Source organism: Trachypithecus francoisi, unplaced genomic scaffold, assembly GCF_009764315.1.
Source record: "Trachypithecus francoisi isolate TF-2019V2 unplaced genomic scaffold, Tfra_2.0 Lachesis_group14, whole genome shotgun sequence".
NCBI classification, from domain to species: Eukaryota; Metazoa; Chordata; class Mammalia; order Primates; family Cercopithecidae; genus Trachypithecus; species Trachypithecus francoisi.
Genome location: NW_022681459.1, coordinates 38,512,680 through 38,584,437, shown reverse-complemented (window position 1 = coordinate 38,584,437; position 71,758 = coordinate 38,512,680). Strand labels below are relative to the sequence as shown.

At 47.9% G+C, this 71,758-nt stretch overlaps 2 protein-coding genes, 2 long non-coding RNA genes and 1 pseudogene across 6 annotated transcripts in view; 2 read left to right on the top strand and 3 right to left on the bottom strand.

Moving 5' to 3' along the window:
* Nucleotides 1-6,279, top strand: part of TST (thiosulfate sulfurtransferase) — an 8,674-nt gene extending 2,395 nt beyond the window's left edge. Inside the window, exon 3 of the mRNA XM_033232849.1 lies at nucleotides 5,813-6,279. Within this exon, the coding sequence (XP_033088740.1) occupies nucleotides 5,813-6,111 (299 nt within the window). The 3' untranslated portion in view covers nucleotides 6,112-6,279. The remainder of the gene's footprint in view (nucleotides 1-5,812) is intronic.
* Nucleotides 6,280-40,109: 33,830 nt separating this feature from the next.
* LOC117095973 lies at nucleotides 40,110-45,749 on the bottom strand. Its single transcript, XR_004442269.1, has 5 exons — nucleotides 42,925-45,749; nucleotides 41,948-42,065; nucleotides 40,863-41,286; nucleotides 40,814-40,820; nucleotides 40,110-40,477 (listed from the first exon to the last, which is right to left on the bottom strand). It is a non-coding gene; the product is annotated as an uncharacterized LOC117095973 (long non-coding RNA).
* An 8,002-nt stretch (nucleotides 45,750-53,751) lies between these two features.
* LOC117095972 lies at nucleotides 53,752-56,820 on the top strand. The gene is made up of 2 exons (XR_004442268.1): nucleotides 53,752-54,823; nucleotides 55,450-56,820. It is a non-coding gene; the product is annotated as an uncharacterized LOC117095972 (long non-coding RNA).
* Nucleotides 56,821-60,344: 3,524 nt separating this feature from the next.
* LOC117096793 lies at nucleotides 60,345-60,426 on the bottom strand (annotated as a pseudogene).
* A 9,146-nt stretch (nucleotides 60,427-69,572) lies between these two features.
* CSF2RB (colony stimulating factor 2 receptor subunit beta) overlaps nucleotides 69,573-71,758 on the bottom strand; it is a 26,179-nt gene continuing 23,993 nt past the window's right edge. For all 3 annotated transcript variants that reach the window (XM_033232844.1, XM_033232845.1, XM_033232846.1), the window contains one exon: nucleotides 69,573-71,750. In XM_033232844.1, coding sequence (XP_033088735.1) covers nucleotides 70,625-71,750 — 1,126 coding nt within the window. In that variant the 3' untranslated portion in view covers nucleotides 69,573-70,624. The remainder of the gene's footprint in view (nucleotides 71,751-71,758) is intronic.

Genomic DNA, 71,758 nt, shown 5'->3' with positions numbered 1-71,758 from the left:
CCTGCTGAGTGCCCTCCAGCCCCTGCCTGGCCATCTCCAGGAGCAGGGCCCTCTCTGGTCTCTGGGCACCTCCTTGGTGGGTCTTTCCTCAATCAGGGCTCCTCTACAGAATCTAACTCATGTGCAACATTTTGTCTGACTTGTTGAAAAACATCTCTTCCTGTCTGTACCTCCCACAGAGAGAATGCTGGGAAAACTGTTTTGCACACTCTTAGAGCTGGAGGCCTGAAAGGTGACCTCATCTGACAGAGGGGAGACTGAGGTGCACAGAGGCAGGGGCCAAGGCCATGTAGCTAGTGACAGAGCCAGGACAGCAAGGTCTCTGCCCTTTCCAGCGCAGCTTTTCTGGGCCCTGTATTTTTCTTGCCTGCTTGCTCTCTGAAGGTCTGGAGTTGAAGATTCAAGTTCATTTGGCACCTCCCAGAGAATCCCAGCTGGGAACGCCTGCAGCCCTCTCCTGGCCTTGGTTCAAGACACCACTTCTCCTTGGGATTTAAGCTGTCACTGGGGGAGGATCAGTGGAATTGGTTCTCTTGCTGCTTCCCAGCCTGCCCTAAAGCAACCTAGGAAATAAGTGGAAGGGACAGGTTGGAGGTATCAGGCCCAATGTCCTCATCCATTTTACAGATGAGGAAACTGAGGCTCAGAAGAGGGGAATGGCCTGCAGTGGGTAATGCCTCCTGAAGGCCCAGGATGCTGAAGTTCCTCCTCTGTGATCCTGTTCCCACCTCCTCCAGTTTCCCTCAGGAGCACCAGGGAACATGGATTCTCATTTCAGCTCAGCCACTCCTCCTTGGGGTGACCTCAGTCCAGTTGCTTGGCCTCTCTGGCTTTCCTTATCATAAAATGAGAAGAGTCACGGCAGCCCTACCCACATGAGTATGCATTTGTTTAAACGTAGCAGTGGCAGCCGGCCATGGTGGCTCACCCCTGTAATCCCAGCACTTTGGGGGACCGAGATGGGCGGATCATGAGGTCAGGAGTTCAAGACCAGCCTGACCATGGTGAAACCCCATCTTTACTAAACATAAAAAAAAAAAAAAATTAGCCAGGCGTGGTGGTGCACGCCTGTAATCCCAGCTACTTGGGAGGCTGAGGCAGGAGAATGCTTGAACCCAGGAGGTGGAGGTTGCAGTGAGCCGAGATCGCGCCCTGCACTCCAGCCTGGGCAACAGAGCAAGACTCCATCTCAAAAAAAAAAGAAAGAAAAAAGTAACGGTGGCTGGAAAGGGATTTCGAGAAGGGTAAGGAACAATACAAAACCTGGAGGATGTGGCACGTCCCCCCCAACCCCCTCCTCCAAGAGGCTTTGCTGGCCTGCCATACAAGATATTTTGGGGACACAAAGGCATGTGAGGCTCTGCCAAGTTTATGGTTCCCAGCTTGATGTGGGATCAGGGATTACCCTATGGCTTCAGTGGTCCAGATGTAACACACAGGGGCATGGGGGTGGCAGGCCTGTGGGATCAGGCCTTGGGCCTGATCATCTCTGGAAGAAATGGCCCCAAATGGAGTGGGAAGCAGAGCTTAGACACCTGGCAGCCACTTCCTGCCCACCTTAGGCAAGCACCTTCCTCTTTGACTGTAGTTTTGTGCCTCCACAAGCCCTTAGTCCTGGAGTCAGCCAGATGTGAGGTTCCATCCAGGTGTGATACTGATGCATAGCCTCAGGCTAGTGCCTTCACCACTGACTGTTCTTCATGAAAGGAGCGCTGCTCACCTGAGAGGAGGGCTGGAGGAAGTGAGAGAGGCAGAGTAGGAGCTTATCCAGCCCAGTTTCTTTATCAAGTTAATTTTCTTTGCCTGCCTTCTTGGAGGGAGTGAGGGTGAAGAAGGGAGAAGGTTATTGACCCCCTAATAAGCACTTTTATTTACAGAACCCTTTTTATATAGTCTCTTCTGGACACCAGCAGCAGCCCTGCAAGGGGAGGCAGGCAGGGGTAGGGTAGGCTTGGTCTCACTTTGTGGGTGGGACAGGGAAAGGGCTTCTCTGTTAAGGCAAAGTGGCTGAGACTTGACCCTAAGTTGCCAGGCTTCAAGGTGGGGCTGTTTCCCAAGGCTACTGCTGTGGGTGGGGTGAGCTGTGAGCAAACCCAGGGGCTGAGGGAAAGGTCACAGCTCCATGGTGTGACTTCCAGGCTGCTGTATGGGACTGAAAATCCACTCTGTCTCTCCCTCCCAGGGCTGGAAGCTGGGCTGAGGGAGGGGGAGGGTGCGGGGCTGTCTCCTCCTGGCCAGGGTTAAGGGGTTGCCTTCTGGGGCTGCCTGCTCTGGATTCCTTAGTGAAAGCAGAAAGGGCCAGACAGCTTTTCCTGGCCTTAAAAATCCATACCTACCAGTGGCCTGGGGGATGTGAACTCCAGTAGTTGAGCATAAGAGGTCATCTCATCCATTCCCCGCCTCAGTCTCCTTTTCAAGGGAGGCTCAGGGTGGTCAAAGAACACAGGCGTTGGGGGCCAATCAGACTTCACTACCTTTGCTGTGTGTCCTGGGGCAAGTGACCTTACCTCTCTGAGCCTGGGCTCCCCAGCAATGCTGAGAGAATAATCTCCCCTGCTTTGTGAGGATTGCGGAGGATAACGTTCTTGAGAGCACCTGCCGTCAAGTGCCTGGTGCCACAGGTTATGGGAATGGGGGGATGCTGGCTGGGGGGAGGGAGAGCCAGAAGCCTTCAGCTAGACTTGGGAGGAGAAGCATGGGAGCCTCTGCTTTCTGGCCCAACCTGCCTTTCCACCAACTGGCTGTTCTTTTTTTTTTTGATATGGAGTCACGCTCTGTCGCCCAGGCTGGAGTGCAGTGGCCGGATCTCAGCTCACTGCAACCTCCGCCTCCCAGGTTTATGCCATTCTCCTGCCTCAGCCTCCTGAGTAGCTGGGACTACAGGCGCCCGCCACCTCACCCAGCTAGTTTTTTTGTATTTTTTTTTTTAGTAGAGACGGGGTTTCACCGGGTTAGCCAGGATGGTCTCAATCTCCTGACCTCGTGATCCGCCCGTCTCGGCCTCCCAAAGTGCTGGGATTACAGGCTTGAGCCACCGCGCCCCGCCCTGGCTGTTCTTGAAAGTTCTCTGGCCCAGGTTCATCTCAGCCCTTCCCACAGTTCATTTAAATGCCCCAGACAGGCCCTGAGCTCCCCTTGCTTCACCCCATCCAGCTGGCCCAGTGTGGGAGGCCCGCTCTACAGAAACTCCCTGACTTCTTTACTCAGAAGAGCTGCCCTTTATGTAAGCAGAAGAACACAGTGGGGCTGTGTCATCAGGGATGGGGGCAACAAAACAAAACAGGATTCAACCCTTTGTGCTTTCAAATGCGCTTCCATCCAGCCCACTGCCTGGATGTGGAAACATTTTAAAGCTGGGTTTCTTGGGAAAGAATGCCCTCGATGCCAGCTGATCCGTTGTTCCTCAGTGGAAGGGTGGGCACACATCTTAGATTCAAGTTTCCAGGCAAAACAGATGAAACACAACAGGAAGAAATGCTCTAATTTTATACATTACATTCAATCAAACTTTCTTTTTTAATTAATTATTATTTTATTTTTGAGACAGAGTCTTGCTCTATCACCCAGGCTGGAGTGGCATGATCACAGCTCACTGCAGCCTCCTGGGCTCAAGTGATCCTCCTACCTCAGCTGCTCAAGTAGCTGGGACTACAGGTGCATGCCACCACGCCTGGCTCATTTTTTTTTTCTCTATAGAGATACAGTCTTGCTATGTTACCCAACTCCTGGGCTCAAGCAATCCTTCCATCTGGGCCTCCCAAAGTGTTGGGATTACAGATGTGAGCTACCATGCCTGGCCTTTCTTCTTTATTTTCAGGCTATTCAAATGAAGCAGTGGGAGTGGAGAAGGAAGAAAGAAATCTGTAACTGGTGATCAGTTGATTGTAAACACCACTGCCAATCAAACTCGACTTGTACTAATAGATTTTGGAATCCGCTTTGGCCCCAGGATGAAAGGAGCAGGACATAACTGACATGATGACATACCGAATCATGTGCCTGCCAGGGTCACTGGGTTCTTTTAGTTGCAGTAGTTACACTTCCCCACACACCTGCGAGGTAGGTGGGGTTTACATTTTTTTTTTTTTTTGAGACGGAGTCTCGCTCTTGCTGCCCAGGCTGGAGTGCAATGGGGCAATCTTGGCTCACTGCAACCACCACCTCCCAGGTTCAAGCGTTTCTCCTCCCTCAGCCTCCCGAGTAGCTGGGATTACAAGCGTCTGCCACCATCCCTGGCTATTTTTTTATATCTTTAGTAGAGATGGGGTTTCACCATGTTGACCAGGCTGGTCTTGAACTGACGTCGTGATCCGCCCACCTTGGCCTCCCAAAGTGCGGGGACTACAGGTGTAAGCCACCGCACCCTGCCTAGGTGGGGTTTTCTCCCCGTTGTGTAGGGGGGAGACTGAGGCTCGGAGGTTCAGGGCCTGCTTGGCTGTACACAGCCCCAGTATGTGCCTTGGCCACATTAGTCAGATCCTTCCCCTCCCACTCCTGCCACCCTGCTCCTGCCCTGTCCCATAATCCAGGTTCAATGGGGTGGGGATCTGGGGAGCAAGGAGGGCTCAAAGAGATGGAGATAGGCCTGTGTCAGGCCAAAGTGCAGATTGGGCACTGGGAGTGGGGCCAACCACGGAGCCCCCACCCCCGCCAGGGTGTGGGCTGCTTGAGGAAGATAGGAGTGGCCTGGGGCATGTGTGGGATTGGCCTGTGGCCTCACCTTGTTGGTGGCACCAGCTCTGGCCATGGCCTGTTCCTCTTTGTCCCAATTCCTGGCTGTTTTGAAGCCAGATTTGGCTGGGGGCCCTCACTGGGTACTGAGACATTTCCAGAAAGGACCCTAGAGCCAGCCTAGTCCCTCCACTCTGCTTCCATCCAAGTTCTTGGAGGGGACCAAAAAGGCCCACACTGTCCCTGTTCTCCCCCTACGCCCTCCGTAGGTGGTGAAGTGGCGGGAGGTGCAGCATGGCAGGGTGGGTGGGCCAACCTCCAAAGCCAGCACTTTCCTTGTGCCATCCGCTCCGTACAGCAGCCTGTACCCAGTGGGTACTCTCATTTCCATTTTTCCTGTGGAGAAACTGAGGCTCAGAGAGCTGACATAACTTGCTCAAGGTGGGATTTGACCTTACGTCTGACACCAGGTCACTTGCTCTTTCTGCAACTGTGTGCTTAGCAGAAAACCAGAGCCCCTATGTAATCCCGGGTCTGCCTTCGTCTTTCTGCGTGGCCTTAGGTGAGCTGTGTTGTTTTGCCAAGCCTCAGGGGATTCATCTGTAAAATGAGGTGACATATCTGATTGGTTATGTGGTTATCTATTTAGCATCTGTCTTTCTTGTTAGACTGGAATCTCCCAGAGGGTCTGGCTGTGTCTCTCCCTTTCACCGCTGTGTTCTCAGCACATAGCATTTGCAATAAGTTGTCCCATTTGCTCTTCTCAACATTGCTGTGAGATAGGTATGTACCACTGAGCCCATTTTACAGATGAGAAAACTGAGGTTCAGAGAAGTGAAATTATTTGCCCAAGGTAAAGGGTAGTGGAGCTGAGACTCATGCTGCTGTCCTCTCAAGCAGGTGTGCTTTTGGGCATCTCTACTTTTTAAGACAGGTGTCAGGGGAGGAGGTGCAGGCATCTTAAGTCATGAGAAATGATAGTAGGTGGGGCTGGGAATAAATTGAGCTCCAAGCAGAGCAAAGATGTGATTTTTATTTGCAAAGCTATCTATCCTTCCAGCTACAGCTGATTGAATCCTCCAGGCTCCATTAGTCCCCACCCCTCACACATCCCCTAACCTGTGTCCTCTGCCCTGCCCAGGACTGGACTCGGGCCATATCCGCGGCTCTGTCAACATGCCTTTCATGGACTTCCTGACTGAGGATGGCTTCGAGAAGAGCCCAGAAGAGCTCCGTGCCCTGTTCCAGACCAAGAAGGTGGATCTCTCGCAGCCTCTCATTGCCACGTGCCGCAAGGGAGTCACCGCCTGCCATGTGGCCCTGGCTGCCTACCTCTGTGGCAAGCCTGATGTGGCCGTGTATGATGGCTCCTGGTCCGAGTGGTTTCGCCGGGCCCCCCCAGAGAGCCGTGTGTCCCAGGGAAAGTCTGAGAAGGCCTGAGCCATAACGTCTCCTGCTTACTGTATAACTGCGGCTGGTTTAGTAACCCCATGACTTGCAGCCGGTTCATACCTCTTAGGTGAAGGAGATTGACATGTTTTTAGAATTGCTGTGCAAGGCTCACCCTCTCTCTGTCAACACTGGAATAAACTTTGCTTTTTCTGAGTAGTTTTCCTGCCTCTCCCTGGGTTCCATCCTTGCCCCCAAACTTCCATCTCTTTCAAACTCTGGAGACTCCACCAAGGACAGAGACCACCATAGCCCCTCTGGCTGTGGAAGCCACACCGAGGACACTGCTTTCACTCAGTATCGGCAGAAACAGCCTCCTGCTGTCCCATGTCAGGTGAACTCTGTCCCAGAGCATGCTGGGTCCTACCAGGAAGACAGGTGGAAAGGGAACCAGAAAGCCAGAGAGCTGAAGCCCCAGCTGCTGTAGCCCCAGCCTCCTGGGTAGGGGTGGGGGGACAGGTGGCTTCCCCAGTATGTCCATAGAGGTGTCACACGGCCCCAGGGCCTCTCAGGCCATGCTCAGGAGCAGGTGAAAGGAAGGTGGCTTCTGTCTGGAGCATGCTTCCTGGCTCAGAGTAAAGCCCCCTGGGGAGCGGTGGAGGGAGGAGCTGGAGAAAGCTTTGCCCTGGGACAAGGTCCAGGTTCTGGCACGTGAATCAGGAAGTCACAGTAGAAGAAAGCAACCTGGTAGCTTGGCCCCATGTGGCTGGATTTCGAGTTTCCCAGAAAGAGTCTCCCTTGACCCTCCTTTGGGGTTGCAAGAAGAATTCTGGGCCCCACCTACTGAGGACTCCCGGCTCCCCACTATCCAGCCTTCCCAGTGAAGACAGGATCCTGGAGGGCCGGAGACCAAGTCTGTCCTTGGCTTGGCACTGGGGCAAATAGGTGCTCAGGAGATGCTGAGGAGGTTGGCTTTGGGGCTGGAAGGTTGGGTGATGGGGCTGAATGCTGAGTCTGGTGGGATCTGTAGTGGAGGGGCTGGTAGTCTGGAGGGTTGACTCCTCTCACTTCCATGCCACTAACAAAACAGTCCTCTTCCCATCTCACATGTGGCTCAGACCCTACTGTGGAAAGAAGAAGCAAATATACATAGTATGCCAGATGGCGATAAAGTCCAATGGTAGAAAAGGTCGGAAAAGAGAAGTAGGGAGTGTGGGGTGGGCTGGGATGCTTTTTAAGAAAAGGTGATCTGGGAAGGCAAGCAGAGTCTTGAAGCAGGTGAAGAGGCAAGCCATGTAGACATGTGGGGGAAGGAAGTTGCCGGAGAGGAGAGGGAGCAGTCAGTGCAAAGGCTCGGAGGAGGGATTGTGCTTGGTGTGCCCCCCAAACAGCAGAGCCTGGCATGGCAGGGACCCAGGGAGCACTTGGGAAAGTGGGAGGAGCAGAGGTCAGAGAAGAATGTTGGACACATTGGGTAGGGCCTTGTAGATAAAAGGGAGAAGGTCAGCATTTACTGTGGTTGAGCTACTGGAAGGTTTTGATTAGGGAGTGACATATGATCTAACATAGGTCTTAACAGGATTGCGGGGCTGTTGAGTGAGAAAAGACTGTCAGAGAATATGGTGAACTCCAGGGTGGTCCCCATATTATCTGCCCCCTCATGTTCATGCCCTGTGTGGCCCTCTCCCTGTCACTGCAGGTGGGACCCATGACTTGCTTTTAACCAACAGCCTATGGCAAAGCTGACAGATGCCACTTCTGTGATTATGGTACACAATATTGTAATATCCCATCTTACAAGAGAACCCTCTCTTTGCTGGCTTTAATGAAGTCAGTGTCATGCTGGGGGGCCCAGATAGCAAAGAACTGAGGATGGCCTCTGGCTGACACTCAGCAAAAGCCTGAGACCCTCAGTCTAACAGACTGCAAGGAACTGTATCCCCCCATAGCCACATACGCTTGGAAGCATATTCTTCCCCAGTGGAACCTCAGATGAGACTGCAGCCCTGGCCAATACTTGGATCATAGCCTGCTAAGACCCCAACACAGAGAACTCAGCTAAGCCATGAGTAGACCCCCGATCCAAAGAAACTGTGAGATAACAATTGTATGTTAAGCTTCGAAGTTTATGGCAAGATTGTCATGCAGCAATAGATAATACATAGGCAAGCGATGGGGGTGGCTTGGACCAGGGAGTTGGGGGAGTTGTGGAGGTAGACGAAGGCATCCAAGTCTAGTGTACTTTGAAGGACTTGCTGATGGATTGCTTGTGGAAGTAGCTTAGAGTTTTGTGAAGTAGCTTAGAGTTTTGTGATGTCTCTGTGAAAGGCAATGTGCTACATTTTGCAAAAAATCATTTTATTCATCCGTCATCCTTATCCCTAGTGCTGGGTGATATCTGTTTCACATATGAAGAAAGTTCAGCTAAAGAACTTGGCCAGTCTCTTGTCTAATAGGTGACAGGCCCAGATTCTGGGGACTCCAAGTTTAAACACAGTACTCTCTGTTTCCTGGGGAAACCCTGAAAGTTTGTAGGAGGTATTCACCATACCCACTCTTTGTCCAGGCTGAGCAATAGCCAGGCAGGAATGGGCCAGTGCTGGCACCAGTGGCTTCTGCCTCCTTCTTCTCCAGATCAAACCAGACCAGAACAGACGAGATTAGACCAGATCAAACCAGACGAGACCAGATCAAACCAGACCAGACCAGATCAAACCAGATCAGACCACACCAGACCAGATCAAACCAGATCAGACGAGACCAGACCAGATCAAACCAGTCCAGACCAGACCAGAACAAACCAGACCAGACCAGATCAAACCAGACCAAACAAGACCAGACCAGACAAGATCAAACCACACCAGACCAGATCAAACCAGATCAGACCAGACCAGACCAGACCAAACCAGATCAGACCAGATCAAAACAGATCAGAGCAGACCAGACCAGATGAAACCAGACCAGACCAGATCAGACCAGATCAAACCAGATCAAATCAGACCAGACCAGATGAAACCAGACCAGACCAGACCAGATCAAACCAGACCAGACCAGATCAAAACAGATCAGACCAGACCAGACCAGATCAAACCAGACCCGACCAGATCAAACCAGACCAGACCGGATCAAAGCAGATCAAAGCAGACCAGACCAGATCAAAACAGATCAGACCAGACCAGACCAGATCAAACCAGACCCGACCAGATCAAACCAGACCAGACCGGATCAAAGCAGATCAAACCAGACCAGACCAGACCAGACCAGACCAAACCAGACCAGACCAGATCAAACCGGATCAGACCGGATCAAACCGGATCAAACCGTTTGAAACCTGATCAGACCGGATCAAACCGGATCAAACAGGTTGAAACGGGATCAAACCGGTTGAAACCGGATCAAACCGGTTCAAACCGGATCAGACCGGATCAAACCGGTTGAAACTCGATCAGACCGGATGAAACCGGATCAGACCGGATGAAACTCGATCAGACCGGATGAAACCGGCTGAAACCGATCGGACCGGATCAAACCGGCTGAAACCGATCGGACCGGATCAAACCGGCTGAAACCGGTTGAAACCAGATCAAACCGATTGAAACCGATCAGACCGGATCAAACTGGAGCAGACGGATCCGACCGGTTAAAACCGGATAAAACCGGATCAAACCGGTTGAGACCGGATCAGACCGGCTCAAACCGGATCAAACCGTTGAAACCGGATCAGACCGGATCAAACCGGATCAAACCGGATAAAACCGGTTGAAAGCGGTTGAAACCGGATCAGACCAGATCAGATGGGATCAGACCGTTGAAGCCGGATCAGACCGGATCAAACCGGATAAAACCGGTTGAAAGCGGTTGAAACCGGATCAGACCAGATCAGATGGAATCAGACCGCATCAAACCGTTGGTGGAAACCGGATCAAACCGGTTCAGACCGGATCAAACCGTTGAAACCGGATCAAACCGGTTCAAACCGGATCAGACCGGATCAAACCGTTGAAACCGAATCAGACCGGATGAAACCGATCAGACCGGATGAAACCGGATCAGACCGGATGAAACTCGATCAGACCGATGAAACCGGCTGAAACCGATCGGACCGGATCAAACCGGCTGAAACCGATCGGACCGGATCAAACCGGCTGAAACCGATCGGACCGGATCAAACCGGCTGAAACCGGTTGAAACCAGATCAAACCGATTGAAACCGGATCAGACCGGATCAAACTGGAGCAGACCGGATACGACCGGTTAAAACCGGATAAAACCGGATCAAACCGGTTGAGACCGGATCAGACCGGCTCAAACCGGATCAAACCGGTTGAAGCCGGATCAGACCGGATCAAACCGGATCAAACCGGATAAAACCGGTTGAAAGCGGTTGAAACCGGATCAGACCAGTTCAGATGGGATCAGACCGTTGAAGCCGGATCAGACCGGATCAAACCGGATAAAACCGGTTGAAAGCGGTTGAAACCGGATCAGACCAGATCAGATGGAATCAGACCGCATCAAACCGTTGGTGGAAACCGGATCAAACCGGTTCAGACCGGATCAAACCGGTTGAAACCGGATCAAATCGGATCAAACGGGATCAGAAAGGATCAGACCGCATCAAACCGGATCAAACAGGTTAAAACCAGTTGAAACCGGATCCGACTGGATGAAACCGGATCAGACCGGTTGAAACCGGATCCGACTGGATGAAACCGGTTGAAACCGGATGAAATCGGATGAAACCGGATGAAACCGGATCAGACCGGACGAAACCGGATCAAACCGGATCAGCCCGGTTGAAACCGGATCAGACCCGATGATACCGGATCAGACCAGATCAAACCGGTCAAACCGGATGAAACCGGATCAGACGAGTTGAAACCAGATCAGACCGGATCAAACCAGATGAAACCGGATCAGACTGGATCAGACCGGATGAAACCGGATCAGACCGGATGAAACGTGATCAAACCGGATCGAACCGGTTGAGACCAGATGAGACTGGATCAAACCGGTCAGACTGGTCAAACCGGATGAAACCGGTTGAAACCGAATCAGACCGGATGAAACCTGATCAAACCGGATCAGACCGGATCAGACTGGATGAAACCGGATGAAACCTCATCAAACCGGATCAGACCGGATGAAACCTGATCAAACCGGATCAAACCGGATGAAACTGGATCAAACCGGATCAGACCGGAACAGACCGGATCAAACCGGATCAGACCGGATCAAACCGGATGAAACATGATCAAACCGGATCAGACCGGATCAGACCGGATGAAACCGGTTGAAACCGAATCAGACCGGATGAAACCTCATCAAACCGGATCAGACCGGATCAGACCGGATGAAACCGGTTGAAACCCGTTGAAACCGGATCACACCGGATCAAACCGGATGACACCTGATCACACCGGGTCAGACCGGATCAGACCGGATGAAACCGGTTGAAACCGGATCAGACCGGATGAATCAAACCGGATCAGACCGGATCAGTCGGATCAGACCGGATGAAACCGGTTGAAACCGGATCAGACCGGATGAAACCTCATCAAACCGGATCAGACCGGATCAGACCGGATGAAACCGGATCAGACCGGATGAATCATGAAACCGGTTGAAACCAGATCAGACCGGATGCAACCTGATCAAACCGGATCAGACCGGATCAAACCGGATGAAACCTGTGAAACCAGATCAGACTGGATGCAACCTGATCAAACCGGATCAGACCGGATCAAACCGGATGAAACCTGATCAGACCGGATCAAACCGGATGACAGCTGATCAAACCGGATCAGACCGGATCAGACCGGATGAGACCTGATCAAACCGGATCAGACCGGATGAATCCGGTTGAAGCCGAATCAGACCGGATGAAACCTGATCAGACCGGATCAAACCGGATGACAGCTGATCAAACCGGATCAGACCGGATCAGACCGATCAGACTGGCTGAGACCTGATCAAACCGGATCAGACTGGCTGAGACCTGATCAAACCGGATCAGACCGGATGAATCCGGTTGAAACCGGATCAGACCGGATGAAACCTGATCAAACCGGATCAGACGGATCAGACCGGATGAAACCGGTTGAAACCGGATGAAACCGGATCAGACGGATCAAACCGGATGACACCTGATCAACCGGATCAAACCGGATCAGACCGGATCAGACCGGATGAAACCGGATCAGACCGGATGAAACCTCATCAAACCGGATCAGACCGGATCAGACCGGATGAAACCGGATCAGACCGGATGAAACCTCATCAAACCGGATCAGACCGGATCAGACCGGATGAAACCTCATCAAACCGGATCAGACCGGATCAGACCGGATGAAACCGGATCAGACCGGATGAATCATGAAACCGGTTGAAACCAGATCAGACCGGATGCAACCGGATCAAACCGGATCAGACCGGATCAAACCGGATGAAACCTGATCAGACCGGATCAAACCGGATGACACCTGATCAAACCGGATCAGACCGGATCAGACCGGATGAGACCTGATCAAACCGGATCAGACCGGATCAGACTGGATGAAACCGGTTGAAACCAGATCAGACCGGATGCAACCTGAACAAACCGGATCAGTCTGGATCAAACCGGATGAAACCTGTGAAACCAGATCAGACCGGATGCAACCTGATCAAACCAGATCAGACCAGATCAAACCGGATGAAACCAGATCAGACCGGATCAAACCGGATGAAACCTGATCAGACCGGATCAAACCGGATGACAGCTGATCAAACCGGATCAGACTGGCTGAGACCTGATCAAACCGGATCAGACCTGATCAAACCGGATCAGACCGGATGAAACCGGTTGAAACCGGATCAGACCGGATGAAACCTCATCAAACCGGATCAGACCGGATCAGACCGGATGAAACCGGATCAGACCAGATGAAACCGGATCAGACCGGATCAGACCGGATGAAACCGGTTGAAACCGGATCAGACCGGATGAAACCTGATCAAACCGGATCAGACCGGATCAGACCGGATGAAACCGGATCAGACCGGATCAAACCGGATGAAACCGGATCAGACCGGATGAAACCTGATCAAACCTGATCAGACCGGATGAAACCGGATCAGACCCGATGAAACCGGATCAGACCGGATGAAACCGGATGAGACCGGATCAGACCGGATCAGACCGGATCAGACCGGATGAAACCGGATCAGACCGGATGAGACCGGATGAAACCGGATCAGACCGGATCAGACCGGATCAGACCGGATCAGACCGGATCAGACCGGATGAAACCGGATCAGACCCGATGAAACCGGATCAGACCGGATGAAACCGGATGAAACCGGATCAGACCGGATCAGACCGGATGAAACCGGATCAGACCGGATCAGACCGGATGAAACCGGATCAGACCGGATCAGACCGGATGAAACCGGATCAGACCGGATGAAACCGGATGAGACCGGATCAGACCGGATGAAACCGGATCAGACCGGATGAAACCGGATCAGACCGGATCACACCGGATCAGACCGGATCAGACCGGATGAAACCTGATGAAACCGGATCAGACCAGATCCCGGATGGAACCTGATCAAACCGGATCAGACCGGATGAGACTGGATGAAACCGGTTGAAACCGAATCAGACCGGATCAGACCGGATCAAACCGGATGAAACCTCATCAAACCGGATCAGACCGGATGAGACTGGATGAACCGGTTGAAACCGAATCAGACCGGATCAGACCGGATCAAACCGGATGAACCTCATCAAACCGGATCAGACCGGATCAAACGGATGAAACCTCATCAAACGGATCAGACCAGATCAAACCTGATCAGACCGGATGAATCCGGTTGAAACCGATCAGACCGGATTAAACCTGATCAATCCGGATGAAACCTCATCAAACCGGCTCAGACCGGATGAAACCGATCAGACCGGATGAAACGGATCAGACCGGATCACAGCGGATCAGACTGGACCTCATCAAACCGGATCAGACCGGATCAAACCGGATGAAACCTCATCAAACCGGATCAGACCAGATCAAACCTGATCAGACCGGATGAATCCGGTTGAAACCGAATCAGACCGGATTAAACCTGATCAATCCGGATGAAACCTCATCAAACCGGCTCAGACCGGATGAAACCTGATCAGACCGGTTGAAACCGGATCAGACCGGATCACAGCGGATCAGACTGGATCAGACCGGATGAAACCTGATGAAACCGGATCAGACCAGATCCCGGATGAAACCTGATCACACCGGATCAGACCGGATCAGACCGGATGAAACCTGATGAAACCGGATCAGACCAGATCCCGGATGAAACCTGATCAAAGACCGGGTGAAACCGGATCAGACCGGATCAGACCGGTTGAAACCGGATCAGACCGGAGAAAACCGGTTGAAAGCGGTTGAAACCGGATCAGACCAGATCAGATGGGATCAGACCGCATCAAACCGGTGGAAACCGGATCAAACCGGTTGAAACCGATCAGACTGGATGAGACTGGATCAAACGGGATCAAACCTGTTGTAACCGGATCATACCGGATCAGATCGGATCAAACCGGTTTAAACCGGATCAAACCGGATCAAACGGGATCAGAAAGGATGAGACCGCATCAAACCGGATGAAACAGGTTGAAACCGGATGAAACCGGATGAGACCGGATCAGACCGGATCAAACCGGTTGAAGCCGGATCACACTGGATCAAACCGGTTGAAGCCGGATCAAACCGGTTGAAACCGGATCAGACTGCATCAAACCGGTTGAACCGGATGAAATCGAACCGGATGAAACCGGTAGAAACCGGATGAAACCGGTCAAACCGGATGAAACCAGTAGAAACCGGTTGAAACCGGATCAGACCAGATCAGACCGGTTGAAACTGGTTGAAACCAGATGAAAGATCAAACCGGTTTGAAACCACATCAATCCGGATCAAACCGGATCAGACCTGACGAAACCGAATCAGAGCAGATCAAACCGATTTGAAAGCAGATCAAACCGGATCAAACCGGATGAAACCGTATCAGACGAGTTGAAACCAGATCAGACCGGATCAAACCGGATGAAGCCTGATCAAACCGGTTGAAACCGGATCAAACCGGATGAAACCTGATCAAACCGGTATAAACCGAATCAGACCGGATCAGACCGGTTGAGACCGGATGAAACCTGATGAAACTGGATCAGACCGGATCAAACCGGTTGAGACCGGATGAAACCTGATGAAACTGGATCAGACCGGATCAAACCGGTTGAGACCGGATGAAACCTGATGAAACTGGATCAGACCGGATCCCGGATGAAATCTGATCATACCGGATCAAACCAGATCAGACCGGATGAAACCTGATCTAACCGGAGATCAGACCGGATCAAACTGGTTGAGATCGGATCAGACCGGATCAAACCGGTTGAAACCGGATCAGACCGGATTAGACCGGATCAAACCGTTGCAACCGGATCAAACTGGTTGAAACCAGACCAAACCGGATCAAACCGGTTGAAACCGGATCAGACCGGATTAGACTTGTTGAAACCGGTTCAAACCGGATCAGACCGGATCAAACCGGATAAAAGTGGTTCAAAGCGGTTGAAAGCGGTTCAGACCGGATCAGATCGGATCAAATCGGATCAAACCGGATCAGACCGGATCAAACCAGATCAAACCGGATCACACTGGATTGAAACCGGATCACACCGGTGGATGAAACCTGTTGAAACCAGATCAAACCGGATCAAACCAGACCAAACTGGATCAAACCGGATCAGACCAGATCCGGATCAGACCGGATCAAACCAGAGCAAACCGGATCAGACCAGATCAAACCGGATCAAACCAGAAGAAACCGGTTGAAACCGGATCAAACCAGATCAAACCAGACCAAACCGAATCAAACCGGAACAAACCAGTCGAAACCGGATCAAACCGGTTGAAACCAGATCAAACCGATTTGAAAGCAGATCAGGCCGGGCGCGGTGGCTCAAGCCTGTAATCCCAGCACTTTGGGAGGCCGAGACGGGCGGATCACGAGGTCAGGAGATCGAGACCATCCTGGCTAACATGGTGAAACCCGTCTCTACTAAAAAATACAAAAAACTAGCCGGGCGAGGTGGCGGGCGCCTGTAGTCCCAGCTACTCGGGAGGCTGAGGCAGGAGAATGGCGGGAACCCGGGAGGCGGAGCTTGCAGTGAGCTGAGATCCGGCCAGTGCACTCCAGCCTGGGCGACAGAGCGAGACTCCGTCTCAAAAAAAAAAAAAAAAAAAAAAAGAAAGCAGATCAAACCGGATCAAACCGGATGAAACCGGATCAGACGAGTTGAAACCAGATCAGACCGGATCAAACCGGATGAAGCCTGATCAAACCGGTTGAAACCGGATCAAACGGATGAAACCTGATCAAACCGGTATAAACCGAATCAGACCGGATCAGACCGTTGAAACCGGATCAAACCGGATGAAACCGGATCAGACCGATCAAACCGGTTGAGACCGGATGAAACCTGATGAAACTGGATCAGACCGGATCCCGGATGAAATCTGATCATACCGGATCAAACCAGATCAGACCGGATGAAACCTGATCTAACCGGAGATCAGACCGGATCAAACCGGTTGAGATCGGATCAGACCGGATCAAACCGGTTGAAACCGGATCAGACCGGATTAGACCGGATCAAACCGGTTGCAACCGGATCAAACTGGTTGAAACCAGACCAAACCGGATCAAACCGGTTGAAACCGGATCAGACCGGATTAGACTTGTTGAAACCGGTTCAAACCGGATCAGACCGGATCAAACCGGATAAAAGTGGTTCAAAGCGGTTGAAAGCGGTTCAGACTGGATCAGATCGGATCAAATCGGATCAAACCGGATCAGACCGGATCAAACCAGATCAAACCGGATCACACTGGATTGAAACCGGATCACACCGTGGATGAAACCGGTTGAAACCAGATCAAACCGGATCAAACCAGACCAAACTGGATCAAACCGGATCAGACCAGATCCGGATCAGACCGGATCAAACCAGAGCAAACCGGATCAGACCAGATCAAACCGGATCAAACCAGAAGAAACCGGTTGAAACCGGATCAAACCAGATCAAACCAGACCAAACCGAATCAAACCGGAACAAACCAGTCGAAACCGGATCAAACCGGTTGAAACCAGATCAAACCGGATCAAACCAGACCAAACCGGATCAAACCGGAACAAACAAGTTGAAACCGGAACAAAGGCAAGTGTACTACAGTGGTACAACAGTATGCAGTGTATGACAGTGCAGTGCCTAACAGGGCTGTTTCTGGTGCCTGTTGACTGAGCACCGCAAATAGCCCTGTTAGGCACTGTGAAAACATCAATATGAATGCAATACAATATGCAATATGCAATATGAATGCAATATAGTCCAGACCTCAGAGCTTTGCAGTCTGCAGGAGATTGATGTGGAAGAAGCTGGCTGACAGACTTATCTACCCATGATATGAGCCTGCCCAGCCCTGATCAATGAGCTGGATGTGCAAAAATAAATAAGATACGGTGCCTGTCCTCAAGTTCAGAGTCTAGTGGGGAGACAGATACATCAGTAAATAGATGCTCAGAAGTCTTACACATGCAGTGAGATGTTCACGTGGGGCCAGCAAAAGCACAAAGGAGAATGTGATTAGCTCTGCCTGGGATAGGGTGGAGTGCCAGTCATATGGTAGGCTTCATAGAGGAGGTGGATCTTGAGATGAATCATGGAATGTGAGTAAGGATGTTCAGGTGGACTGGAAGAGGCACAGCATTCCAGACAGAGGGCATGGTATGCATGAAACTGCAGTATGATGTATTTGGCAAGCTGCAGGTAGCTCATTAAGCTTGGAAGGTAGGGCTCCAAGGAGGAGCACAGATGTGAGGTAGGAAGCAGACAGTCTGTATCTGGATGGGGCTGTCCTCTCTGAGGGCCTTACATTTGAGACTCAGACCTTCCTTCTAGGAATTTACAGTCTGGCTGGAACATAAAGAGTTAATGACTAAAGAAGCCACAGAGAAGAGTTGAAAAGATGCTCATTATCCCCAATAATCAGAGATGCAAATGAAAACAATCCATCAGGTTGGCAAAAATTAAAATGCAAGTGTAGCTGAGAATGAAGGAAACGGAAACTTTCATACACTTGATGAATTATGAGCCAAGAGCTGTGGGTGAGTATTTAGCAAAATTGAAATTATATCCTACAACCTACAATTTCCATTTCTACATAGCCTAGAGAAATCCTTGAACATGTACACAGGGAGCTTGTGCAAAGATCTCTATTGCAGTGTAGTTTACAATAGGAAAACAACCTGGCAAGTATTAAAAGGTCTTGTTCTGGGCCAGGCACGGTGGCTCATGCTTGTAATCCCAGCACTTCGGGAAGCTGAGGTGGGCAAATCATTTGAGGTCAGGGGTTCAAGACTAGCCTGGCCAACATGGTGAAACCCTGTCTCTACTAAAAATACAAAATCATTGGGTGGGCATGGTGATAGGTGCCTGTAGTCTCAGCTACTTGGAAGCTGAGATAGTAGAATCACTGCAACCCAGGAGGCAGAGGTTGCAGTGAGCTAAGATCGTGGCACTGCACTCCAGCCTGGACTCCATCTCAAGAAAAAAAAAAAAAAGGTAAAACAACCTAATGCCTTTTAGCTGGACAATAGACAAATGGGATGATCTATGGCAGTGGAAAGAAATGAACCACATCTGCATATATCAGCATGGAAAGATCTCACAATACATCATGGCGGGTGAAAACGACAATCTGTAGAATGAGCCCTATAGCAGGAAATATATTGTTGATGTAGCCTTCAAAAGGCACTCACAAAACCAGTCCATTGCTCATGAGTATGAGTATGGAGGGTGAATGGGAAGGATGCCACAGAAATCCAACTTCACATTACATTTAATTTAGTACTTTTCAGAAGCAGCTTTACAAGAGAGAGCTGCCAAAATGCTTTCTGATGAGATAACTAAGATGCTAGCAAAAGTGTCTGAGAAACACAGTGTTGGTGAGCTGATCTAAAGTTAAGTGAGCAATTTCAATGTTGACATAAAGGAACAAATGTCTTATGTTTTATGACTTTGTCATAGTTAACGATTTATCCTCAGAAAGAGGAACCCTTTTTAATTAAACATTGAACATTCTTGAGAGAGAAAAGCTGTAATCTTGGCAAAGTAAATAAAATATGCATTTTTTTTTTTTAAACTTAAAGAAGGTCTTTTATTTCACTGGCGTGATTCCCAATAGCATTCCTTGTTCTTCATGTTCCTGAGGTCCCTAGATAGTGGAATTCACAATGATTCTTAAATTTCAAGGAGGCACAGGGACCAGGTAGTAAGTAACCATTAATTCAAATAGTGAAAAAAATTGGTCACCCTTCAATTCATGCAGGGCATCATTTGTCCATTGTGACTCAAAACTATCTTCATAATTCTGTAATGTCCATGTACCACTCAAGGGAACACCAGTAAAATCAATTTAGGATGCTTTAACCCAGGATACAGCAGATGAGCCTGCCATGGCTACAATCCCAGTCCAGATCGCCCCCTGGTGGCAGTGTGTCCAAATTGCAGGCCCAGAGATTCGGAATCACAAGCCCACAATGTACATGCTGTGGAGAGACAGAGAGACCATTTAGTTACATCTTTCTAACCGTGCTTTCCTACTTGATGTTACAGATGAGGAAACTGAGGCCAAGTTGAACACATTTATGTTTAAATTGCAAGAGAGGAGTTTACGTTTCCTGCTTTGCAAATCCAAACTCTCAATGATGTCACAGAGTAGTAGGCTGATCTTTTTTCCCATTCTCCCTCCCAGATTCATGGACTCTGTAATAAACAGGAACTGGAAGGAGCCACAGCAGAGGAAAATTCAATGCAGGTTTGCTGTAGAGAGGCAACAAGAGACTCTCACTAGGCTCGCATTCTTGGGAAGACCTCCTCACTTGTCAAAGCCAATTCGCATTTCTAGAGTACTAATAGAGGGACAGTTCCACCTCTTTCAGAGGCTACTGTGAAGATTATCTGAGAAGATGCATGCCATGTATCTGTCACAGAGCCAGTTATAGACATGTAATAAACACTTATGCTTTTCCTTCCTCCAGGCCCAGTTTCCTAAATATGTTTGAAAGAACTCTGTGGCATGTTAACAGATGTTCTATGAAAAAGTATCCCATTGTCAAATAAATCAGGTTATGCTGGTTTACATAACGCTATACAGCTTGCTTTTGGGCAAGACTTCTCAGAACCTTGAACACGCTAACATTGATTGCGTAACTCCAAATTATTATACATAGTTTTCACTGTTCCTCACTTCGCCTGGCACAGACAGAGAAAGCTATGAACATCAGTTACAACAGCTGTGATTATGACAATGATTTTATTAAAATCACAGGTTCAGAAGCCTGGGAGTTCAGCCAAGGAAGAGGAGCCCTGTTTTGGGGGGTGGTTAGATGGATTGACGTGTTAATCCAGATGCTCATTACCAATGCTCATGGAGAAATGTGCCTGCCACAGGCCTGGCCACTTCTTTCCTCTGGCCCACACTGCAGGCATTGCACTTTGGAAGCAGATAATCAGAGAAAGGAGTAAGCCTACTCTCAGGACAAGGGGTTGAGTTTCTTTTACGGCTGGCATTGGATGAATCAGTCTGAGTGAGGGCATCTTAAGCTCCCTGTCCTGCTGGCTTCCCTGATTTATGACAAGCAAGAGAGGTCAGGTGACCCATCCAGTGCAGTGACAGGAGCCAGGCCTGGGCCCCTCCTATCCAAATCCCTTTTCAGTGGGCCAGTATAAATATATATATATATTTTATAACAGAGTCTCACTCTGTCACTCAGGCTGGAGTGCAGTGGTGTGATCTTGGCTCACTGCAAACTCTGCCTTCTGTGTTCAAGTGATTCTCCTGCCTCAGCCTCCTGAGTAGCTGGTATTACAGGTGCATGCCACCATGCCTGGCTAGTTTTTGTATTTTTAGGAGAGATGGGGTTTCACCATGTTACCCAGGCTAGTCTCGAACTCCTGAGCTCAGGCAATCCGCCTACCTCGGCATGCCAAAGTGCTGGATTACAGGTGTGAGCTACCGTGTCTGGCCCCAGCAGGCCGGTATTTACTGAGCACCTGCTATATGCTGAGTGTTTGGCACCACGTGGGAGACAGAGATGAGTAGTCCTTGGCTCAGAGGGATGATAATATGGACATAGATGGGCTTAATACAAGGTGGTGAAGGGTCATGAGAGAGAGGGTGCAGCCTGGGGGATGGAAGTCAACCACCTGGGGCTTCCAGGGTGGGAATTTAGAAGCTGGGGAGCATTGCCCCAGGTCCCAGGTGATGTGGGGTCAATGCTACTAGAGCCTTGGCGCAGGTCAGGGTCCCATGCAGACTTCTTAGGGTAAAACATTCCAGGTCTCCAGGGGGAAGGGGACTGTTCACTGTGGGCCCTTTGGAGGTCAGAAGTAAAGAGTTTAGCTGCTCATTTGCTCCCCAAATGATTCCCACAGCACTTTCCCTCTGGCTGTCCCTAAACAAGCAAGCCCATTCTTGTGTGCAATCAATTCCCGGTGATTATACGTTTCTTCCAGTCATCTTAACCTGTGACCTCCCTAACGGATTTTCCCTCGATTTTGTTTTATATAATATTTATTTAGTTAGTTTTTTAAAGATTTTTGTTGTTGTTGTTGAGATAAAGTCTCACTCCGTCACCCAAGCTGAAGTGTAGTGGTATGATCTTGGCTTACTGCAACCTCTTGGCTTACAGCAACCCTCCCGGGTTCAAGTAATTCTTGTGCCTCAGCCTCCTGAGCAGCTGGAACTATAGATGTGCATCACTACACCTGGCTAATTTTTGTATTTTTAGTAAAGATGGAGTTTTACCATGTTGGCCAGGCTGGTCTTGAACTCCTGACCTCAAGTGATCAACCCACCTGAGCCTCCCAAAGTGCTGGGATTACAAGTGTAAGCCACTGCACCTGGCCTTTATATAATATTTAGTTAGGTCTGTTTACCTTACTCCCCAGCCTTCTTGCAATGTCCAACACAGATAAGTTGATTCACCAAGGAGAGACTACGTTTTCTCAGACTTAAGGGACTTGAACCACAGGTGACCCCATTAAGAATAATAGCTAGCACTGAGAAAGCACTGTATATACATGAACTCACTTAGTCACCACAACACCCCTGCCAGGTAGGTACCTTTATTGTCCTCATTGCATCATAGATCCAGCAATTGAGGCACAGAGAACTCTAGTGACTTGCCCAAGGTCACGCAACTAGTGTGTTGGAGCTGGGGTTTGAATCCAGGTGGTTTAACTTGGAGGTCCTCACCTTTAACCTCACCTAGGTCACATTGCTCAGGGGAAGTACAAACTATGGTGGGCAAGGTCAAGGTCTAGAATATGTATGTAAAAAGTCCACAGGAGGGGCCGGGTGTGGTGGCTCACACCTGTAATTCCAGCACTTTGGGAGGTCGAGGGGGGTAGATCACTTGAGGTCAGGAGTTTGAGACCAGCCTGGCCAGTATAATGAAACCCTGACTCTACTAAAAATACAAAAATTAGCTGGGTGTGGTGGTGGGTGCCTGTAATCCCAGCTACTTGAGAGGCTGAGGCACAAGAATCACTTGAACCCAGGAGGCGGAAGTTGCAGGGAGCTGAGATCACGCCACTGCATTCCAGCTTGGGCGATAGAGCAAGACTCACTCTCAAACAAACAAACAAACAAAGAGTCCAGAGGAGGAAGTTTACATGGAGATTTTCATATTTGCTGCTAGTCATTCAATTCTTCCTAATAATGAAGTGCGAGAGATAGTTTAAAGCTGGATGAAGGAGAAGGAAAAGCTGCAGATGCATTTGGTAGGATTTGGGGAAAAGTCAGGCAATGTCTTCAAATAAATTAACCCAAGATTTACAGGCTGACTTCAGGTCCACAATCCAAGAAGGGTTTCTTCGACTGTAGGCTTGAAGTGTTTATAACACTGTGCTCCCTCCCTGAAGAAGAACAAGAGGAAAAGGCTGGGAGGTCTTTAGAGGCCCCTCTCTGCACCTTCCTGTTTAACAAATGGGGAAACTGAGGCATGCGTGGAAAATAAAATGAACTGTCAAGGTCCCAAAGCACGTGAGAGGAAGACAGAATGGAGCTCAGGTCTCTCAGCTTCCTTTGGGGCACCCTCTCAGTGACCTCGCTGCCCTGGCTAATACAATTCAGGGTGGCCAGAACCAGGACTCAGGTCTGGATGCCAACTCAGCTGCCAAACAGCTGTGAGACCCCTGGCAACTGGCAAGAGGCCTCCTCTGAGCCTCAGTTTCCTCATTTGTAAACTGGGGATAGTCAGATAACCTACGTCATGGGGCGGTTGTGAGGGTCTAGGGGCTCCTGGGGTGTAGTGCCCGCCGTAGTACCTGGTGCGGAGGAGGGTCTGGATAAGTGCAATTTAGCCTTAGTGTATTTTCCACATACCCCAGTCACCCAGAAATTATTAGAAACAAAGAAAGTACAAAGGAGAAACGCTTTCAGTTTAGACCCAGGAAAGCTGAGAGGGGAGATGAAGGATATCTGGAGGGACAGAAATTAGACTCTAGGGTGGAGTCTGGGCCGGGCTTTGCCTGCAGGGGGCAGATAAGCATATTACACATTGCCCAGCTGAGAAAACAAACCAGAGCCCCTCCAGAACAGGCCCTGGGGACCAGGTCATATGGCTGGGGAAGAGCCTCAGAATTGGGATTCCCTAAAAGCAGACCCTGGAACAAGGATTCCCACACAAGGGTTTACTTGGGAACCCTCATGAGGAGATGCAGGGAGGGGAATAGGGAAGAGAGAGAAAGAAGGAAGCCAATCAAATGTACACAACGGGCCAGGTGCGGCGGCTCGCACCTGTAATCCCAGCACTTTGGGAGGCTGAGGCAGGCAGATCACCTGAGGTCAGGAGTTCATGACCAGCCTGGCCAACATGGCGAAACTCTGTCTCTACTAAAAATACAAAAATTAGCCAGGCATGGTGGCACGCGCCTGTAATCCCAGCTACTCAGGAGGCTGAGGTAGGAGAATCGCTTGAACTTGGGAGGCAGAGGTTGCAGTGAGCCGAGGTCATGCCACTGCACTCTAGCCTGGGAGACAGAGAGAGACTCCATCTCCAAAAAAAAAAGTATACGATGAACGAAATTACCCCTGGAACTTAATTCCCCCCAGGAACTCTAGGAAGCATGTAGAATGTGTAGAACCTCAGAGCTATGGGGGCGTTGGGGGAGAGCTGCTCCCTGTGGCAGGGGAGCGCTGTACCTCCTTGACACTTGCAGCCTTGGGGCGGGCTCTGCTCCAGCAGCGGTGGCAGCAGTGTGTGTCCCTGGCATAGGAGGCCAGGGCGGGCGTTGGCAGCAGGAGTCAGGGGGAGCACCCGGAATGGTCCAGGTGGCAGAGTGGGTGTCAAAGAGAAACACAACCGACAAGCGTGCAGGCAGCGGAAGTGGAGGCGGATTTGGTTCAGCAGGGGAAAGAACTGAGCTCTGTTCCAGTTTGTGCAGCGGTGACTGGGCAGATGTTTGAAAGAAAGAACGTGGGAGCTGAGGAGACAGCAGGCACTCAAGTGAACAGCAACGAGGGCTGGTCAGGGTCGGTGCCATCCCGCCAACTGTGTCTGCCAGCTGGCAATGATGCCAGCTGGGATTCTGTCCACCCACAGAGACAGGGAGATAGAGGCCCTCTCCTTCCTGAGGATTCCATTTCAAAGGAACAACTTTTAGGCCGCTCTTGAGCTGTAGAAGATGCACACACATCTCAAAGGGACTGGGGAGGGATTCATCATCGTAAGCTGTTCTTAAGTTAACTTCCTAAGAAAGAGAGGCCGGGTCTGGTATAATTTGGGTATTTGTTGTCTCCCAAATCTCATGTTGCAATGTAATCCCCAGTGTTGGAAGTGGGGCCCGGTGGGAGGCGTTTGGGTCATAGGGGTGGGTCCCTCCTGGCTTGGTGCTGTTCTTGCAGTAGGAGTGAGTACTTGAGGCATCCGGTTGGTTAGCTGTGTGGCACCTCCCTCCTCCACTCTCTTGCTCATGTCTTCATCATGTGACAGACATGCCTGCTCCCGCTTCACCTTCTGCCACGAGTAAAAGTTCCCTGAGGCAGCTGGGCGCGGTGGCTCATGCCTGTAATCCCAGCATTTTGGGAGGCCGAGGCAGGCAGATCTCGAGGTTGGGAGATCGAGACCATCCTGGCCAACATGGTGAAAACTGGTCTCTACTAAAATACAAAAAAATTAGCCAGGCATGGTGGTGCGTGCCTGCAGTCCCAGCATCTTGGGAAACTGAGGCAGGGGAATTACTTGAACCTGGGAGGCGGAGGCTGCAGTGAGCTGAGATCCTGCCACTGTGCTCCAGCCTAGTGACAGAGCAAGTCCCCGCCTCAAAAAAAAAAAAAAAAAAAATTCCCTGAGGCTTTCCTAGAGGCAGATGCCAGCACAATGCTTCCTGTATGACTTGCAGAACTGTGAGCCAATGAAAGCTTTTTTCTTATTAATTAACAGCCGATTACAGGGACCCATTGTCAGGTGTTGGCTAAAACAAAAACAGTCAATTCTCCAGGTAATGTTGAGCTTTCTCAAGCAGCATTATTTATCTATTTATTCATGTATTTAATCTTTTAGAGATAAGGTCTCACTCTCTCTCGCCCACGCTGGAGTATAGTTGAGCAATCATAGCTCACTGCAGCCTCCAACTCCTGGGCTCAAGTGATCCTCACACCTCAGCCTCCTGAGTAGTGCACGCCACCATGCCTGGCCTTTTTTTTTTTTTTTTTTTTTGAGACAGAGTTGTGCGCTTGTCACCCAGGCTGGAGTGCAGTGGCGTAATCTCGGCTCACTGCAACCTCCGCCTCCTGGGTTCAAGTGATTCTCCTGCCTCAGCCTCCTGAGTAGCTGGGATTACAGGCGACCACCACCACACCTGGCTAATTTTTGTATTTTTAGTAGAGACAGGGTTTCACCATGTTGGTCAGGCTGGTCTCGAACTCCTGACCTCAGGTGATCTACCCATCTCGGCCTCCCAAAGTGCTGGGATTACAGGTGTGAGGGACATTTTTTTTAAGGTACAGATAGGGTGTCTTGCTATGTGGCTCAGGCTGGTCTCAAACTCTTGGGCTCAAGTGATCCTCCCTCCTGAGCCTCCCAAAGTGTTGGGATTACAGGCATGAGCCACCACATCCAGCCTCAGGCGACATTTTAATGGGGAGAGGATGGTGGTGGTGGAGTCATCCAAGGGACACATCCTGATGCTGATACGAGCCAGCTAGAATTTGGTCTTCCCTTAGTGCTGAGGTTTGGACAGAGTTTTTCTGTGCCAAGAGCTCTGCAGTTCAGTGGGTGGGAACTGACAAGCTCCTCTTATGGGAAGACACTCTCTTGCTATTCTTTTCTTTCTTTTTTTTTTTTTTTTTGAGATGGAGTCTCGCTCTGTCGCCCAGGCTGGAGTGCAGTGGTGCGATCTTGGCTCACTGCAAGCTCCGCCTCCCGAGTTCACACCATTCTCCTGCCTCAGCCTCCCGAGTAGCTGGGACTACAGGTGCCTGCCACCACGCCCAGCTAATTTTTTGTATTTTTTAGTAGAGACAGGGTTTCACCGTGGTCTCAATCTCCTGACCTCTTAATCCACCCGCCTCGGCCTCCCAAAGTGCTGGGATTACAGGTGTGAGCCACCAAGCCTAGTCTTTTTCTTTTTTTTTTGAGATGGAGTCTTGTTCTGTCACCAGGCTGGAGTGCAATGGCATGATCTTGACTCACTGCAACCTCTACCTCCTGGGTTCAAGCAATTCTGCTGCCTCAGTCTCCTGAGTAGCTGAGAGTACAGGCACCTGCCACCACATCTGGCTAATTTTTGTATTTTTAGTAGAGAGGGGATTTCACCATGTTGGCCAGGATGGTCTCGATCTCCTGACCTTGTGATCTGCCTGCCTTGGCCTCCCAAAGTACTGGGATTACAGGCGTGAGCCACCGTGCCTAGCCCCTCTTGCTATTCGTCAGCAGCCTTGGAGTGAGAAACCTGAGGCCCCTGTCCTTCCCTGGAACAGAGATACCTGCTGTCTCTCACATGCATATATGCACACACACACACAAACACACCATGCATGAACTTACACACAAACATCTAAGGCCGGGCGCGGTGGTTCACACCTGTAATCCTAGCACTTTGGGAGGCCGAGGTGGGTGGATTGCCCGAGGTCAGGGGTTCGAGACCAGCCTGACCAACATAGTGAAACCCCGTTTCTACTAAAAATATAAAAATTAGCCAGGTGGCCAGGCACGGTGACTCACGGCTGTAATCCTGGCACTTTGGGAGGCGCGGATCACAAAGTCAGTATATCGAGACCATCTTGGTTAACACGGTGAAACTCTGTCTCTACCAAAAATACAAACAAAATTAGCCGGGCTTGGTGGCGGGCACCTGTAGTCCCAGCTACTCGGGAGGCTGAGGCAGGAGAATGGCGTGAACCCAGGAGGCAGAGCTTGCAGTGAGACGAGATTGCACCACTGCATTCCAGCCTGGGGGACAGAGGAAGACTGCGTAAAAAAAAAAAAAAAAAAAAAAAATTAGCTGAGCATGGTGGCGGGTGCCTGTAATCCCAGCAACTCGGGAGGCTGAGGCAGGAGAATCGCTTGAATCCGGTGGGTGGAGGTTGCAGTGAGCCGAGATTGAGCCACTGCACTCCAGCCTGGGTGAAAAAGAGAAACTCCATCTCAAAAAAACGAAACGAAACAAAACAAAAAACAGACATCTAAGCACGTTTGTACAAGCAGGTGCACGCCAACATGATGCATACACACAAATACACATATTTGTACACATACACACCTAGGCACAGCATACGAAAGCATTGCTAACTTAAGTCCAAATACAAGCATGCCAGCTGACTTCATAGACATGCAGCCTATAACCTGTGCAGTCCCAGAGGGCTCATTCTCAGAGGGCGCTGCCCTTGATTTAATGCTCTACTGTTACGGTTTTGAGATTCTCAATAATTTTTTAACAAGGGGCCCCCACGTTTTCGTTTTGCACTGGGCCCTGCATGTACAGATGCACACACAGATGTTCTCTATCTCATTCTGTCTTGCCCTCTCCCCTATCTTGACTTCTGGAAGTTCCCACAAAGATCCATCCTCAACTCTGAAATCCAAGGGCTTAAAATGAAAATGGAAAACTGCAGCTGGGAGCGGCTGCCCCTGCGGAAGAGAGGTTGAAGTAATGTCTGCCGCCGACCTCTAGGTGGCAGCACAAGCCGACCCAAGCCTCAGCAAGAGGCGGGGCTGGGAGGAGATGGGTGTCACCGCGTCACTGGTGCAATCCTTCTACAGACAGCACGGAGATTTCCCAAAGCACGAGATTCTCCAAGGGATTGTCTCACTAACCCATTCTTCTACCAATTCAGTTTTAACAGTTTTCTTTCTTGCTTTTTTTTTTTAAATTTTCTCTTTACAAATGCAGCATTTTTTATTATAGACAATAGCGTCTAAAGGAAAGTAAAAATCATCGGTAACTAGACACTTTTTGGTTCTTTTTATTTACTTATTTTAGAGTCGGGGTCTCACTCGGTCACCCAGGCCGAGTGCAACAGCGAGATCTTAGCTCAATGCTGCCTCGAACTCCTGGGCTCCAGCGATCCTCCCGGGGGCTACAGGTGTGCGCCACCAGGCCTGGCTAATTTTTTTTTTTTTCCTGTTTCATCTCGTGGCTATTTCATCAGGCGTCTAACAATGCCTGACTTCCTGGGAACGCAGCCCAGTAGGTCTCAGCCTCATTTTGCCCAGCCCCTGTTCAAAATGGAGTCACTCTCGTTTGAATGCCTGTAACAGTTCCAGCTCCTCCTTGAAACTCTTTCCCAGCACCTCTGTCAGCCTGAGTCGCTTAATGCTCCTCTGGCTAGCTCTGCTCTGCTGCATGGGCCACTCTTCGAGGAAGTGTGCGTGTCCCATGGGGGCACCTGCACTGCACAGCGCCCCCATGAGGCAGATGCACCGGCTCAGTTGCTCCCCATCCTGCCTTGGGTCCTGTCCTCCTCCGTGTCACACCGCACAGCCTTGGCCTGCTGGGGTGTTCTCACCCAGTTGTCTGCCCTCTTGGATGGGCTCTGCGTGGCCACTCACACCTCACTCCCTTCCTTGGGGTCCACCTGCATTTTGGAAGCTCCCTCATCCTGTGGCGTCATGGGGTGGAAGTGTGGTGACCGCACTAGCCTCCATCCCCTGTGGTCTCCCTCCAGCCCCCTCTTCCCTATTAGAGGTCAGAAGGCAGAGAGTGCAGCAAGGTCCCGCAGGCACGATGGGTTGTTCTCACTGGGGAACAAAATGTGAGTCTCCCCTTAGTGAAGGCTCCCAGCCTCTACCATTGCTTCTCTGGGAGGTATCCTCACCTGGCTTGGGGCAGAGGTGCGCACCCCAGCTCCTTTTTCATGGTAAGGGGGAGGGAAAAGCCACAGTTTTTCTTACCTGGCCAAGCACTCACCTCTCTGACAGTTCTTCCCTCTCTCTCCAGCCCAGGTCTCCCTGGCTCAGAGGAGGGCCAGAGTGTGTTAGTGAAGATGTGGGGTTGCAGAACCCTGAGAGGACATCTGACCCCCATTGTTTATGGTTCTCTGCAGATGTGGGTTCCTTGATGCCTCTCTGTCTGAGAATGGAGTCTTGGGTGTCAATAATGGGGCAATGGAGAAAGTCCCCCTCTTCATATTGTTACAAGAACCAGATGCCCACTGATGGGAGTTTCAGATATTTCCAGCTTGGGACTATTACAAGCCACACCCACGGAGCATCCTTGTACACATCTTTTCATGCTCATGTCAGAATCGCCACAGGTCAGTGGATTCCTCTTGCCTGCTGCTCCGGAAGAAACCAACGAGAATGGGAGGTGTTGCCACCTAGAAAGAGTTTAATAATCACGGGGCCTGCCAAACGAGGGGAACAGGGAGAAATTTTTCAAACCCATTTCCCTGAGAATTCAGAGGCTAGGGTTTTTAAAGGGTACTTTGGTGAGCAGGGGGTTGGGGAACTGGAGCCATTGATCGACTGGGGATGAAACCCCAGGGGCATCTAAATCTGGCCAGGCACGATAGCTCACGCCTATAATCCCAGCACTTGGGAGGCTGAGGTGGGCGGATCACTTGAGGTCAGGAGTTTGAGACCAGCCTGGCCAACAAGATAAAACCCCGTCTCTACTGAAAATACAAAAATTAGGTAGGTGTGGTGGCGTGTGCCTGTAATCCCAGCTACTCAGGAGGCTGAGGCAGGAGAATCCCTTGAACCTAGAGGGTAGAGGTTGCAGTGAGCTGAGATTGTGCCACTGCTCTCCAGCCTGGGTGGCAGAAGACTCTGTCTAAATAAATAAATAAATCTGCCTTCACGTGGCTGAATCAGTTCTTGGGAGCTGGAGTGGGTTGTGGTGAGGGTGGGTCGTCTCAGGACCAAGTGGTATCTCTTGGTCTGTCAAAATGCTAAATCTGAAAAATATCTCATAGACCAGTTTTTTTAGATTTCACAATAGTGATGTCATCTATAGGAGTAGTTGGGGGAAGTATAAATCTTGCCACTTAACCCCCAGTTAAGTGACTCTGGACAGTAAGCAACTTGTAGAAAAACAAGCTAAGCACTGGCCGGTCATTGTTTAACTCTGCCTATTTCTTAGCAAATTGAACTTACCTTAGTTCTACCCTCATCTTATGAATGCAGCTTCCAAGGAGTGGTGGGGGGATCCATTTTCCTTGCCTGTAAGTTTAGCTATAAACTAAATTCCTCTCATAGTTTCTTGACCTCTGCACTAAAATAAGCAAAAAACCAATTTAGCTTGTGAGGTTAGAAGCAAGACAGTCAGTCACATTAGATTTCTCTCATTCATTGCTTGTAATTATTATTATTATTATTATTATTATTATTAGACGGAATCTTGCTCTGTCGCCAGGTTAGAGTGCAGTGGAGCCATCTGGGCTCACTGCAACCTCCGCCTCACAGGTTCAAGCGATTCTCCTGCCTCAGCCTCTTGAGTAGCTGGGACTACAGGCGTGCACCACCACACCTAGCTAATTTTTGTATTTATTTATTTATTTTTTTTGAGATGGAGTTTCACTCTTGTTGCCCAGGCTGGAGTGCAGTGGCGCCATCTCAGCTCACTGGAACCTCCGCCTCCCAGATTCCAGCAATTCTCTGCCTTGGCCTTCCGAGTAGCTGGGATTACAGGCGCCTGCCACCACGCCCAGTTAATTTTTGTATTTTCAGTAGAGACGGGGTTTCACCATCTTGGCCAGGCTGGTCTTCAACTCCTGACCTCGTGATCTGCCTGCCTCGGCCTCCCAAAGTGCTGGGATCACAGGTTTGAGCCATTCTGCAAAGGCGGTTTCAGTATTTCCGTGGGCTAGGTTTCTGAGAGTAATACGGTATGTTTAGTTAAAATATTATTCCCTGCCGAGCGAGCGGAACAGGGAGAAATTTTTCAAACCCATTTCCCCGAGAATTCAGAGGCTAGGGTTTTTTAAGGCTACTTTGGTGGGCAAGGGATTGGGAAACTGGAACCATTGATTGACTGGGGATGAAATCACAGGGGCAGATGTGGGCTCCTTGATGCCTCTTTGACTGAATTTGGAGTCTTGGGTAAGTTAACAAATTGCCTTCCAGAAACACATGAATTTGCAGTCATGAGTGTGAGTGAGAGTGCCCATGTCCTCCTCTTCTCATGGACTTTTGCTGTCACTTGCTTTATTTTCAGTAATACTAGAGGTCTAATAGGATCACACAATTGTTTCATTTTGCATTGCTTTATTAGTGAAATCGAGCACCTTTGTTCTGGAGGGCCTTGGTTATGCTTGCAACCTTGGGAAGGAGATTCAGAGAGAGAGAAACAAACAGAGGAACACGCTAATTGACAGCTCTGAAAATACAGAGTCCTCTAGAGCAAAAGGGCATCTTCGTTCTCCTCACAGGCACCTTCAGCCCTTATAGTCTGTATCTCAGATGGGCAAATTCCTCCTGCCAGGTTTTAAAAAATAAATTACTTTTGGCCGGGCGCGGTGGCTCACACCTGTAATCCCAACACTTTGGGAGACTGAGGTGGGCGGATCATTTGAGATCAGGTGTTTGAGACCAGCCTGGCCAACATGGTAAAACATTATCTCTACTAAAAATACAAAAAAATTAGCCAAGTGTGGTAGTGGACGCCTTGTAATCTCAGCTACTCAGGAGGCTGAGGTAGGAGAATTGCTTGAACCCTGGAGGCAGAGGTTACAGTGAGCCGAGATCCCACCACTGCACTCTAGCCTGGGTGACAGAGCGAGACTCCATCTCAAAAATAAAATAAAAATAAAAATATATGATTTTTTTTATCCTCTTTCCATTCCTTCTTTGGTTTTCATTGCTGTCTGCCCCAGTCCAGGGTCCAAGTGGCCATTGTGGGGAAGAGCCTAAGTCCTTCCATGACACTTCCTTTTTTTTTTTTTTTTAGACAGTCTTGCTCTGTCACCAGGCTGGAGTGCAGTGGCGTGATCTTGGCTCACTGCAACCTCCGCCTCCCAGGTTCAAGCAATTCTTCTGCCTCAGCCTCCTGAGGAGCTGAGATTACAGCTGCCTGCCACCACGTCCGGCTAATTTTTTGTATTCTTAGTAGAGACAGGGTTTCACCATGTTGTCCAGGCTAGTCTCGAAATCCTGATCTCAGGTAATCTACCAGCCTCGGCCTCCCAGAGTGCTGGGATTGCAGGCATGAGTCACCATGTCCGGCCTTCCATGACGCTTTTTTTTTTTTTTTTTTTTTTGAGACGGAGTCTTGCTCTGTGCCCAGGCTGGACTGCAGTAGCCGGATCTCAGCTCACTGCAAGCTCCGCCTCCCAGGTTCACGCCATTCTCCTGCCTCAGCCTCCCGAGTAGCTGGGACTACAGGCGCCCGCCACCTCGCCCGGCTAGTTTTTTGTATTTTTTAGTAGAGACGGGGTTTCACCGTGTTAGCCAGGATGGTCTCGATCTCCTGACCTCGTGATCCGCCCATCTCGGCCTCCCAAAGTGCTGGGATTACAGGCTTGAGCCACCGCGCCCGGCCTCCATGATGCTTTTAAGACTACTGTTAGCACTCAGAGGGTGTGGGTCTGTCGGCGTCTTCAAAGTGAAACAGCTACAAGAGAAACCATCTCGCTATACAGGATTGTCTGTGTCAATTCCCTGTCACCACCATTCCCTTCGAAGCTTTCCTCTGGTTGGCAGAGACTTCCCAGAAGCCCCTTCCTTGTGTGGTTCTTGCTTTGTTCCCCAGTGAGAGGCTCTAGAGAAAGATCTAGAAGTCAGGAGAGAAGGAGAGGACACTGTCTTCTGAAGGTGCCAGTAGCCAAGTGTGGGGCAAGTGAGATGCCCAGCCCCTCCCTTGGGAGCTCTTGAAAGCCATCCTTGCCCATTAGTGACAGCTTCTCCCACCCACTGGTGGCTTCCCTGGCTTTTGCTCTGCATGCTCTTTCCACAGTTGTTTTGGTTTTAAAAGGGGTTTTTGGAGAACAAATATGTGAATATAGGAATCTGGAATTGTTCCTTTCATCTTTTTAGATTTGAAGGCCACAGCGACTTCATTGCCAGTGGAAAGTGAGATGCTAGCCGTTCATGACATGCTTTGACAAATCAGTTACCTAAATTAGAATCTGTAATTGCCTGGGGTCAGCTGCCTATGGCAAGCAAGACCTTGGGACATCAAGTAGCTGTTGTAATAGAACGTTGTAAGATTCTTATATTAGATTCTTCTTGTAGAATGGGCTGGATTTTTCTGACCATACTGGAAAAAGTGGAGGGAAAAAAATCTGGGGCTGTAAATTTCCAATGAAAGGCAAAGATAGACAACCAGAGAATTATTAGATTACTCTGAAATAACTCATTATTTCTTATGGTCACAGGGCCAAGATTTCTTTTCTCTATCTCTCTTTCAGTCTCTTTTTTTTTTTGGAGTATAGTGGCATGATCACAGCTCACTGCAGCCTTTACCTCCCAGGCTCAAACGATCCTCTCACCTCAGCTTCCCAAGTAGCTGGGACCTCCAGGTACGCACCACCACACCTGGCTAGTCTGTAAAATTTTTTGTAGAGATGAGGGTCTCCCTATGTTGCCCCGGCTGGTCTTGAACTCCTGGGCTCAAGTGATCCTCTCACCATGATCTCCCAAAATGCTGGGATTACAGGCAGGATCAGGATTTCTAAAAACCAAACTCCAAGTAAAATACAATACAAATTCATTTCGTGACTTGGCTAGATCTCTTCTGTAACAAGGGATTAATTAGGAAGGAGAGAGACTCTAAGAATTGGAATGTGGAAATTTGGGCAGATTTTGATAAATCTGAATACCTTGAACCCCAAACTTCGTCTCCCTAGTCATCAATAGCAGCTCTTTTCTATACTGGAGATCAATCTTCTTTTGCCTGAAGACTTTAATTAACTCACCTGAGGCTGCTGCCTTGAGCGGACTGTTGATTTTACTCCCACTTTTTATATTTTCAGAACCATAACATCCTGGCAGACCCTGGGTAATGACGACCAAAACTGATCTGGGAGGAGGCATCCAAACAATTGCAAGATCTTTGCCATTTATAATGTTGGAAACCTGGGGAATATGTGAAGGAATGAATTTCAGGCTGTGAGCCCAGGGCAGAAGGAACATAACGTTGAACAAACAGAATTGATGAAGATGGAAGCGCTGGCTAGAGAACCTGGCTTCAATCTGTTAGATGGAGCAGCTGGGGGCGGCTCTCATAACTCACTCGGTGCTGCAACCCCAACCCGGGGCCCATGGTCCATTAAATGCAGTCAGGATGCAGGCATTTACCTTGCTATAGATAGGAACATTGAAGTGTATTTATGGTGCGCAACCTGCTCAGCCTTCCCGGGGGATGATACAGAGGATGGTGTCTTCATTAAGCCTTTTAAAAAATACTTTGGTGTGATGAGACACAGTGAGGCCTATTGGGGATGAAGAAACCTAGTTCCAGTCGGTCATCCGGGGACAGGGAACTACACTATGGTGCAGATGTGCAGCTGCACAGAGACAAAAATATTATGTAATGAGCATGCGGAATGCCTGCTTAGAGTGAATTGTTGTTAGAACAAGTTCATAACAAGACATAATTTATAACGATGTGCAAACACTTGCTGACTGCTAGATGAAATACACAGCCTGTAAAATATCTTACCAAAACCAGTTCAACGGGAAATAGAGGCTGAGTGCATTGGCTCACACCTGTAATCCCAGTACTTTGGGAGGCCAAAGTGGGTGGATCGCTTGAACCCAGGAGTTCAAGACCAACCTGGGCAACATAGTGAGACTCTGTCTCTACAACAAAGAAACCTTAAAAAACAAATAATTAGTCAGGCTTGGTGACGTGTACGTGTAGTATCAACTACCCAGGAGGCTGAGATGGGAGGATTGCTTGAGCCCGGGAGGTCAAGGCTGCAGTGAGCCATGATCATGCCACTGTACTCCAGCTTGGGTGACAGAGCAATACCCTATTTCTAAAAAAAAAAAAGGAATTAGAAATGCTAGTAAGAAAGAAAAAAGATGAGAATGTTTATGATGTTTATTTTAACCTGATGCCCAACTTAATACTAAGCTTTGGAAACCCACGTGGAGGTTGACTGAAGGCAGAGACAGGCTCGGCTCCTTGGAGTGGCATTTGCCTTGGACACAGAAACTTAAGAGGTGAATGCCAGTAGTCATGTAGAAAAGAAAGAGTATTTTCAGAAAGCAACAAGTCTCCTTTTAAATGGCAAAATACCAAAGAATAGAATAATTATAGAAAAAGTGGAAAATAATTAATCACTTATAAATGCATCAGGCCTAGACGGTTTAACAGGCACGCTCTTTTGTTTCTAAGTTCATTAAAAATGTTAAGTTCTTACAAGACGGATTACTTTTTAAGTAACAGATAATCCTCATGCTATTTAAATAATACCAATGGAAAGATAAAGAAGGAAGGAAAATCTCCCAATTCGTTCAATGCAGCTATCATATCTTAAAACGTGGAATGAAAGCACACAAGGCCCTTTAGAAAGAAAACCCAAGATCAAGAGGATGAAGGCTCTTTGTACAATGAAGGTCACCTAGCTGCTAATCAGAAGCAGCATGCAGGCTAGAGTTTAAAGCTAGAGAAAAGCCTCAAAGCCAAGAGTGTCATTTTACCTGAACTTAAACTCCTGTCTCCCAGAAAAAAAAAAAAAAAAGAGCACTGCTGATGTTAATAAACACGTTAATTTACTCATTGTTGCACGTATTAAGTCTCTTTGAAAAGTGTAATTATTTCAAATGCATGTGAAACATTGCTGAGGCTAAATTACATAATTCATGAACATTGATGATGGCTCAAAAATTAGTCAGCATATATAAATGATTCAACAGTAAGCTTAGCAGATTTCTGCAAAAAAGCATGATATTCATAAACTGTGAAACCTCAGTGGATAATTGCAGCATTAAGAGATCGCTACTGTTCTCTTTTTATGGTACCAGAATTTTTGAATATATGGTATTTGACAGCTTTTTAAATCTTGAAATCTAAGTGTAAAACAATTCTTTTTATTTATTTTTCTTTTTCACTTTTTATTTTTTAGTGACAGGGATTTGCTCTGTTGCTCAGGCTGGAGAGCAGTGGTGTGATCACAGCTTACTGTAGCCTTGAACTTCTTCTTTTTTTAAAAATTTGACACGGAGTCTTGCTCTGTTGCCCAGGCTGGAGTGCAGTGGTACAATCTTGGCTCATGGCTAATTTCCACCTCGCCTCCTGGGTTCAAGTGATTCTCCTGCTTCAGCCTCCTGAGTAGCTGGGATTACAGGCATGTGCCACTACACCTGACTAATTTGTGTATTTTTAGTAGAGACAGGGTTTCACCAAGTTGGCCAGGCTGGTCTTGAATTCCTGACCTCAGGTGATCTGCCTGCCTCAGCCTCCCAAAGTGCTGGGACTACGTGTGTGAGCCACTGTGCTCGGCCTGTAGCCTTGAACTTCTGGGCTTGAGTGATCCTCCTGCCTCAGCCTTCCCGGTAGCTGGCACTAAGAAAGGAGATCACCACGTTTCCTGCTGCCCTTCTCTCCCCCACTTTTGCCTAGTTTGTAAGACAGGAGAAAAGGGAGAAAGCAAAATTTGGAAAGAAACAGAAGCTAAATAGCCAGACAACCTTGGCACCACCACCAAGCCCTAGGAGTTAAAATAATAATAACAATAATAATAATATTAACCCCTGACCTAAACTACTTGTGTTATCTGTAAATTCCAGACATTGTATACAGTAGCATTACAAAACTTTCTGTTCCGTTAGCTGATGCATGTAGCCCCCAGTCACATTCCCCATGCTTGCTTGATCTATCACGACCCTTTCACGTGGATCCCTTAGAGTTGTAAGCCCTTAAAAGGGCCAAAAATTTCTTTTTCAGGGAGCTCAGCTCTTAAGATGCAAGTCTACAGAAGCTCCTGGCTGAATAAAGACTCCTTCCTTCTTTAATCCACTGTCTGAGGAGTTTTATCTGTGGCTCGTCCTCCTACAGCACTAAGGTGCACACCACCATGCCTGGCTAATTAAAAAAGATTTTTGTTGCCCAGGCTGATCTCAAACTCCTGGGCTCAAGCAATCCTCTCACTTCAGCCTCCTGAGTAGCTGGGACTACAGGCTCACACCAACATGCCCAGCAAGAATTTTTTTATTATATTACATTTACTGTTAACTCCCTCTATCACATTCTGTAAATCTGATAAAGTTAGTATAGAAAGGGATTTGTAGACTAACCTTACTTACAAGTGCAGACACAAAACCATCAATAAAAGATTGGAAAATCAAATCTGGTAATATTTTAAAGGAATCTGACCAGGTAGAATTCATTTCAACAATGCCAGCGTAGGACATCAATCAGCACAATAAATTGCAGGAAAATCCCTGTAAAGCAATCTCACAGCATTAGATGTCCCCCTGTAACCCAGGGCAGTTGTCTCCCTCATGGGTTTGGGGTTTTAAGGGATTGTCCCGATGCTGAGGCTTCCATGTCACCACGCTGGGAACTGTCAAAGCGAAAATTGCACCAGACACAATTAACAGGCAGGGAAGACTTTATTCAAGACTACTGCAGTAGAAGAGAGACACCAGAACCAAGCCTGACTTCAACTCTGTGGAAAGAAGGGTGGCAGGGTGTTTTAGCATGGGGTTGAGGGGGAGATCATGGGCCATTTCTGTTTCCCAACTGGCTTTACCCAAAGGAAAAGTAAAGTTTCTCATATCTTTATGACAGGGAATAGTTTTCCAACTGCCAACCAAAGTTAGGCTCCTACCCTCCCACGGGACAGAGAGATAGGGTGATATATTCCTTGGTGATTACTAAACTTTGAAGGGATGGCTCCTTGGAAAGACAGTCCTGGATTGTAAACCTAGAAAGAGGCTTTTTTATTTATTATTTATTTATTTATCTATTTATTTAATTTTTGAGACAGAGTCTCACTCTGTCTCCCAGGCTGGAGTGCCATGGCACAATCTTGGCTCACTGCAGTCTCTGCCTCCTGGGTTCAAGGGGTTCTCCTGCCTCAGCCTCCTGAGTAGCTGGGATTAGAGATGCACACCATTATGCCCGGCTAATTTTTGTATTTTTAGTAGAGATGGGGGTTCACCATGTTGGCTAAGCTGGTCTCAAACTCCTGACCTCAGGTGATCTGCCCACCTCGGCCTCCCAAAGTACTGGGATTACAGGCGTGAGACACTGTGCCTGGCCAGCAAGAGGCTTTTGAAAAGATTTACCGACATCTCAAAGGGACAGATAAATCATTTTCAATGACAAGTTTTCTAAAGAAAATGCTCTAAAATAAGGGAGGTCAGGACCTAGAGTCAGTGAGAAGCTGTCTAAAGTCAAACCAAGCTGAGGGGAACATTAAGGGCATTTTGGTAGGAGCTCTCTGTCACCCGCCACTGGTGCCCAACCACAGAAGCCTTCTGGTGTGGTCTTAGTCTGAGGCTCATTTTCTTAAAACGCCTCACATGGCCACTTGGAGATGGAGGCAGAAACATTTCCCTGGATGTAGATCCTTGACAGGTGAATGCCTGCTGTCATGAGTAGAATATTGTTTTAGTAGGATCAAGAGGACTTTTCAGGAAGCAATGCTAAGTCTCTCGAATGGTGAAGCATTTGGCATTCCCTATGCAATCTCCCTGAAGACAGGCGTGTGCACCACCAAGAATTTGTCAACATTGTTTTGAACTTTCTAGCAATTGCGACTGAATAGGAATAATAAGTAAAATAAGTATTAAAAATAAGAGACAAGGCTCATAATTTGAAGAAGATATGCTTGTATGTCTAGAAAGCATGTAAGATTTAAATAAGAATTATTCAACAAACAAGACTTTGAGAAGGCGCTGGGTATAAACTCATTATACAAATATCAGTAGCTTTTCTTTGCACTAAAAATAATCATTTGCAATAAAATAGGTTGGGAAGATATTAGCCACAAAAGAGGAAAATGAAGAAAGCAAGAAAGGAAGGAAGGAAGGAAGGAAGGAAGGAAGGAAAAAGAAAAAGAGAGAGAGAAAGAAAGAAAGAAAGAAAGAAAGAAAGAAAGAAAGAAAGAAAAGAAAGAAAGAAAGAAAGAAAGAAAGAAAGAAAGAAAGAAAGAAAAAGAAAGAAAGAAAGAAAGAAAGAAAAAGAAAGGTGGGAGGAAGGTGGAAGAGAGAGAGAGAGAAAGTAGGCTGGCGCTGAAATCTTAAAAACCTGGAGATGAATCTAATAAGAACCTAGGAAAAAGCTTTTAAAATTTGCTGACGTAAAATTCCCAAAATAAGTGGAAATCCATAATTATTGGATCAAAAGAGCCAGTATTACAAAGTTGTCAAAACTGTCAGATCTTCCCAAATTAAGAATTAAATTTAGCGTAATTCCCATAAAAATTCAAAGAGGACATTTTTATGACTTGATAAATTGATTCTAACAATAATTTGGAAGAATAATAGCGTAATCACGTCCAATAAAATGTTGAAAAGGAAGACTAATGAGTGAGGATGCCAAATATCAAAACATGCCATAAGTTATAGCAATTGGAAAAGCATGACATAGTCATGGGAATAGAGAAGTGTTCAGAGGAACAAATAAAATTTGTCTTATTTAGCTCTCACTACACATTGAACCTAAGATCCCATGATACCAAAAGCATCAGAACTTTCTACTTGTGCGAAGAGGAATCATTCTTTCTTGTTCACTATTGTCTTTTATTATTATTATTATTATTATTATTATTATAGCAGACTATGGCCTGTAATCCCAGCTACCTGGGAGGCTGAGGCTGGAGAATTACTTCAACCTGGAACCGGAGAGGTGGAGGTTGCAGTGAGCTGAGATCGCGCCACTGCACTCCAGCCTGGGCGACAGAGCGAGACTCTAAATAAATAAATAAATAAATAAAGCTAAGCAGACTATGTCAAGGTCTTCATGTCCCTTCCCAGAAAATCTTGCCTTGACTTTAACAAGAAAAAATTGTACCATGTCTGCAAGTTCTTTGCTGAAAGTTGCCTTCTCAGAATTATGCTGAAAAGCCCTCTGTGCTTGGAATTCCACTTGCCTGCTGTATATATATGTATATACTTCACTTAAAAATCAGAGAAAAGTGACTGGGCACAGTGGCTCACACCTGTAATCCAAGCACTTTGGGAGGCCAAGGCAGGTGGATCACTTGAGGCCATGAGTTCAGGACCAGACTGGTCAACATGGTGAAACCCTGTCTCTACTGAAAATATAAAAATTAGTGGGGCATGGTGGCGCACACCTGTAGGCTGGAGATGTACTAGGTATAATCCCAGCTACTCAGGAGGCTGAGGCAGGAGAATCACTTGAACCTGGGAGGTGGAGGTTGCAATGAGCCAAGATCACACCACTGCACTCCGTCCTGGGTGATAGTGAGACTGTCTCAAAAAAAAAAAAAAAAAAAAAAGAGAGAGAAAAGTGATTACATCATCCTAAGTGGTAAAAGACAATTGTGACAGAGTGTCACATGGGCCTAGAAACTCCTCCATTTCTCCATTGGGCTGTTGTGGGGACTCTCTTGCACATGGGCAGATACTGCTGGTGTTGCCATTGTGCAAAGGAGAGCTGGTGTAAAGCCAGACTCTAAGAATGTCCAGGAGACTGAAGTATCCCACCTTCAAGCAGAGGTCTGGAAGCAGTGCTGAGATGTCTTGTCTGGATTGTGCCTGACAATGTAATGAACAGAAAATAAAGAGGCACATTCTTTGATGAGTCTCAGCCTCTTGGGGTTGCACAACCATTTCACAGGGATCAAGATGAATCACTTTGTCCTCTAGTCCAGCGAGGGGAGGCCTTCCCAACCTCAGCCAGTCCTAGGGGCACACCAGGAGCAGCAGAGAATGGCTTCCTAGAGCCCCAGCAGCCCTGGGACCTTGGAGATTGATGTTCTGGGCCTAGGAGGCAGATTTGGATCATGCCTCAGAATTCATCAAGCTGAGCCGCCCCCATGTAAGTCCTCTGGGAATAATCCCAACAGTTTCCACTTGTCAGCCTCCAGTTAGAGGGAGTCTGCCTCTCATGGTCAAAGTTGCCAGTCCCGCAGACAAAACAATGGGGCAAGGCAGGTCCCCAAAGCCATCATGGAGACAGGATGGGTCCAGGATGAAACTTTCACTGCCCATCCATGGGAGGAGAAACCCCTGGAAAATGAAGGCAAGGGAAACGGCCAGCTGCCTCTGTTTGAAAAGGGCCATCCTGCGATCTGAGATCAGAATTCTTTGATTACTTCGTTTGTATTAAAATGTCCCTTTTTACCAGCCTGGCCAACATGGTGAAACCCTATTTCTACTAAAAATATAAAAATTAGCTGGGCATGGTGGCACCTACCTGTAATCTCAGCTAGTCGGGAGGCTGAGGCACGAGAATTGCTTGAACCCAGGAGGTGGAGATTGCAGTGAGCTGAGATCATGCCACTGCACTCCAGCCTGGGTGACAGAGTGAGACTCTGTCTCAGAAAACAAAAAATAAAATACAATAAAATGTCTTTTTTTAAAGTAGAAAATGATGTTGATAGTAAATGATATTTTCTTTTTTATTTAAAAATAAAATTGTATTTTTCTTTCCATTAAAAAAATGTTTTTACTCATCAGTATAATAGAAAACTGTTTAGAAACCACATCTGTAGAGGTATGGAAACAGAGAAGTAAGCTGTAATCAAGAACAACAAGGTCTCCAACCTGAGCTTTGTAGAACAAACTCTGGCGTGGGGGAAAAAGGCAGGAACTCAGTTGTCAGAGGCCGCACAGGGTGGCCCAGCTCTCAGAAGCAAGGCTGGGCCCAGGGATGAGGACAGAGGCTCAAGGAAGTCTAGGCACAACTGTGACCCTGTGAACCCCTCCTGCCCTGGGTCAGGGCTGGTCCTGGGGCTGAGGATGGAACTGAGCCTCCAACCGGGGAGTGGGGGAGGGGCACAGGTGTCTCAGTCACAGAAAGAGGAGGACCCAGGAGCAGGAGGCAGACAGGTCACCACTGAGAACAAGAGAGGCCTGAACAGGCAGATCCTGCAAGTGTGGCTCAAGGCATGCAGCTGCCTCTATTCCCCATTTTTGGCTCAGATGACCCTTTCCCATAAGCAACTGTGTGTGGGCATTTCTCTGGCCTTAGCAGAACCAGTGGCCTAGGGCAAGTCCTCTTACAAGAGACAAAGAGACACTGGGAGTAGGGGCTAGTGGGGTGGAGGGTAGCCAAAGAGTCACATTCTGGCACGTGGAGTTTGAGGCATCTCATCTCTGGAACATATAAGGGAAGAGATTCTATAGGTCATTGAATTCATAGCTGTTAGGTTTTGGGGGAAGAACACCTACTTTGGAAAACCTTTAAGTAAAAGCTTGAGAGAGCCTGCAAACTTGAAAGCAGAGCAGGTAGACCGGGATGAGAAGAGAAGCACTGAAGACCCCTGGGGACACTGGTGCCTAAGGGGCTGGCTGAGGTGCTTGGGAGGCCAGGAAGGGAACAGAGAAGGGACAGTCACAGCAGGAAGGAGAAAGCAGAGTGTGGTGGGAAGCATAAAAAGGGAGATAGTTTTAAGGCGCTAGGAGTGGCCATGTTGCTGGTGTTTTGTCTGAGAGGTCAAGGCAGGGGTGAATCCATCTGGTTAGGTGATGTGGAGCTCCTCTGTGATGCTGGTGGGAGACATTCTAAAGCCAGGTCATAATAAATAGAGAGAGGAGTGAATAGGAAATGGGAAAATGAAGACAGCTCTTTGGAAAAGCTTGACTAGAACGAGGAGAAAGAGATGGTATGGAAGTCTAAGGTGGATACTTGATTGGGGTGAGGGAAGGGAGCATTTTTTTTAAAGATAAAAGACAGTTGGTTATGTTTTTAGGTCCTAGGCAATATACCAGAAAATAATGAGATACAAGAAAAACAGGGGATCAGTTAAAGGGGTGAGGAATGTGAGAGGGATAGTTGCTAGCTCATACTTGGTGGCAGTGTAGGAAAGTTGAGAGACAGTGACTGCGAAACAGGGATTCTCTGAAGCTGGGTTTATTAAGTCCAAATGACCAAGTGCCTGTTGCTGGGGACATTTCTGACATTGTATATATGTATGATCATGTGATCCCAGGTTACAGCTAATCTAACCAGCAAACAAACTTCTGTCATAAGAGCAAATGGTTGATTGCTGCCTAACAAACCACCTCCCAAGCTTAATGGTTGAAAACAACAACCATTTATTACTTGTCACCATCCTGTGGGTTGGCTGGGCTCAGCTGAGTGGTTCTTCTGTTCCACAAAGCTGGCAAGGTCATTCATGTGGCTGCATTTAGCTAGGAGCTTGACTAGGATGGAGTGAGAGAGGGCTTCACTGGCTCATTCCCCTCCACATGACCTCCCATCCTCCAAGGCTTCTCTCTTCGCATGGCTTCTATAGTAGGAGAGCCTGAACCACTTTGCATCATGGCTGACTTCCAAGAGAGCAAAAGAAGCTGCAAGGCCTCTTATGGCCTAGTCTCAGAAATCATATAGCTTCACCCCCACTGCATTCTACTGGCCAAAGGAAGTCACAAGGAGGCCCAGATTCAAGGGGAGGGGAAAGAGATTCCACATTCTAATAGGAGGAGCTGCAATGACACAAGGTGGAGGAGCAAGCAGGATGAGAGGGACTGTGGTCACCAAGTTTGGAAACACCTGAGCACAGTACGTCTCAGGAGTCACTGTTCTAGCTAAATCTTCATTCTCAAACATAGGGAAGCACTTCAGATGCAGTTTGCAGTAAACATGTCTTATGCTTTTTAAACTGCTCAGTGAATGTGTATTAGATGAAAAAAATAATTTTAAATGAACATTATACTTTCATTACATAAATGTGCATTTGTGGTAAAATTACAAACAATGTTTTACAAAAGGGAAAAACGGAAGTCAACTGAAATTCCACTCCCTGAATAACATGCGCAGCAGGCATATAACCCTGTAGGCTCTTGGACTTACAAACAGAAACTCAATCTGTAATTCTTTCAGCCAGAAATCCCTTTTCTGACAAATTAATTCTTAAAAGACATATAGTCCTCTTTGAATAATCATTGAAAATCATTAAGTGGAACTTGAGATGCTATGGGAAAAGAAAAAGATGTTGAGTTTAAACCTCATTTTCTGGATGTCTAGTATATGTCTGGGAGTATGCTAGGCTTTGAGGATTCAAAACCGCACAAAACCTACCTCACCTCTGCTCTCAAGTTGCTTATGGAACAATAGGAGAGAGAGATGCACAAAAAGATAATTTTAGTTAATTGTGGTGGGAGCTACAGCAGAGGGGTGCACTGAATGCCAGAGGAGAGGAGAGGGAAGAGGAAGGGGAGGGACAAGGAGGCAAGAGGAGAGATAGAGCAAGTTTCTTGCCTACACCTGAGGAGAAGGTCAGTACACCAGGACAAGAGGGAAAAGGGGAAAACATGAATGAACACAGGCAGATGGAAAAAGAAACTTATGAAAGAAGAGTCTTTGAGGCTACATATTATGTCTCAGGTTTGGTTTTGGTTGTAAAATTTCCAGATTCAATGTTTTTTCCTTTCTAAAAACCTGTTTTATTGTTAAGTACAAATACCCCAAGTCGCATGAAACATCTCTAGCTTAATAAATCATTATAAGGCCAGGCAAGGTGGTTCATGCCTATAATCCCAACACTTCGGAAGGCTGAGGTGGGAGGATTGCTTGAGGCCAGGAATTCAAGATCAGCCTGGGCAACATAGCGAGACCCTCCTCTCTACCAAAAGAAAGTATTTAAATTAAAAAATAAATCATTGTAAGGTGAATATCCTTGGATTGATTCCTTCCCTACACTCTGCACAGGAGATAGAAGCTTGCCACCCACCCAGAGCCCTGCACTGCTCCAGACAAACCTCCTAGTCCCCCAACCCAGGAATCCTGTGTCCTAATTTCCATGTCAGGGTCTATCATTTTCTCACATTGTTTTATCACTCTGTGTATATCTCTGAACACTATCACTTGGTGTTGCCTGTTTTTAATCTATAATTTCCCCTCCACTTCTCTCTTTTTCTTCCTTGCAAAGTATTTGCCTATGCAGTTTTGCCCACGTACTTTTTGTGCTGAAATTGAAGCAGTCAGTTGTAAATCCACATTGATTATTTTAAGAGTAAAATGCTGCAGTAAGTAATGATTATGAAAGCTATTAATTTTATGAAGAAAGACAATAATTAAGAACTTTAAATAGCTGAGTAGAAAAAAGATTGATTATTAATACAAATATTAAGAGAGCATATTTGCTCAATCATTTTACGAAGATTATAGACTGAGCTTATAAAGTTTAAATAACAATAAAAAGCAGAACAACAGTGATTTAATTATATTATAAATGTAATATTGGCAGAAATTTTAGAGAAGTAGCAGTTCTCACACGAAACTAAATCCCTTTAAGAACTCTATTTCATTTTTAGCGGCTTAATTTCATTTAAGCCAGGGGTCCTTCAAGCAAAAGCACTATTTGAGAATTCTCTACATCTTGTGAGGAATACATTAGAAGCAAAATGTCAACTTTGTCATGTCCAAATCTCACAAAGATAAAACAACTGTAAAATCAGCACATATCCAAGATAAATCATCTTTGAGTCAGACATAATAAAAACAATGGAGAAAATGAAGAAAGACATTTCTAAAAATAAACAAAGCACTTCAAACGTGTTTTGCTCTGATTATTCAAACGTCAAAACAACAGACTTTACAAGAATGCTTTAGGAAGGAAACTCCACACAGTTTTGAGTCTCTGGAGGCAATTTAAACAAAACGTTTATAGAAATGACTGCTATAGATGGCCAAGCATTTTTGGAAACTGAAGATGAAGGTTTTGGGAATCCTCCTGAACCATTAATCCTAAGTGCAGAGTTCCTTCTAGGAGCAAATTGCCAGAAACATTTATCTGAATAACGTACCACTATGCCCTGAAAGATTAGGGAAATTATCCAAAGGGTTTGTTGAACAGGAGTGTTTATTAAGCATAGCGGGAGTGTGGGAGAGGAAACCCAGGAGCTACGTGTAGCAAACAAAGTTGAGAAATTGGTATTCTTCCCCAGAAAAATGTCAACATTTAAAGTTTGGATACCAACATTGATAATAATGAAACCGTAACAAGTTTTTGTCTCTGGAATATTAGTATTTCAGGTTTATTCTTGTATCTCATAAGTGTGTTCTATGATGATGATGGTGCTTGGATCTTCTTAAGAGTCCCAGGCTCTGTTTATGAAGGTGTCAGCAGAACAGAGAGGGCTGGAGCACCCCCCAGGCTCAGAGGGATGCTGGGTCACAGGAGGACCAGGGACGGAGGTTGAAGGGCTCTCCCAGGCACACGGGGGTTGGGGGCTAGAATATAGACTGATAAATGCCTTCCAATACCCAAATTTTACAGATGAGGAGAGGTCAGAGCCAGGTTCAGAGACAGCGGGGAGCACACCTAAGTTTACACAGCCAGGCAGAGGCTAAGTTGAGGCTGGAGTTCATCTCTCTTGGGAAGGAGAACATGGGTCCTTCCTGATGCTTCTAAGGTCCTGTTTCCAATCTTCCTCTTTGGGGCTCAACATTTCTCTTGTGAACTCATCATCTGTGAATCCATCTAAATCTCATCATTCTATTTTTCAGCCTGAACTCACCCTCCACCCGTGCCTGCCCAAGTATGAGAAGATCTCCAAGGTAACTTTCCTGCAAAAAATAGCTGTGCCTCTATCTGAAGCCCAAATGTTCAAGCACTCAGTCCTTTAATTCCCCTTTACATTCAGTTCCCTTCCTGATGTTGCATATTCCACAAAAGAGGTTTTCTATTCTACCGCCATCTCAGCCTCTGGGAGGTTCTCCAGGAATCTGTCTGGAAACCAGGACTTGGAGTTTATCAGAAAGAAACTGGCATCAACTTAGAAAACCAGCAAGGCAAGTGGAATGGGAATGAGGGTGGGTTAGAGATTCATGTTTTCCAAAGACAGCGTAGATTCCACTCCATTGCCCCAAAGAGATTTTTAAGGACATACAGGCCAGGAAGCCTCTCCTCTCAGGATAGGCTTGGGACAATTCCGGAAGCAGGTAGCCTTGGCACATGAATGAAATGAGGAAGCATGACTGGGGCCCAGGCCAAAGGGACACTGCTGTCCAGGGATTGACAAACGTGACCCCCAATACCACCTGGGATGCCCACCAGCACCTTCAAAGATAAACTAAGTCATGTAGACAGAATACCTACATGCTGTGATCTGTTCGAGTGCTTCATACATACCTACTAAAAAAATCCATCTAATAATCCTGAGAATGAGGGGCTATTATAATGTCCATTGTACAGATCAGAAAACAGGATCAGAGAGGTTAAGTGACTTGCCCAAGGCCAAACAGCTACCAAGGGGCAGAGCTGAGATTTAAACTCAGATAGGGTGGTTCCAGCTACACAATCAATCATTATAGGACATTGCTTATCTTGACACCACCTTCCATAACTGAGTTACAGGAAATTTACCCTTCTGGTCAATTCTCATAGCTAGACCCAGAACCTCCACAAGGCTCATTTATCATTGTTCAGTTTTAAAGTATTTTATCGTTTAATGTTTTTATAAAAAGATACTTTAGAATTTGCAGTTATCACTGTCTATAAGAAGCTTTGGCTTTGATATTTTCCCATGTTCTACTTTCCACATACCACATACATTTCTGCATTGCACACACATTGCAGCCTGGCCAGGGGTACTGAGCTCTTGCTACTCAGGGAGTTGGGAGGCTGAGAGGCATCTTCTTCACCAAGGGAAGGGACCAGCAGTGTGAGTCTCTCTGCACTCTCTTGGTGGGCTGTGAGGGTAGACATTTCCTTGCGGCAATGAGATGCAGCTTCCTGAGCTCCAGGTAGCAGAAATCCCCAGCAGGCCCTGTGCTGGGTCAGTTTTCCCAGGCCCTAATGTTTCAGGGCATGGCCGTGGGTGGAGGGCATGAAGGATGAGTCCAGCACCAGCGATCCTCTGAGAAGCATCCTCCTACTTCCACTCCATGCACGTCGCAGACTGAGTTCCTCCTGGCCAGCCCTGGGTCTGGTGTCTCTCTGCATTCCCAGCACAGTGAAGGGGCTCAAGGAAGCCAAGTGGGACCACCCAAGAGAGAAAGAATGCTGGGGACAGGACATTAGCTCAGACCCTTTGTGTCCCCTGAATGCCCTCTCCATGCCAGCACCATGATTTCACACACATACAGGGGTGCCAAAGAGAGTTCAGTGTCCCCAGGGCTCCCCAGGCATTCCCTGAACACCCTCCAGTCCTCCACTCCAGGCAGGACTTTCCCCACCAGGGAAGGGCATCCTACACTGTTCCCAGCCAGGTCCCCTTCCTGGTGGCAGTAATTCAAGAATCATCAAGGCAAAACGTCAATGGTTCCCACCATTCCCTCTCCTCCTCCCTGCCTTTCTCCCCAACACAGGAAAAAGAACAGGAAGAAAAGGTAGCCACCAATCTCTGAATTCTAAACATCAGGACTCAATGTGCCCATCTCTGTGGCCTACACAGGGCACCCAGTCTTTATGTTACCAAGTGAGGTCCCTCAGTGTATGTGCACAGCCTCATACCTGGCTGGATAGAACCAGAGATGCGAAGTAGAAAAGCATGGGATCTGGAGTTTCTGTCCTCAAGGAGTTGCTCATCCACCCACCCACCCACCCACCCATCATCCATCCATCCATCCATCCATCCATCCATCCATCCATCCATCATCCATCCATCCACCATCCATCCATCCATCATCCATCCATCCACCCACCCACCCATCCATCCATCCACCCACCCACCATCCATCCATCCATCATCCATCCATCTATCCATCCATCCATCCATCCATCCATCCATCCATCCATCCATGCGTTCATTCCAATACCCAAATTTTCCAACACACAATTTGAAGTGCTACCTCTGTGCCAGGACATGTGCAGATAACCAGGGAGAGAGGTATGAATCAGGTGTGTTTGTGGGGGGCTGGGGGTGGGCATGAACACTGAGCACTCCAGGACTGTGTGGGAAGAAGGTACAGGGCAAAATAGGAACCAAGGAAAATACAAGGGATTTAGCTGACTCCGATTGTAGGTTACCATGTGACAGGCATTATTTCACTTGGTTCCTTCAAAGTCGTTTTGGGGTTTGTAGATAACCATCTCCAAGTAACAGATGACAGTTTTGGGGCTTGGAGAAGTAACATGCAGATAAATTGCATGAGGTCTCACTCTTAGCAATACTAGAGGTGGGAGTCCAACCTGGGTCTGTCTGGCTCTGGGCTCACACCAGCTGTGGTTGTTGGAGCCACTCCCATCTGCATCCCATGAGGAGTCAGGGAAGGCTGCATGGAGGAGGCCCTGCGTCAGCTGAGGCTTGAATGATGCATAGGAGTTTATAGTAATTAATTTTTTTTCAGTTTTATTCTCTCTGTGTTCAATTTAGATAGTTTCAATTACTATATTTTCAAATTTACTAATATTAAGCCAATTCGATGACATTTTCTTACGTTGTACTCTTATCTATGGCAGTTTTGTTTTTATTTTGACATCTTCCATTTCTGTTCTTTTCATGTTTTTGAAAAATTATTCAACCTATTCACGATAACTGTTTCAAAGCCCTTGTCTGCCAGTTCCACAATGAGCTGCATCATTTTGGGGTTCTATCTTTGACTGGTTTTTCTCTTGTTATGAGTTACATTTTCTTGCTTCTTTCTACATGTAGTAATTTCTTTTTTTTTTTTTTTTGAGATGGCGTCTCACTCTGTCATCCAGATTGGAGTGCAGGGGCATCATTTCAGCTCACTACAACCTCCACCTACCAGACCCAAGTGATCCTCCCGCCTCAGCCTCCCGAGTCCCTGGGACTACAGGTGCACACCACTATGCCTGCCTAATTTTAAATTTTATTATTATTATTATTTTGCAGAGACAAGGTGTCAACATGTTGTGCAGGTTGGTCTCAGACTCGTGGGCTCAAGCCATCCTCCTGCCTCAGTCTTCCAATGTGCTGGGATTACAGGTGTAAGCCACTGCACCTGGCCTACATACAGTAATTTTTGGCTGGATGCTGAATGTTGTTTATTTTATGTTGGTGACTGCTGAATGGTGTTGTCTTTCTTCAAAAAGTGTTGGACTTTATTCTGATGAGTCATTAAGTTACTTGCAGATCAGTGACATAGTTTGGGTATTTGTCCCCACCCAAGTCTCATGTTGAAATGTAATCCCCAATGTTGGAGGTGGGGCCTGGTGGGAGGTGTTTGGATCATAGTCAGGAGGATCCCTCCTGAATGGCTTGGGCCATCCCCTTGGTGATGAGTGAACTCTCACTGTGAGTTCATAGGAGATCCGGTCATTTAAAAGAGTGTGGCACCAGCCAAGCATGGTGGCTCATGCCTGTAATCCCAGCACTTTGGGAAGTGGAGACAGGCAGATCACTTGAGGTTAGGAGTTTGAGACCAGCCTGGCCAACATGGTGAAACCCCGTCTCTACTGAAAACATAAATGTTAGCCAGGTGTGGTGGCGTGCGCCTGTAATCCCAGCTACTCAGGAGGCTGAGGCAGGAGAATAGCTTGAACTGGGGAGGTGAAGGTTACAGAGAGCCAAGATCGTGCCACTGCACTCCAACCTGGCAACAGAGCAAGACTCTGTCTCAATAATAATAATAATAATAAAAACATAAAAAATAAAACTAAAGTAAAAGTGTGCGGCAGTTGCCTCTGCACTCATGCCATCTCTCTCCCTCACTTATTTCAGCTTTCACTGTGTGACGTGTCTTCTCTCTTCACCTTCTGCCGTGATTGTAAGCTTTCTGAGGTCTCCCCAAGAAGCCAAGCAGATGCCAGTGCCATGCTTCCTGTACAGCCTGCAGAGCTGTAAGCTAATTAAACCTCTTTGCTTTATAAATTACCCAGTCTAAGATATTTATTGATTTATAGCAATGTGAGAATGACCTAATATGGAAAATATCCCACTCTCAGTGCCAATTTTCTGTATTAGGTCATTTTCACACTGTTATAAAGAAACACCCAAGACTAGGTAATTTATAAAGAAAAGAGGTTTAATTGGTTCACAGTTCTGCGGCTGTACAGGAAGCATGGTGCTGGCATCTGCTCAGCTTTTGGAGAGGCCTCAGCAAGCTTCCAATTGTGGCAGAAGGTGAAGGGAGAGCAGGCACGTCACAGTGAAAGCAGAAATGAGAGAGAAAGAGAGAGAGAGAGAGAGAGAGAGAGAGAGAGAGACAGAGAGAGAGATATCAGTGTAGGGATAGATACCACACACGTTTAAATGACCAGATCTCCTGTGAACTCAGAGCAAGAGCTCACTCATCCCCAAGGGGATGGCCCAAGCCACTCACGAGGGATCCCCCAACCATGATCCAAACGATCCAAACACCTCCACCAGGCCCCACCTTCAACATTGGGGATTACATTTCAACATGAGATTTGGATGGGGACAAAAATCCAAACCATATCAATCAGTTTGATCTTTTAAGGTTTGTTTTTAAGCGTCCTTGAGCACTTTTTATTATTATTATTATTATTATTTATTTATTTATTTATTTATTATTATTACTTGAGATGGAGTCTTGCTTTGTTGCCCAGGCTGGAGTGCAGTGGTGCAATCTCTGCTTACTGCAACCTCCGCCTCCTAGATTCATGCAATTCTCCTGCCTCAGTCTCTCAAGTAGCTGGGATTAGAGGCACCTGCCACCATGCCTGGCTAACTTTTGTATTTTTAGTAGAGATGGGGTTTCACCATGTTGGCCAGGCTGGTCTCAAACTCCTGACCTCAAGTGATCCACCCGCCTTGACCTCCCAAAGTGCTGGGATTACAGGCGTGAGCCACCGTGCTGGCCTAGAGCAGTTTTAGAATGACCCTCTCCTGGGCTGGTTCAGTGCTGGCACTAAGGTGCTTCTCTTCTTGGTTCTCTACTGAATGTGTGAGGTGCTCAGGAGAATTCCTATTCTGGCTGGTTGGAACTTGAACATGTCCAGTCTTTGGTGAGTTCTGGAAATTGTTCAGATACATCTCTCTGTGTATTATTTACGCAGCCTAGTGGAGCTTCACCCCACACATGCATGGTTTAGTGTTCAGCAGTACATGCAAGGGGATCTCTGTGTAGATTTGCTGGGTCTCTTTCTCTGTGTAGCTCTTTCTTCTCTTGTTTTCTACACCAAATTCCAGCTTCTTTTGCCTCCTCAGACTCAGACCCCTATCACCCAACACAGCAAGACTTCCATGGTCATGTTGGAGTTCTTCTCCCTACATCACAGTCCAGAAAGTAGTAGAAAGGTAGAAAGGTAGGCACGGTAGCTTATGCTTGTAATCCCAGCACTTAGGGAAGCCGAGCTGGGCAGATCACCTGAGGTCAGGAGTTCGTGACCAGCCTGACCAACATGAAGAAACCCCGTCTCTACTAAAAACACAAAATTAGCCAGGTGTGGTGGCGAGTGCCTGTAATCCCAGCCACTCAGGAAGCTGAGGCTGGAGAATCGCTTGAACCTGGGAGGCAGAGGTTGCAGTGAGCCGAGATTGCGCCACTGCACTCCAGCCTGGGCAACAAGAGCGAAACTCCATCTCAGAAAAAAAAAAAAAAGAAAGAAAGAAAAAAAAAAAGAAAAGAAGGTAGGATGATCATAGGATCCACCATGTTTGTTTTCCTTCCCTGAGAGATCACATGGAAGGACTCCTTTTTTCTAACAGCTGAAAACAGATTTTTATTATCATCTGTTCAGTTTTATACTTCTAAAGTAGAAGGCTAAATCTGGCCCTAGTTACTCCATTATGGCCAGAAGGAGAAGCCCCTCCCTCCCCCCATGCCTGTCTTTTGACCCTCCTCCTCCACTTGCAGCCATTTGGCCCATTTGGGTGTTGACTTTGATGCAAGTCAGGGGTGCCTGCATTGGCGTCTGTGCATGTGGTTGTGGGTGTGCGTGTCTACATAGTGGCTGGGTGTGCATGAGTCCTTAAGGTGGAGGTGGGGCATGGGAATGGGGTGCAGGGGAAGTGGGGCGTGGGAATGAGGTGCAGGGGAAGTGGGGCGTGGTAATGGGGTGCAGGGGAAGTAGAGGTGTGACGGAAGTAGAGAGGTGTGAAATAGCTTCATGGGAAGGGCAGAGTTCCTCCTTGCTACTGGGAAGTGTCATCTGGGGTTCTGGCAGCATTAAGAGCCTGCCCTGCACTCCCACCTCCGATGGTAATCCTGAATTTAAGTTAGACCAGCTGATGTGGTTTTGTTCAGCTGAGCATGGGCAGGGCAGGAAGACTGACAGTTCACCATTTCCTTTACCAAGAAGCCCCTCTGCCTCCTCCGGAACTCCACCCCTATCCTGTCCTCCTTCCTAGCTCCTTCCCAACGTCCTCAAGGTTTTGTCAGCACCCTCACAGGTTGGTCAGGTCCCATTGGCGTTGTCCGAGCGTGTGTGTGCAGGTATGTGTAGGTGTGTATGTGGGTGTGTGAGTGGGTGAAGGCTTGCATGTTTCATGTTTTCAGAAGTGTTGAGGAAGAAGAAAAGAAGACATCTGACTTTTCTTGTGACATCACAAAGGGCAAGAAACTAAGAAATGCCTCAGGCTCCTGCAGAGAAGGAGGGATGGGCAGTAATAGCTTGGGGCAGGTGAGGAAGGATGGTGGAGTGTTTGGTGTTGAGTGAGGTGGCCCAAAGGGTGTCTGTGCATCCTCAAGAACTGGGGGGAGAAAGGCTCCATCTGTGGTGGGTGGATCCACAAAGCTTATCCACCAAAATCACTTGAAGAGCTTAACGCAGCTCACTTGGGCATCAACCCAGTAGCACCCAATATGAACACATAGAATCTACACCAGCACTGCAGGGATGGGTGAGAGCGGCAGAGAAGGAGATCCATACCAGGTGGAGAAGGCACAGGCCCAGGTTCCCTGTACCCTCAACATGGCCTTCTCCCTCCTCATCGGCCGTATCCCTGGGGAGACGAGAGGGGTGGATGGGCCTTATCCTGGCCCACATCTCCTTTCTCAGGACCTGGGGTAGGATGGCAATTCATGGATGGAGGAATAACAAGACCTGGTGAGATCAGCTTGGCCTGTCTCCCAGCTGGGCAGGAACACAGGACTCCAGGGCATGGAGGACCCCCACCCCTGCCCATGGCCAGCACCCACCTGTGCCAGCACCTGCCTGTCCAGAGCTGACCAGGAGAATGGTGCTGGCCTGGGAGCTGCTCCTCATGGCCCTGCTGGCCCTGCGCTGGGAGCTTAGCCTGGTAGGGGCAGAAGGTGAGTTCCATGGCTCCCACCCCTTCCCTGTCCCCCTCCTCACTGCTGCACCCTGGAGGAAGCCGCACCATACCCCCGGGACCTTACCCACCCAACTCCCTCCTGCTCCCCTCGCTTCATCTCTCCCCCCGCCTTCCCTGGGCCTCCTTCACTTCCCTTTTCCTGCACACTCCTGCTCATCCTGTCCTGGAAATTCCATCTGAGCATGTCTGGCTTCCCAGCCCATATTTCTCAGCATAGCACTCCAGGCCCCCAGGCTCCAGGGTGGCTGCTCTGGCCATTTCCCTTCCCCTCCTTCCCCAGCAGACACTCGCTGCACCTCAGTGGTTCCCACCTCAGACCTTTGCTCCTGCAGCGTCCTGGCCTGGGTTTCATCTCAGGGCTGGATTTGTGCCTCTTCCCAGGATGCTTGAGGGTCTGGGGGGCAGGGCCTGCCGCTGCTGCGTGTCTCCATCCTGCAGGGATTGCACGGTGCTTCTGTCACGAGAGGAGGGTCCACAGGCAGAAACTTACCCCGGCAGACCGCTTCCCAAACCAGGGCACCTCTGCCCCAGATCAGCTGGGGGTGGTGGTGATAAGGGACCCTGCAGGGGAAAGAGGTGACCCCCTCCTGCCTCTCTTGTCAGAAACCGTCCTGCTGTGGAACCTGTGCTCTACAGCGACTACACCAGTCACATCACTTGCAGGTGGACGGACACCCAGGTTGCCCAGCGGCTCATCAATGTGACCCTCATTTGCCGGGTGAATGAGTGAATGACGCTGGGTGCAGGGAACATGGGCAGGAGCTATGGTGTCCCCTGTGCCTGGTGTGGGATGGTGGTGTAGAGAGGGACATCTCAGGTCAGCCTTGGGGTGGGAGTGGACAAAAGACAGAGAAGGAGGGAGGCCCTCCCGGGAGTTCCTGCCCCGCCAGGCACCTGCCAGTCCAGGCACTGCCGTCTAACCTGGGGTTTCTGGGGAGCACCTTCTACACTGGTGTCGTTGATGATGGTGGTGGTAACAATGGTGACAATCTTCTTATTTTGTCACAATTTAACACAGTTGCCCCACATGATCTATCTTAGTTCCTCCTCACTGTGAAGTGGGCATGGCCAGGCCACGATGCCTAGTTCACAGATGGGGAAACTGAGGCCCTGGAGGTGAGGCGCCAGCCCTGGCCACAGACACAGGCCATGTGGACGTGTCTGGGAGGGGGCTCCATGCTCTCCCAGGCTCCCCCTCTGCGTACGGGCTGCCACCTCTCCCACCCGAGCTCTCCTGGGCACGAACCACACGGGAAGGAGACCAGCATTGCTCTACAGTGTTGGCTAGGGTCTGAATCAGCCTTAAATGAAATAATTAAGCCACTGGATCCAGAGAGGCAGGTGACAACTGATTGGTGATTCCCCCACCTAGAGGGGGAGGAGGGCTCGGCTCTGCCACCCCCCACCCCTCCACCACCTTAAGTTCTCCTGGGGGCCTCCATTACACTTTCTCCATTCTCCTCAAAGACCATCCTGCCACTCCCTCTGACCTGCTTCCTGCTGCTCTGATACAACAGGGGACTAGGGAGAAGCTTCTCACCCAACCCACACTTACACTCCCCACTCCCCCTGCCTACGACCGGGGCCTGGGCCTGGGCCTGGTTCTGGGCTGGGGCTCCTGTCTAAGGCTTGAGACCTGATGCTGTATGGTCCTATTGCTCAGGGGAAGTGTGAGTTCAAGGTCACCTTTGGGAGATGCTGTCATGGCCTGAGGTGGTCTCTGCAGAGTGGACACAGGAGAGAGGAGGACATCATGGCCTCAGGAACATCACGGCCCCCAAGTCCCCACTCTGCCCTGTGCCACCCACCGTGCTCTCTCTCAGGATCTTTCTCAATCGCCTTGCAAACCTGCCCCACCCCCTCTCAGATGCCCACCAGAGTGCAGCGCCTGGACATCTCCTGAGCTCACAACCCTGTGGCCTCCCTTTCTCTGCTTCCCTCGACAGCAGCCCCCCCCATAAAAAGTTGTCCACACTTATTGTGTCCAGGGTCTTTCCAGCCATTTCCTCCTGGGCCCACTCCCCCAGGATGCTGCCCCCACCAGGCCACCCAAACTACTCTGGTCCAAGTCAGCAAACATCCCAGGAACAGGATCTCATGGTTGGGCCTCCACCTTCTTCCTACTTGACCAGGGGTAGCCCCTGACGAGGAGGACCACCGCAACCTCTCTGCAGTTCCTCCTGCACCTGGCTCTGCCCACAGCTCACTCAGCACCCCCAGGGCTCTGCCCACCCTCCTGTTTCTCCTTGTCTGCTGCCTCTTGGTTCTCTCAGCTGCCAAGGCTGAGATGCCCAGGCCCAGTTCACAGGCCTCCTCTCTGCTGTATTCACTCTACAGAGACCCCCTCAGGCCATGAGAGCGTCTCCCAAAGACGACCTTGAGCTTGCCCTAAGCTCCAGGCCTTCAGGTGCACTGGCCTCTCCACCTGTCACTTAGACAACAGGTGTCTCTGACTCCAAACGTCCTGAACCAAAGTCCCGCTCTCCCATCTCAAAAAAAAAAAAAAAGATAATAAATTAAAAAAATAGCCGGGCGCGGTGGCTCATGCCTATAATCCCAGCACTTTGGGAGGCTGAGGCTGGCGGATCACCTGAGGTCAGGAGTTCGAAACCAGTCTGACCAACATGGTGAAACCCTGCCTCTACTTAAAATACAAAATTAGCCGGGCATGGTGGCACATGCCTGTAATCCCAGCTACTCGGGAGGCTGAGGCAGGAGAATCGTTTGAACCCAGGAGGTGGAGGTTGCAGTGAGCCGAGATCATGCCATTGCACTCCAGCCTGAGTGTGAGGAGTGAAACTCAGTCTCAAACAAACAAACAAACAAACAAAGTCCCACTCTCACTGAAGCAGCTCTGCTGCCTCTGTCTTCCCCATCTCCCTTCACTAAATGAGAGCTCCTAGTGGCTCAAGCTAAACAACAGGGAGGATTTTGTTTTGTTTTTAAGTCTCTTTTTGCCACCATTCCTTTCCAACTGCAGCATCCGATCCACCAGCAAATGCCGCCAACCTTATCTCAAGCAGAACGTGAATCTCATCCACTCCAGCCCCACCACCCTGGTGCACACCACTTCCTGCCACCTGGATATTCCAGAAGCCTCCTAACAGGGCTCCCTGCTTCCAACGTTGCCACATTCCCATCTCAGTCTATTCACAACTGAGGACCCTCAGGAATCCTTTCAAAGCATTCATCAAAGTCTGCAATACCTTTGCTCATAACTGTTTCCCAGTCACTCACAGTGAGATCCAATCCCGATCCAAGACCCAAAGGCTTCTTCATTGAGTGGTGAGCCCTCAACGAACCTTTGAAGAGTGAGTGATCCTCATGCACAGTGGGCTAAGCTGTGTCCTCTCCCAGCAGGGACCCTCCAGAGCCCGTGTCCTGCTAGCTTAGTGATGACATGCTCTGGTCAGTCTGCCCCGTCCTTGCTGTGTGCCCAGGAGATGTGTCATTACCTAGCACAGTTTTGTCATCAGTGATATTGACCACTTCTCATTCCAGCCAGACAGGGCTCTGGGTGCCCAGCTCACCGTCACTCTGACCTAGCATGGTGAGGAACTGGGGGCCCTGACTGGGGCAGGTCTCGTGTGAACGGCCCTCCATGTGGTTTCTATTTCTGGAAGGAAACAATGTTACAACAAATATTTATGTACCTATGGTTTTGGGTATGGGTCTGAATATTTCTAGAAGCATAACAATAAAGTCAAAAGGTGTACGTTTTTCATTTTGCTAGATATTGTCCAAGAAACAACTTCCCACTAAAGTGATGTAAGAGTGCCTGGTCAAGAGAATGAGAAGTCAAGACAAAGAGTGGGAGAAAATGTTGCAAAAGACGTAATTTTCGGATAAAGGACTATTATCCAAATTATTCAAAGAACTCTTAAAACTCAATGATCAGGGCCAGGCGCAGTGGCTCATGCCTGTAATCCCAGCACTTTGGGAGGCTTAGGTGGGAGGATCACCTGAATCGAGACCCCCATCTCTACAAAATTAAAAAAAAACAAACAAAAACGAGAAAATGAATAATCCAATTAAGGACCAGAGTAGACACTTCATCAAAGAAGACATACAGATGTGAAAAGACCGTATGAAAAGGTGCTCAGCATCATGCGTCATTGGGGAATTGCAAATTAAAACAACAACAAGATACTGCTACACACCGGTTAGAATGGCCAAAATCCAGAACAGGGACAGTACCAAATGCTGGCCAGGATGTGGAGCAGCAGGAACTCTCATTTATTGCTGGTGGGAATGCCAAATGGTGCAGCCACCTTGGAAGACACTTTTGCAGTTTCTTATAAAACTAAACACACTTTAACCATATGATCAGCAGTTGTACTCCTTGGTATTTACTCATATGAGTGGAAAACATGTTCACACAAAAGCCTGCACATAGATGCTTATAGCAACATTAACTGACAAAACTTGGAAGCAAAAAAAGATGTCCTTCAGTAGGAGAATGGATAAATAAATTGTGATACACCCAGACAATGGAATACTATGTAGCACTGAAAAGAAATGAGCTAGCAAGCCGTGAAAGGACACAGAGGAAACTTAGCTGCATATTGCTAAGCAAAAACAGTGACTCTGAATAGGCTACATACTGTGTGATTTCAACTATATGACATTCTGGAAAAGGCAAAACAATAGAGAGAGAAAAAGCATCAGTGGTTGCCAGAGGTTAGAGCGAGGGAGGGATGAAAAGAGGAGCACAGGGGGTTTTTAGGGCAGTGAAACCATTCTGTGCCATGTTATAATGCTGGATACCTGTCAAGATGTATTTATGTAAACTATAGAGCTTGAGTGATAATTATGTATCAATATAGGTTTATCAATTGTAACAAATATACCACGGTTGCCATGGATTGAATGTTTATATCCTTCCAAATCAGTGCATTGAAATCCTTTTTGCTTTTTTCTTAACTTCTTTTTCTCTAAGTTCATGTCGGATGGGTAATATGCCCACACGGTAACTGACAGAGCAGAAGCATCGCCATCTTGGACAAGCACTGCCGTTCTCAAGTTCCCCTTGATCAAAACTTGCCTAAATTCAAAGGGCATCAACCTAGTGACTAAGGTCAGCATGACCATAAACACAAATGACATCTCCAACCACAAACATTCCAACCTTAAGATAAATCCCTCCCTGACCAGAGACATGCCAGCCCGGAGATAACTTCCCCTCCGGCAGAGAGACGTCAGCCTCCCCTCCAGCCAGAGACATGCCAACCCCGACACAAAACCATTCCAAGCCTGTGATAAAGCTCTCTCACTCTAAAACCAATAAATACTCTTGTTGTTTATAAGCCACCCGTCTGTTATTTTGGTTATAGCAGCCCAATGGGCTAAGACGATTGTAGTGCAGGCTGTTGACAGTTGTAAGACAGAATAATCCGACCGAAATTGGCCGGAAGCCCCTTTCAGGTTTATTCTCCAAAATAAACCTGTTTTTGACTGTTAAGCCCCTTTTCTGGTTTCTTTCCTCTTTCTTTAACTCTTACAGTAACAAGGTTCAAAGGTGGCACATCTCACACATACATGGGAACATCCAATCATCACGTCCATGAATTACAAAATGGTCTATGTTGAAATCCTACCCCACAAGGTGATGGATTAGGAGATGGGCCTTTTGGAGGTGATTAGTTCATGAGGGCAGAGGCCTCAGGAAGGAGATCAGTGTTTTTACAAAAGATACCAGAGAGATTCCCTTGCGCCTTCGGCCATACGAGGTTACAGTGAGAAGGCTTCATCTATGAGGAAGCAGGCCCTAACCAGACACCAAATCTGCCAGCATGTTGATCTTGAACTTCCCAGCCTCCAGAACTGTGAGAAATAAATGCTGTTGTTTATAAGCCACTGGTCTCTGTTATTTTGGTTATAGCCGCCCAATGGGCTAAGACGATTATAGTGCGGGCTGTTAATAGTTGGGGAGGCTGTGCATGTGTGGGGCGGGGAATATATGGACATTCTGAACTGCCCACTCAATTTTGCTGTGAAACCAAAACTGTTCTAAAAAGTAAAGTCTATTTAAAAAAAAAATAGACTAGTATTTTATAGTACAAGAGTACCTGTACCCCCACACACTTCCCATTCTGGGTATTATCAATCATTTTACCAGTAATATTTACCAATATGGTGAGTAAAAGAACTACATCTCATTTTAATTTGAATATACAGCCACACCTCATTTTATTGCACTTTGCTTTATTGTGCTTTGCAGATATCGTGTTTTTCCAAATTGAAGGTTTGTGGCAGCCACGTTTTGGTAAGTCTACCGTCACCATTTTTCCAACAACATGTCTTTGTTTTAGGACCGATGGGTTCATATGCCCATCGTGCGGTAACAGACCCATTACATAGTGACAGCAGGGTTTGCAAAAGAGGAAGTTTAATGATTGCAGAGTGCTGATCGAGAAGATGGGAGGAGACCCTCCCGTTTATCTCACCAAAGAGCTTTGGGCTGGGGCTTTTAAGGGGATTACAGAGGGTGAGAGACTCCCTCCGTAATTGGAAAATTGGGGTTGCTGATTGGTCGGAGGAAGGGAGAATGAAATCATCAGGATATGGAACCTGCATTCTTTGGTGATTCAGCCCATTGTGGGGTCCTTTAGACCAGCTGGGTCAGTGGTTTCATCGGTATATCGGACCTGAAGGACTGTCTCACAGGGAAAACTTAACATTTTATAATGTTCACGTTGTTATCTACGGAGCAGTTAAGGGGAACTGTGATCTCGTAACAGGGTCTATGCGATTTTAGCACAGTAGGCACCAAATAGCCATGAGCACGCAGGCTGGAGAGCAGACCAACCTCATGATGGAGGCCAAATGTGCTGCCAGCGTGGGTGATTTTTGTTTCTCCCCCTTCCTTCTTCCCTGATTAATTTCATAAATTTTATAGGGGCAGTTTAATCTCTGTGTCACCTTTTGGTAATTCTTGCAATATTTCAAACTTTTTCATTATTATTGCTTCTGTTATGGTGGTCTGAGATGAGTGATGTTATTACTGCAATTGTTTTGGGATGCCATGATCTGTCACAGAAGACAGTAAACTGAGTAAATGTTCTGTGTGTTCTAACTGCTCCACCAACTGGCCGTTCTCTTATCTCTCGCCCTACAGTGAGAAGGCTTCATCTATGAGGAAGTAGGCCCTAACTAGATACCAAATCTAGCCTCCCTATTCCCAGAGACCCAACAATAGGTAAATTAGGCCGATTAATAACCCTGCAATGGCCTCTAAGCTTTCAAGTAAAAAGAAAAGTTGCACACATCTCCTACTTTAAATCAAAAGCTAGAAATGATTAAGCTTCATTGAAAGTCTAGATAGACTGAAAACTAGGCCTCTTGGGAAAATAGTTAGCCAAGTTATGAATGCAAAAGAAAAGTTCTTGCAGGATATTAAAAGTACTACTTCAGTGAACTCATGAATGAGAAAGGAAAACAGCCTTATTGCTGATATGGAGAAAGTTTTATTGGTTTGGATAGAAGACCAAGCCAGCCACAACATTCCCTTAAGCCAAAGCTTCATCCAGAGCAAGGCCTTAATGCTCCTTAGTTCTCCGAAGTCTGAAGAGGTGAGGAAGCTGCAGAAGAAAAGTTGGAAGCTAGCAGAGATTAGTTCATGAGGTTTAAGGAAAGAAACCATCTCTTTAACACAAAAGAACAAAGTGAAGCAGCAAGTGCTGATGGAGAAGCTACACAAAGTCATCCAGGAGATCCAGCCAGGATGATTAATGAAGGTGGCTGCACTAAACACAGATATTCAATGTAGACAAAATAGCCTTTTATTGGAAGAAGATGCCTTTTATGGGAAGCTTCAATGCTTCAAAGGACAGGCAGAATCTCTTGTTAAGGGCTAATGCCACTGGTAACTTTCAGTTGAAACCAATGCTTATTCACAGTTCCAAAGAACCCTAAGGCCCTTAAGAATTGATACAGTTGCCCGGGTGCTGTGGCTCACGCCTGTCATCCCAGCACTTTGGGAGGTTGAGGCGGGTGGATCATGAGGTCAGGAGATCGAGCCCATCCTGGCTAACACGGTGAAACCCCCTCTCTATTAAAAATACAAAAAATTAGCCGGGCGTGGTGGTGGGCATCTGTAGTCCCAGCTACTTCGGAGGCTGAGGCAGGAGAATGGCGTGAATCCGGGAGGTGGAGCTTGCAGTGAGCCGAGATCGCACCATTGGGTGACAGAGTGAGACTCCGTCTCAAAAAAAAAAAAAAAGAATTGATACAGTTTGGCTCTGTGTCCCCACCCAAGTCTCATCTTGAATTGTACTCCCATAATTCCCACGTATTGTGGGAGGGACCCAGTGGGAGATAGTTGAATCATGGGACGGTTTCCCCCGTACTGTTCTCATGGTAGTGAATAAGTCTTACGAGATCTGATGGTTTTATCAGGGGTTTCTGCTTTTGCATCTTCCTCATTCTCGCTTTGCCTGCTGCCATCCATGTAAGATGGGACTTGCTCCTCCTTGCCCTCTGCCATGATTGTGAGGCGTCCCCAGCCACATGGAACTGCAAGTCCAATTAAACCTCTTTCTTTTGTAAATCGCCCAGTCTTGGGTATGTCTTTATCAGCAGCATGAAAACAGACTAATACAATAATTATGCTAAATCTATTCTGCCTGTGCTTTGGAAATGGAACAGTAAAGCCCGGATGTCAGCACATCTGTTTACAGCATGGTTTAGGAATATTTTAAGTTCATTGTTGAGATATAATTCTCAGAAAAAATATTTCTTTGAATATATTACTGCTTTTTGCCAATGTACCTGGTCACCCAAGAGCTCTCATGAAGATGCACAAGGAGATTAATGTTGTTTTCATGTCTGCGAACATAATATTTATTATACAGCCCTTGGATTAAGGAGAAATTCCTACTTTCAAGACTTGTTATTTAAAAAACACATTTCTTAAGGCTATAGCTGTCATAGACAGTGATTCTTCTGATGGATCTGGGCCAAGTAAATTGAAAATCTTCTAGAAAAGAATTCACCACTCTAGATGTTATTCAGAACATTTGCAATTCATGGAAGGAGGTAAAAACATCAACACTAACAGGGTTTGGAAGATGTCGATTCCAACTCTTATGGATGACTTTGAGGAATTCAAGACTTCAGGGGAGGAAGGAACTGCAGATATAGTGGAAATACAAAGAAAAGTAGAATTAGAAGTACAGCCTGAAGATGTGACTGAATTGATACAATCTCATGATAAAACTTGAACGGGTGAGGAGGTGCTTCTTATGGATGAGCAAAGAAAGTGATTTCTTGAGATGGAATCTACTCCTGGTGAAGATGCTGTGAACATGTTGAAATAGCAACAAAGGATGAAGAATATCAAATAAACTTAGCTGATAAAGCAGCAGCAGAGTTTGAGAAGATTAACGACAATTTGGAAAGAAATGCTATCAAATAACATTGCATGCTACCAATAAATATTTCATGAAAAGATGAGTCCATCGATGCAGCAAACTCCATTGGTGGCCACTACAAAATTGCCACAGCCTTCAATACAACCCCAACCTTCAACAACCACCACTCTACTCAGTCGGCAGCTATCAACATCATGGCAAGAGCCCCCAGCAGCAAAAAGATGACAGCTTGCTAACATGACTGTTAGCATTTATTTTTATCAGCAAAACATTTTAAATTGCAGTACATACATTGTTTTTTAGATATAATGCTCTCACACACTCAATATACTGCAGTATCCAGCAATTAGTCACATTTTTTCCCTGTCTACAGCCCTTAGCCGAATAGTTGAGTCATCTCAATGGGGATGTCAAATCAAACTAAATATGGCCTGAGAAGGACTCGGTACTTCCATATTTGAGTCCTTGTGGATGAACTGCAACCTAACTTAGTAGGTAGACAGGACTGAAAACCCAACTTAGGAGTATGTGCCTGTAACAATCACTGAGTCTTGGCCAATCCCAGCAGTTATACTTCAACCGCTCATACACTGCTGAGTGTTCAAACTGTGTTCAAATAAGGCAACTGCCAATCTGTAACCAATCCAGCTGTTTCTGTACCTCAGTTCTGATTTCTGTATGTCATTTTACTTTTTTTGTCTATAAATTTATTCTGCCCACAAGGCACCCATGGAGTCTTTCTGAATCTGCTGTGATTCTGGGGACTGCCCAATTCACAAATTGTTTATTGCTCAATTAAACTCCTTCAAATTTAATTCAGCTGAAGTTTTTAACAGGGAGATAGAGGACAGGGAATGACAAATTTCCAGAACCAGCCAGCAAGAAACACTTTTAACACACACACACACACACACAACACACTAGCAGATGCGCTGGGTCCGAGCTGGGCATTGAAGCCTGAAGTGAGCCTGGTGGTAGCTGGGCTCAGGGATCTCTCAGTCTAGTTGGAACACAAAGCTGTGAGTCGGGAATTACAAGACAGGTAATAAAGGCAGGGGGACAAAGTTGAGTGGTGGGACAGACAGGCTGAGACATGCTCTGTTTGTGATAGAAGTAGGAGGTGGACAAATGCCTAGGCAGATAGGGGCAGGTCCTTGGTGAAACCCCACCTCCAAGCCAAAGACAGCTTAAAACCTGAAAGCCAAGCTACAAGTTAAAGCCTCCGAATGGACTGGTTTGATAACTTGTCTTCCTATTTGGCATGCTTACCTCTGATTGGTCTTCACCATTCACCTATTTTACATATACCTCCCTACCCTTTCCTGATTGGTTTTCCTACACCGTTGTGCGCACCTTTGAGTGGTGTTGTCCCTTTAACCTTTTTTGCATACTCACAAACCAATCAGCACACACTCCTCATTTTGAATCCATAAAGGGCCCCAGACCCAGCCACATGGCAAAACCTCCCCCTACACCCCACCTCCCACCCCCGAGTTCCCTTTCCATGGAAAGCCGTTTTTATAGCTCAATAAAATTCTTCTCAGCCCTCCTCACCCTCCAATGTCCAGTATATCTTCATTCTTCTTGGGCGAGGTACAAGAGCTTACTTAGGAACCACTGAACACGGGTACAAGTTATAATACAGGCAAGCTGGGGTACAACAGCGAGGCCGAGTGAGTCCTGGGCAAGGCAAGGCATCCCTGGCTGGGGGCCCTGGCCTGCAAAGTGAACAAGAGGAAAAGTCCTACATCGTTTGGGCAGACATGGGGATTTCCAAGGAAGCTGGAGGGGCTGTGTTCTAAGAGGAACCCACACTTGAGTTAGGACTTGTTGGGTGACTCAGGGTCCCTGGTGTGGAGTCCTGATAAATGAGCAATAATGAGGAAGAAACCCCAGGTTGGGGAGGGGCCCAAGTTGGGAGAAAAATGAGTAACTGTTCTGAGAGACAGCTAATCACAAACAACTGGGCACAACGACGTCGTTCTGCTTGTTCTGCATGTAGCCCTCTTCAACGTGACCCTGTGAAACTTTCCCCCAGCGCCTGCCTCTTTGCAGACAGCCCCTTCTCTGCTCATTGTAATTGCAACCTTGCAATGTATTTTCATATCTTCTCTAATAAATCTGCCTTTCTTTACCTACAACTGGCTTGGTAAATTCCTTTACCTCCTGTGCCATCAGACCCAGAGAGTTGCTACCTGCGTCACTGGGCAGATGAAGTTACCCCTGCTCAGGACACCCAGCATGACCCATGGCCCAAATCACTGCATTTCAATGCTTTGGGGACACTGTCCCCGGAGCTGGGCTCCCCAACTTTTATTGATTGAGCACCCTGGGTGCAGGTCGCCTTGTTGGAGTTCGGAAAGGATTGTTTTCAAAAGAAGGAAAGGCTCCCTCTAGGAGCAAACGACTGTCTTGGTGCAAGGGTTCTGTGTGATCAATTAAACATGTGAAATGCTTGTGAGGCCCAAGCTACTGATGGTCTCCAGCCCTACTCCTTCCTTATGTAGTAGGTTCTCAGGGCTCCCCACCAAGAAGGGCTCTGGGCCTAGCTGTTTCCACCCAACACGGGCTGTTCCAACAGGCAATTCATGCCCCCAAGTTCCCCATGGGGGGACAAATGTCAACTCTGGATGGCCAATGGCTTCCCCGGCCCACTTCTGCTTCCTGTCCTCCCTCTCATCCCCCTAGTAAGTTTTTCATCCTCTTCCATCTCAGGGACAGCCTCCTGCAGGCCTTGCTCACCTCAGTGATCACCTACTACATGCATGGCTCTGGGCTGGGTTCTCAGGGGAAGACAGATGAGGGAGCTGCAGTCCTCCAGGAAAGGTCTCTCAGGACTCCAATGGGTGAGAACCGCACCTTCATTGTTCAGCTCCCAGATAAACAGACATTTTTCAGGGTCACCTCTGATTCAATCTCCCCCGCCACCAAATCAATTTATTTGGTTTATGGATTTTTCTGTTTTGCCAACCAACATGGATCATCTTACAACCACGTATGGATCTTTAGGTGACAGACTTATCTTTTGAGGGCAGGCTCTGAGTCACAGGACTACAGTTCAAATCCTGGCTCTGCCCCTTACTTGCTGGCAGACCTGGGGCAAGTTGTGTGACATCTCTGTGCCTTAGTTTCCTCAGTGACGAAAATGATAAAGGCAGTATCTTCCACTTCCATAGTATCTAAATGAATTGATCTTATAGGTCACTCAAACAGGGCCTGCCAGGAATAAGCTCTCGATCACTCTCAGTTATTTTTATGGGGAATTCGGTCTCTATTTAGTTTTTCACTCTCATGGCTAGAGATCAAATACAGGACTATCAGTTATGTTGGAATTTCAGATAATAATGAACGATTTTTTAAAAGTGTGTTCTTTATTCTCCTTTCCCTCTCTGTCTTTCCTCTTCCCTCTGGCCTCCTGGATTTTCCCAGAAGCGCCCTGCATCTCCCTCCATTGCGTGGTGTTCCACACGCCATCATGTACCCACTGCAGTGCCCCAAAGACCAAAGGCCCTTCGGTTTAGCAGAATTCATTTCCTTATGTTATAGGAATTATTTAAAAATTATTTGAGGCAGATAGAGAGGAAAAGGGGTCCTTGGGAAGTTTTCATTTCTGTCTTAAAAGCAGCTCCAAAAAACGTTTCTTGTCTAGCATGAAAGCCCTGGCTCTTAGAGTCAGGCTGGCAACCTTTGGTATGCAAATGTCGACCATTAGAAACCGGGTCCACCCAAACATGGGAATTCCCACCATCTTTTCCTTGCCCCTAGGTTTGCCTGGCAATATGGCCGCCCCCACACAGCCCCACCTGTGTAGAGCGTCATGGCACCCTGTATTTGCATATTAAAATGCTAGGGTGAAAGGGCCAGGTTTTTCAGGGGTTACAAGAATGACATGCCTGGTCAAACCAATCCCCTGAGCCCTATGCAAATCAGATACCGCCTCCTCTAGCATCCTCATATAACTGGCTAATTTCCGTGGCACTCGGTTTCCTCTCTCGGCTTTGGAGCCCCCCTCCCTCTGTCCCTTCTTCCTTCTTTCTTGCCTATTAAGCTCTCCACTCCTTAAAACCACTCCATGTGTTTCCGTGTCATTTCATTTAAATCGGCGCAAGACTAAGGATCCTGGTGTTCCTTCAGTCACTGGAGCTGTATCACTTACAATAGCAATTGAGGTTTCAAAGAGCGACCCCTTCCTCCAGCTACACCAACATGCACACACAAATTCAGGGTTTCACTTTGTTTTATGTTACAGATATTTTATTGCAACTTTTCCCCTTTAACAGTGTCTGGATATTTTGGAATTAATATCTCGGACTTCTTTCTAATCCACATTGGTTCATCTTGTTCATTACGAACAGAGGATTCTACTTTACAATGTGCTAAAATGTTGTTATGAATTTCAGGACCATTGAACATTCAAGTCGTTTATCATTTTCTTTGACCACCAACATTGCTGTAATGAGCAGGGATTTAAGAGCAAAAGTAACGAGAACACTTGCTTAACCACTTATGAAAACATATACAAGTAGAACAATCAAAATGGTGGATGCCATAGAGAGAAAGAGGTAACAAAATAGGAAGCCTAGGGGCTGATGAAGTACATATACAAGAACTTCCTATATCACAAAAGTAACACTTCAGATACACGGAAAAATAATTTTGGCCGGGCGCGGTGGCTCAAGCCTGTAATCCCAGCACTTTGGGAGGCCAAGACGGGCGGATCACGAGGTCAGGAGATCGAGACCATCCTGGCTAACACGGTGAAACCCCGTCTCTACTAAAAATACAAAAGACTAGGCAGGAGAATGGCGTAAACCCGGGAGGCGGAGCTTGCAGTGAGCTGAGATCCGGCCACTGCACTCCAGCCCGGGGGACAGAGCAAGACTCCGTCTCAGAAAAAAAAAAAAAAAAAAAAAAGAATTTCAATACCAAAAGGCACTTCCATCTCACATCCATACATTCAAAAACAATTACAATTTTACATGAAAAGTTGGAAACACAAAATGAACTAGAAAAAATTATATAAATTAGGACAAACGCTGCTTTGCAGTGGGAAGACCTTTGTAAATTTGACAGTAAAAGTGAAGAAGGAGTTTACTAGGGATCTGTTTGACATTACAGAAGCATTCACATTTATACACCATAAAACCTCAAATACAACATTATAAGACAAACTACAGATTTGGGGGGAAAACACTCCATCATCCATGAAAGACCATATGTTAATAGTTGAAAAAACTTAATCAGAAAATGATAGCACCCAACAGAAGAAAAACCTTAATGTGCTTGGCCCAGTTAAAAAATACCAATCAATGCCTAAGATGCCTATAAAAAAATGTGCAAACTGGATAACAAAAATAATGCAAATTAAAGCAATTTAATGCCATTATTTTTCATGTATCTGAAAGGCAAAGATTTAAAAGAAACGTAATCCTTGGTGTAGGCCCAGGCATTGACCAGCAGCCCTTCATCTGTGGCCGGTGGGAGTGAGAGTTGCCCGGTCTATCTGGAAGAGTGGCCATCTGGGCCATTTGGACCAAAGGCCCTAAAGCATATATGTCTTTGGGGCATTTTCCTTTGTTAGGCAGTTTCCCCCGACTTTTCTGCAGTAGACGTGGGTTCTGGACTCCTCTCCTGATGTTTCCCAGGTCCCACCAGCCTGCCCATCACTTGGGCCGTTAACTTCTCTACATGACATGGGGTCTCAGGGGACTGGAGATCCCGCAGACGTCACCAGCAGGGCTCCCCAGAAGCTCTCAGTCTCTCATGTACGTCCCTGGCACCCCGCCACCCGCATTACCATGCCCATTTCTCAGAATGGCAATCAAGGCTGGTCTGAATTCCCTGAGCCTCACTGAGCGTGCCCAATCCTGTGCCACTCTTCCAAGCCCTAACCCCCACTGTGCCCACCTGGTGCCTCCCGCCTCTGCACCCAGATGAGAATCATGTCATATGCATCAGCACCTGCCGGGGACAGGCAGCCCACACAAATCCTAAACACAACCAGATGCGTCTCAGTCTGACAAGGCTCTGCTCAGACCTCAGCCTCACTCTCATAATAAATCAGTGGAAAAGGAAGGAAGAAAAATGGCAAAAGCAAGGAAACCTGATTTAAAAAAATGAGGGGGAGATGGAATGAGTATGTCTAGAAAGTTCTAATAATTCAGAACCTACAAATAAGTTAACTTGAGGGGAAAAATGTGTACACGTACGTGTGTGTGTGTGTGAGCGCAGGGAGAGAAGTGATTTGCCGAAGGTCAAGGGCTCTGGAGCAAGACTAACTCCTTTCCCAGGCCTCCAGCTACCTCGACAGGAGGCTGCCCCTTGGCTTTGCAGAAATGACTGAGGAAGGTCAGGTGGGAGGGAAGGTAAGTTCTCTCTGTCCCCTTGCCTGTCTAGGTCTGAGCGTCTCAACACACCTCCCCAGGCTTGTTGACCTCCCAAGGGGGCAGAGACAGGTAGTCCTGCTGCTTCAGGACTTTGAAAAGCTGAATGACGGGCACCTGGGGCACAGCCTGGCCTGGGGGCTTCTTGACTTGAAAAGCCTGGTCTAGATCCCTGATCTCAGGACAGGGTCCCGGGGAAGAGGGTTTACTCCGTGGTGAGAGAGGGCCGGGGCTCAGGCCTGGGAGGAAGCAATAGTCGCCCACCTGCTGCAGGACAAGGAGGCCCTCGGGCTGTGGGGATGTTGGGGACACATCTGCCCGGCGTTCCCCTGGATTCAGGACAGGGCTTCTGACCTCAGGGGGGACAAGATTGTTCACTGGGGACCTGGGGGACTGGCCCTCAGTTGGAGGGAGCTCCACATAGCCCTCAAACCCTAACTTCACAGGGCCTGGGGCTCCAGGGGGTCCACTGGCCAGCCCAGGACAGGAGCTGGGGGTCTGGTCTGAGGGGATGCCCAGAGAGGGAACCAGGGAGACCGCCGAGGCCCCTGAGTGTGGGGGGAATACCAGGTCTGCAGAGGAGACGTAACCAGAGGCCACTCCAGGGTCCTCAGGAACCCCAGAGCTTGCGGGTACAGCCACAGGGCTGTCCTTTGGGCCCTGTCCTCCCACCCTTGGCCCAAGAGCAGGAGGGGCAGGGTCTCCCCCGGACTCCAGGGAGGAACTCCCTGCAGCCCCCTGGGTCGGCCTCCTCTCCACATCCATGGCCTGGCCATGTCCCATCGCCTGGGCCAGAGGGACCAGCTGCACCTGCCCCCCAGCAGGCAGACACAGGTACTCCAGGGACCCTGGAGGTGGGGACTTCTGGGTCCCACACGCCTGTGGGGGCTCTGGCTGGCCCAGGATGTCAGGCAGGGAGCGGCTGTGGGGCGGCCCCAGGTAGGGCCCATTGAAGTCAAAGCTGGAAACCTGCTTCTCAGGCGTGTGGGAGGAGGCAGGCGGGCCTGGCTGGGGGCTGGGGGGCTGCTCTGTGGGCAGATCTGAGGCAGCTGGAGTCGCGTCAGGCCCAGATGGTGGATCACAGACATGCCTGAGGTCCTCTATGGTGAGAGGTGACACCTCGCTGTCCCCGAATCCTACAGGGAACACCCTGTGGGA